Here is a 67,988-nt window from a genome sequence, read left to right on the forward strand (position 1 = left end):
CTAGGCACTGCAGGGCCTGGATTCACCTCTACATCACCAGAGGAACAGAGGAGGAGTAGGATAAGGGTACGGCTAAAAGCTATGAGAATTGGTCGTCTAGACTGTCTAGAACAGAGAGTAAAAGGAAGTTTCTGGGGGCGATAAAATAGCTTCAAGGAATAATGTACAGACAAAGGTATGGTAGGATGTGAATACAGTGGAGGTAAACCTATGTGTAGAGGTGGATCAGAGAATCACCAGCAGCAAGAGCGACATCATTGATATATATACAAAGAAAAGAGTCGGCCTGAGATATGAACCCTGTGGCACCCCCATAGAGACTGCCAGAGGTCCGGACAACAGGCCCTCCGATTTGACAAACTGAACTCTATCTGAGAAGTAGTTGGTGAACCAGGCGAGGCAGTCATTTGAGAAGCCAAAGCTATTGAGTCTGCCGATAAGAATGCGGTGATTGACAGTCGAAAACCTTGGCCAGGTCGATGAATACGGCTGCACAGTACTGTCTTTTATCGATGCGGTTATGTCTTTTAGGACCTTGAGCGTGGCTGAGGTGCACCCATGACCAGCTCGGAAACCAGATTGCATAGTGGAGAAGGTACGGTGGGATTCGAAATGGTCGGTGATCTGTTTGTTAACTTGGCTTTCGAAGATTTTAGAAAGGCAGGGCAGGATGGATATAGGTCGATAACAGTTTGGGTGTCTCCCCCTTTGAAGAGGTGGATGACCGCGGAAGCTTTCCAATCTTTGGGGATCTCAGACTACACGAAAGAGAGGTTGAATAGGCTAGTAATAGGGGTTGCAACAATTTCGGCGGATAATTTTAGAAAGAGGGTCTAGATTGTCTAGCCAAGCTGATTTGTAGGGATCCAGATTTTGCAGCTCTTTCAGAACATCAGCTGTCTGGATTTGGGTGAAGGAGAAGCGGGGGGGCTTGGGCAAGTTGCTGCAGGGGGTGCTGAGATGTTGGCCGGGGTAGGGGTAGCCAGGTGGAAAGCATGGCCAGCCGTAGAAAAATGCTTATTGAAATGATCGATTATCATTGATTTATCGGTGGTGACAGTGTTTCCTATCCTCAGTGCAGTGGGCAGCTGGGAGGAGGTGCTCTTATTCTCCATGGACATGAATCCATAGAGAGCCTATTAAAAATGTGTTAGGGATAGGTGTCCCGTCAAAGGGACAGTTGCAAATCATGCAGCCCCGTGTGTCACGATTGCAGATTTTATAGAAACAACAAATGTCGGTACGTATGTGTCTTATATCGGCTGAAAGCTTAAGTCTTGTTAATATAACTGCACTATCCAATTTACAGTAGCTATTACTGCGGAAAAATGCCATGCTATTGTTTGAGAGCTCCTAACAACAAAATGTTTGTCACCATGATAGGTTTGATAAATTCACCTCTGAAGGTGAAATGTGTCCTTACATTCTGAAATATTGCTCTGATTTATCATCCAAAGGGTCCCAGAGATAACATGAAGTGTCGTTTTGTTAGATAAAATCATTTTTCATATCCTAAAAAGGTCCATATAGCATGCCTGATCGATTTTGTATTTCCACTCATTCAATTTGCAAAGAAAGGAATCTGAAAATCTAACCCTAAACGTTGTTTCAACCAGGCAAATCACATTCGTATTTATTTCTCAGAGATCCTAGAACGTAACCAGATTTCACTATATCATTAGGAGTGTAGTATATCCTATAGGACACCAAATTTGGTCAGAGAGTGACGCCTTCATGGCACGCCAATGACACGGGCGGTCTTCACTTGAACGACTGTATCTTTGTCAAATAAGCACCAATTGGGGTCAAGCTAGCTAGATAGCCAATGAGCTGGGCATTACGGAAACCATGTTCTGTCGCAAAATATTGCTGCTAACCTTGTAACCTCTAGACCCTGGGTCTCGACCCCGCCCTGTGCAACTGGGTCCTGGACTTTGACGGGCCGCCCCCAGGTGGTGAGGGTAGGAAACAACATCTCCACCACGCTGATCCTCAACACTGAGGCCCCACAAGGGTGCGTTCTCAGCCTTCACTCATGACTGCATGGCCATGCACGCCTCCAACCCAATCATCAAGTTTGCAGACGACACTACAGTGGTAGGCTTGATTACCAACAACGACGAGATGGCCTACAGGGAAGAGGTGAGGGTCCTCTGAGTGTGGTGTCAGGAAAATAACCTCACACTCAACGTCAACAAAATAAAGGAGATGATCGTGGACTTCAGGAAACAGCAGAGGGAGCACCCCCCTATCCACATCGACGGGACAGTAGTGGAGAAGGTGGAAAGTTAAGTTCCTCGGCATACACATCACGGACAAACTGAAATGGTCCACCCACACAGACAGCGTGGTGAAAAAGGCGCAACAGCGCCTCTTCAACTTCAGGAGGCTGAAGAAATTTGGCTTGTCACCAAAAACACACAAACTTTTCTCAGATGCACAATAATCGAGAGCATCATGTCGGGCTGTATCACCGCCTGGTACGGCAACTGCTCCGCCCACAACCGTAAAGCTCTCCATAGGGTAGTGAGGTCTGCACAACGCATCACCGGGGGCAAACTACCTGCCCTCCAGGACACAACACCCGATGTCACAGGAAGGCCAAAAAGATCATCAAGGACAACAACCACCCGAGGCACTGCCTGTTCACCCCGCTATCATCCAGAAGGCGAGGTCAGTACAGGTGCATAAAAGCTGGGACCGAGAGACTAATCTCAAGGCCATCAGACTGTTAAACAGCCATCACTAACATTGAGTGGCTGCTGCCAACATACTGACTCAAATCTCTAGCCACTTTAATTAATAATTTGATGTAATAAATGTATCACTAGTCCTATAAACAATGCCACTTTATATACTGTTTACATACCCTACATTACTCATCTCAAATGTATATACTGTACTCTATACCATCTACTGCATCTTGCCTATGCCTTTCGGCCATCGCTCATCCATATATGTATATGTACTGTAGCAGACCAGGGGGTTGGGTCAAAATGTTTACGCAGATCAGACACGGACAGAGTAGGATTAGCTCAGTTTCAAAGGTGTTTATTAAAATAATAGTCCAAAAGAAAAAACAAAAGAGAATCTCTCCGGGATACGGTCTTCTGGGCCCCAGGTCTTGCTGTATCCTGTGGGGATCAAAAACTGAACTCCCTCCTGTTACCTCTGGCACCGTCCCCAACTATACGGGAGTCATTTCCTCCCGAGTCTCTCCCCTGTGTGTTACCCTTCTGGTAGCTTTATGGGAGTTGTACAGCTGGTGAGCAATCAGCCCTTGATTAACTTCTACTTGGTACTCATCCCGGATCCGGGAGCACCCTCATCAGTAAAAAAGCTGACTAGCATAGCCTAGCATAGCGCCACAAGTAAATACTAGCATCTAAATATCATGAAATCACAAGTCCAAGACACCAGATGAAAGATACACATCTTGTGAATCCAGCCATCATTTCCGATTTTTAAAATGTTTTACAGGGAAAACACAATATGTATTTCTATTAGCTAACCACGATAGCAAAAGACCCAACCGCATATTTTCACCATTTTTTTACTGCATAGGTAGCTATCACAAATTAGACCAAATAAAGATATAAATAGTCACTAACCAAGAAACAACTTCATCAGATGACAGTCTTATAACAGATTTATTGTATAGCATATGTTTTGTTCGAAAAATGTGCATATTTCAGGTATAAATCATAGTTTTACATTGCAGCCACCATCACAAGTCTCACCAAAGCAGCTAGAATAACTACAGAAACCAACGCGAAATACCTAAATACTCATCATAAAACATTTATGAAAAATACACGGTGTACAGCAAATGAAAGACAAACATCTTGTGAATCCAGCCAATATTTCAGATTTTTTAAGTGTTTTACAGCGAAAACACAATGTAGCATTATATTAGCTTACTACAATAGCCTACCACACAACCGCATTCATTCAAGGCACGTTAGCGATAGCGAATAAACCAGCAAAAGATATAAATTTTTTCACTAACCTTCTCAAACTTCATCAGATGGCAGTCCTATAACACCATATTACACAATACATATATGGTTTGTTCGAAAATGTGCATATTTAGCGGTACAATTCGTGGTTGAACAATGTGAATACGTAGCCAAACTGCCCAAAATTATCCGGATATATTTCTGACACTCACATCATCTAATCAAATAACTAATCATATACTTTACTAAAAAATACAGGTTGGACAGCAAATGAAAGATACACTAGTTCTTAATGCAACCGCTGTGTTAGATTTTTAAAAATAACCTTAGTACGACATACAGCTTACGTTATAGCGAGACAGCGCCCGAAATCTGGGCGGAATATAGTCTAAACATTTGACAGAAATACGAAATAATATCATAAATGGTTCCTATTATTTGATGAGCTTCCATCAGAATCTTGTACAAGGTGTCCTTTTTCCAGAATAATCGTTGTTCGGTTGTAGAATGTCGTCTTCATCTGTCGATTTAGCTAACAAAGCTGGCCATGCGGCACAGAAGTGTCCAACTCACCAGAACGCATAACAAAGAAAATACCGAAAATCGCAATAAACTGATATAAGTCGGTTTAATATAACTAGTTTATGATGTTTTTAACACATATATCAAATACAATCAGAACCGGAGATATCTAACGTCGATAACAAAAGCTTTTCAGAACGCAATCCAGGTGACCCTTTCGCGCCATGCAGAATAAAGGAAAGAGTGGTCACGTCATTCCAACAGGTCTTGTTCGGCCTCAGATAGAGCTGTACACCCCATTCCAACTCTCACTGCCTACTGACATCTAGGGGAAGGCGTATGCAGTGCATGTAGACCCATAGATTCCATGCAAATTAATAGGCTGACCCTGGAACAGAGCCCCCGATTTCAGATTTCTCACTTCCTGACAGGAAGTTTGCTGCAAAATGAGTTCTGTTTTACTCACAGATATAATTCAAACGGTTTTAGAAACTAGAGAGTGTTTTCTATCCAATAGTAATAATAATATGCATATTGTACGAGCAAGAATTGAGTACGAGGCAGTTTAATTTGGGAGCGATTTTTTACAAAGTGAAAATGGCGCCCCCCTATTGAGAAAAGGTTTTAATCACCAATACCCAATCAGCCCCAATTAGTCCTGGCCGGAGAGCCCATCGAGACCTGGCACGTCTAGCAGATGGAGCCATCGCTTCGTGATGTATACTCCGTCTGTCACCAGGCCTCGACGAGTCCCCCCCTGGTGGCTGACCCCCCTCCCCTTAGCTCTGTCGGAGAGGGGACTGTCATTAGTGTGACGTATGTCTCCCTTCTCAATAGGGCATCCTCGTTTCCATGCTTCGCCCCTGACCTGTGCTTATTAACAGAAAAAGAGATGCGTTGAAGGGACAAGAACCACCTGGTGACCCGATCATTTGTGTCCTTTCCTCTGGCCTTCCAGACCAGGGGAGCACGGTCCGTGACCAGGGTGAAGTGGATACCTAACAGGTAATACTTGAGTGTCTAGCGCCCACTTCACCGCTAGACACTCTTTCTCAACAATAGAATACTTTTTTTCTCTAGGTATCAGCTTTCGGCTGATGTACATGATGGGGTGCTCCTCCCCATCGTATATCTGGGACAGAACGGACCTTAGTCCCGTATCACATGCATCCGTCTGGACCAACATCGGCACCTGGAAATCGGGCGTTATGAGAATCGGATGGAAACACAGCACTTCCTTCAGGCAGCTGAACGCCGCTTCTGTCTCGTCCGTCCGTTTCACTGTTTTCGGGAGGCGGGCCCTGGTTAGATCGGTGAGGGGGGAAGCTATAGCCGCAAAGTTGGAGATAAACCGGCTATAGTATCCTGCCCGTCCCAGGAAGGACTTGACCTGTGTCTTGGTGCGTGGAAAGGGCCAGTCACGTACCGCGTGAACCTTCCTCTCCTGGGGTTTGACGTTCCCCCGTCCGATCAAATACCTCAGGTACTCCACCTCCTCGAACGCTAGTTTGCATTTCTTGGGGTTCGCGGTCAACCTGGCTTGTCTGAGCGCGTCCAGCACCACATTGGCTGTGGGGAATGATATCTTCCATATAGGCCACTGCGTACTGCTGGTGGGGTTGAAGTACTTTGTTCATCAGTCGCTGGAATGTGGGTGGGGCTCCGTGGAGACCGAACGGGAGCACCCGGTATTGATACAATCCGTCTGGTGTCGAAAACGCCATCTTCTCGCGGGAGGAGGCTGCCAACGGTACCTGCCAATATCCTTTGGTCAGGTCAAGGGTGCTGATGTACCAGGTCTTTCCCAATCGGTCGATGAGCTCGTCCACCCTCGGCATGGGGTAGGCGTCGAACAAGCTTATGTCGTTCACACCCCAGAAATCATTACAGAAGCGCAGGCTACCGTCCGGTTTGGGCACCAACACGATGGGGCTGCACCACAAACTGTGAGACTCTTCAACGACCCCCAACCTCAGCATAGCCTCCACTTCCTGTTTCACGGCCTTTCTTCGGGCCTCCGGAATCCAATATGGCCTCTTTTGTAACGTTTCCCCGGGCCAGGTACGGATGTGGTGTTCAATGAGGGTCGTGCGGCCCGGCTTCTCGGAGAACACCGCCGTGTTCCGATCGACGAGCTCCCTGAGCTCTTGCTTCTGGGCTGGGTCGAGGTCCTCATTGCTCGGGACCACCCCTGGTACCGTTGGCGTCCTGTGTCCCGACCATAACACGGCCAAGGCTGTCCCCTCGTGCCACTTCTTCAACAGGTTCACGTGGTAAATCTGTTGAGGTTTCCGTCTCCCCGGTTGCCGTACGCGGTAATTGACAGGTCCCAGCTTCTCGATCACCTCGTATGGCCCGTGCCATGTTGCCAGGAACTTACTTTCGGCCGTGGGGATTAAGACCAACACCCTGTCTCCCACCTGGAATTCTCTGGGCTGGGCTCTCCAATTTTAGACCTAGGCTTGGGCTTGTTGGGCCTTCTCCATATGTTCCCTTACGACTGGCCATATGGCTGTCATCCGCTCCCTCATCGTCTCCACGTGCTCTACCACGCTGCGTAAGGGGGTCGGTTGGGCTTCTCACACCTCCTTGGCGAGGTCCAGTAGGCCTCGTGGCCTCCTCCCGTAGAGGAGTTCAAAAGGGGAAAACCCAGTGGAGGACTGGGGTACTTCTCGGAATGAGAACATTAGGTGGGGTAGTAGCTGGTCCCAATTCTTCCCGTCCTGCTCGATGACCTTCCGCAGCATTTGTTTGAGCGTTTTATTGAACCACTCGACGAGCCCATCCGACTGCGGGTGGAAGACGGAGGTCCGGATCTGCTTGATCTGCAGGACACAAATCTTTCATTAGGTGGGACATAAACTCAGTACCTTGGTCTGTCAGAATCTCGTTCGGGATGACCACCCGGCTAAAGAGGTGGAACAGCTCCCAGGCGATTCCCTTGGATATCGCCGCCCATAGGGGAATGGCCTCGGGATACTGGGTGGCATAGTCCACTATTACCAGGATGTACCGGTGTCCTCATGCTGTTTTTACCAGGGGTCCCACTATGTCCATGGCGATGCATTCAAAGGGCACCCCGATGATTGGTAGGGGGACCAGTGGGTTTCAGAAGTGTGCCTTTGGGGCAGTCATTTGACACTCCAGGCAGCTGCGACAGTAATCTTCCACTGCCCTCCTCATCCCGGGCGGCGATCCGTTCCGTCAGGGCAGCAATAATACCTCTCGAAGTTCCCCCTGTTGGCGAGACACCTGATACAAAAGGTTATTCTTGATTTGGAAATGGGGGTATCGCCAGTCACTCACCTCCGGAAGTAGCTGTCCATCCACCGCTATCACTTGGGCTGCGGTGGCTTTCAAGTTAGGATCCTCCTACTGGGCCGTCCCGAATTGTTCCCTCAGTTGGCCCCCGGGGGTGTCTTGACTGGCCCCTAGAAATCGAGGAGGGGGAGGCTGGGCTCTTCCTCCCATGGTTCCCCAGGGGGGTTGGGTTCCGGCACCCCCTCCGACTCCGGACCCGTAGATACAGGTTGATCAACCGTTCGCTTCCAGGCCGCAAAGGCGATGGGTCGTCCTCTTCTCCGGCCGGCTCGTACCTTCTTCCTCAGCTCGTGCCCCCACAGGGCCGCGAACAGCGGACAATCTCAACCCACTAGGAGAGGTACCAGCAACTCTGGTACCGCACCCACCATCATCTGGCAGTTCCCTTGTGGCGTCACGATGTTGGCCCATACGGTTGGATACCGCTTTGTGTCCCCGTGAACACAGGAAATGGACATCTCCCTACCACGTTCGGTATCCTGGTTCAGCAGGCTCGTGGTTACGAGCGTAACCATACTTCCGTAGTCTAAAATAGCTTCCGTGTTGTGTCCCTCAACCTTCACCGGGACCATGGGTGCAGTTGATTCATGGTATGCCCAACAGGAGGTGATTTAGTTCACTCCGTGACACACCTCGCCTCCGGTGCTTGCTGATGGCATCGACTCCTCTCGAGCCGGGCAATCCCAGGCAATGTGCCCCCGGGCACCACACTCAAAACACCTCCTTTGGTCTCCATCTACCTGGGGTCGTCGGTGGCGGGTTGGCTCTACCCCAGCCGTCTCTCCACGGGTTTGCGGTCCTTTTGCCCTGCCGACTGTCGGTTCGGGGTAGCAGTGGGGCTGTCCTTCCGACTCCTCGAACGGGTCGCCGACTCGGCCCGGCTCCCACTCAGCAGGGCCTGAGTGTTCTTATGCGTCTCCACTGCTTCCAGGAGGCCCTCCAAGGTCTGGGGCACACATAGACTCGCTGCTCTCTTCATGTCGTGGGGTAGTGCCCATAGGAAGCGATCCAGGACCACTTTGTCTAGGATGGAGAGGGTGGATACGTCGGTTAGGAGCCATCCCCTGGTGACGCGCAGTAGATCGCTCATCTGGGATCGGGAGGGATGCGTCGGCTACGAACCTCCAGTCGTGGAATAGTTGAGCACGATGGGCCAGGCTGTACCCGTAGCGGCTGAGTATCTTCTGTTTGAGTCCGTTGTATTTAGCCGCCTGTTCATCGTTCAGGTCCCAATACACCGTTTGGGCATTCCCAGAGAGGAATGGGGTCAGCAGACTGGCCCACTTCTGCCTTGGCCATCCTTCACGTAGTGCTGTCCGTTCAAACGTACAGCGGTAGGTTTCGATGTCGTCATCTTCTGTTAGCTTGATTAAAAACTTGTTTGGATGTGATTCAGTAGACGCTCCTCCTTGTAGCTTCCTGATTTCCTCAATGAGGCGGAAGTTTTGTAGCCGCTGTTCCTCCAGCATTTGTTCCTGAACCACCTGTTGGGCCCGGATGAACTGAGCTATCAACTTGTCCATGCTGATGCTGCGTAAACGTCAACCCTGATCTGACCACGTTATCAGAGTGCCTGCATTCTCCACCACTTTGGCAGACCAGGAGGTTGGGTCAAAACGTTTACACAGATCAGACACGGACATAGTAGGATTAGCTCAGTTTCAAAGGTGTTTATTAAAATAATAGTCCAAAAGAAAAGGTCTCCCCCAAGAGACCCTCTCCGGGTCTTGCTGTATCCTGTGGGGATCAAAAACTGAACTCCCTCCTGATACCTCTGGTACCGTCTCCAACTATACGGGAGTCCTTTCCTCCCCCAATCTTTCCCTCTTTATGGTAGTTGTACAGCTGGTGAGCAATCAGCCCTTGATTACTCACCAATCCCCAATCAGCCCCAATTAGTCCTGGCCGGAGAGCCCGTCGAGACCTGGCACGTCCAGCAGATGGAGCCATCGCTTCGTGATGTATACTCCGTCTGTCACCAGGCCTCGACGAGTCCCCCCCTGGTGGCTGACCTGCTGTACGCCACAGTACATATTCTTAATCATTCCTTTACACTTGTGTGTATAAGGTAGTTGTTGTGAAATTGTTAGATTACTTGTTAGATATTACTGCATGGTCAGAACTAGAAGCACAAGTATATCGCTACACTCGCATTAACATCTGCTAACCATGTGTATGTGACCAATCACATTTGATTTGATTTAAAAGGCACGTGATATCAGAAATTGTAATTGTTAACCTAAAATATTTTCATAAATATACAGTTTATACGGGTTTTATTTAAATGTTCTGTATAAATAGCCTCATGTAAACAGACCATAAATGCCTACATTTTTGTTTTCTTGGAAAGCTGTGAGTGATATATGATGTCAGTACTTGTTGCATTTAAAACTTGTCTATGTTCTATCAACTGATTTCAGTGTATAGATTGACACATTGAATGGAATGTTAGCAGTTAATTTGCTAAATTAATCGAATCATTCCTCAAACTGTGGCTAACAATATTTTAAACAATACAATCTTATTACAGCACTGGCAAACCATGATTGACCAACTCCCTGACCAAAATGGCTGACCTTTATCCCATAAGAATGTTCATCTCCTTTCTAGTATACAAATTGCGTTGTGTGTGATTTCTGTAATTCAGGGCTCATCTGTAAACTAAACCTTGGTCTCAGTATGACACCCTGATAAAATGATGGTTAAATAAAAATTCCTAATTCTACGCATGAATCAATAGTCAAACGCAAGACTGTAAATCACGAAATGACGTAACAAGTTTTTTTTTGTTTTACCTCGGTACGTAAGACGTTCAGGGTTGCGGTTCAAAACGGAGAGGCTATACCGACACGCCTGGTGTCCAAATTGAGGACGTTTTTGCACAGAGAGTCGAGTGGAGAAGAGCGCATTCGGTTCAGTCGTCCTGATGATCCCTTCGACAGATAGCTAGCTAGTTTATGATTACGACTAGAAATTTAAGCAAGAATGTGAAATTTGTCTGCCGAAGTCGTGACTTGGGGGTGTTTTAATCAGAGTAATTGTTCGTTTTTTTTTCTCCAATATATTTTCGGTGAAAATCACCACAAAAAAATGTGCTTTAGCTGTCATCCTGGCCTGATATTATCTACCCACTATCTAGCTAGTGGGCTCCCGAGTGGCGCAGCATCTCAGTGCTTGAGGCGTCACTACAGACACCCTGGTTCGAATCCAGCCTGTATCACAACCGGCCGTGATTGGGAGTCCCACACAATTGTCCCGTCGTCCGGTATTGGCCGTCATTGTAAATTAGAATTTGTTCTTAACTGACTTGCCTAGTTAAATAAAGGTTAAATATACATATATATATATTTTTAAGCTACTTCTCTCCTGCGGCAAGCAGGAGTGAAGGACACGGTGTCCCGTGTTGTGTCGCAGCGTAAACTCTCCCGATTGAGCAGTGTATAATGTATCAGGGTGACATCCAGATGGTTAATACCAATATTACAAGTTATTTATCGCTGCTATCCTACTAGAAATAAAATCAAGGGGGATGGAACAAATTGAAGATGGTGACCAATACTACAAGTTACTTCTCCCTCGCCCATCGAAATAAACATAACTTCCTTTAACAAGTTGTAACTTGCGCCGTGCTGCTGTTGTTGCCAGCATAAACTAGCTGGTAAGGGCTTATCAGCACGACTGACTGAACCGAATCCATTCGTCTCCACACTCGACTCTCGGCTGCGTCATCAATTTGGGCACCAGGCGTGTGTCTGTAGCCTCTCCGGTTCAAAGAGGAAGGAAGATGGCGGACAACAAAGGCGAAGAGGATATGGAGAGCACTTCCAAATTAAATTCAGAACCACGGGGAGAGGATAGCGGGGACCCCGAATTGAAAGATGTGAATTCGGTGATTGTTATAGAGCCCGATTCGAAAGAAGGAGATGATTTACATTCCCAAGAGAATGTTTCTCAGATGCCTACACCCGCTAACGTTGGTGGAGGAGGGGACGCTAGCAGCAACAGCGCGGGCGCAGGGGGGGCAGGCAGCACAAGCAGCAGCCCAGTTGGGAACACCAATGGGGGTACAACCGAGTCCTCGGGTGCTGGGGACATTGCTGCAACCTCACCAACATTCACAACCGAAATGTCCCCACCGCCGACGGTTCCACCAGCCAACCCCGTCACCCCAATAAACCTTATGGATACGTGTGCTGTGTGTAAACAAAGTCTCCAGACCCGTGACTGTGAACCTAAACTATTACCTTGTCTTCACTCATTTTGCTTGAAATGTATCCCCCAGCCAGAGCGACAAGTTACCGTACAGGTGCCCGGGCCGAACGGACAGCCAGACACCCACATAGGTGAGTGTAGCCCTTGATCATGACTCTCAGTTCCATCACATTAACAGTTAGTCATTGGATGAAGGCATCTTCTTTAGGGGGGGTTTGTGCCGCCACGATCGGTCTGAACATTAACACACATCACTTGCAGTACGGGTTTGAAAGCATAAGGACTTAATCTTCCATATCGTCGATTAATAATAAAAAGTTACATTTATACACGCCTTACACATTTTTATAAGGTTAGGGTTCCCACACGGCCAAATTTCCATGTTACAGCGCTTGTTTACGGAAGACAGAGTGGACTGACTACCTGTGCTAATTAGCTAGCGTCTCCGAACACCTGTGTGTAAACGGAAGACCGATGCCACAAACGAGTTGTCACTGAAAAATACTTTCGGCTGCAACTGTTAAAACCGTGTACAGTAAGTGTGTATTTTGCATTTGTGAAAATATTTTTTATATGAAAATGTTATGTTCCTAGAATCGTACCGCAATTTAGAGTCGATGCACGTTAAGATTGAGTATTTGTCTGTTTTGGCTTCCAGAGGAAATTCGCCCTTTAAACAGAACATGCAATGTCCTTGGACTAAGGAGTAACGTTAGGCCCATTTAGTCCAATATTGGGCTAAGGTGAGTGTAGCCTGTTTGATTGAAGTGGGTATAGATGTGTAATGGCAATTGTGTATAAGCATTGAGTACCAGGCAGCAGCCAAATGGTCAGCAAGCATAATGATATGCAAATAAATCGACTTGATGGAAAGTTTCATGATAATATGGTTTTCCACTAATTATCAGACGTCATATGGCGATAGATATATATTACTCACACTGTGACTCATTACAATAATGATTCACTTTGGGCCTAACATAGCTCGTTATGGTAATGCAACATAGCATACTGAATAATCAACAGCCCCTGGGCCTGATAGGTCTATGCCAGAAGAGTATTCATATTGAATATCACATGTGCAACACAGTATACTTATTTTCAGTTTGTCTTATCTGTGAAGAGCCTTGGGCTAAGACCCAAAATTCAGTTTCTCCATCCTTCCTCAATGTGGGAAATTTGTCCATCCACCGAGCATTATACTTGCATGACAATTACACCAGAACTACAATGCCAACATAAAGACAAGCCACATTCATATTTGGTAAGCCCCCAAAATTCTGTTATGGTGTGGCTTTGGGACCGGGTGACATGATTGTCATCGGTGTGTGCATGTCTTCAGACAGAACACACATTTTCTAGGCCAAATAGAGGCCAAATAATGTTGGAGGACATCCACGTGCGATTGGACCTCAACGATATAGGCCTATAACGCCATTGACAAATCAAATGACTGATGAAATATGGTACTCTTGGTTGTTTGCTGGGAAGAAATAATGTTTTCCAGCTATACTAATTCAATTCATTTAGCAGATTTTTTTCAAAATCAGATTGATTCATATAGCCAGTTATGTCCAAAGAAATCAACCAACCAAATTTTTCCAGCTTGATATAATGATTAGGCCTAGGCCCATTTCTCACTTGGCAAAAATTTGGATTACTATTTACTTTTACTCTATCAATGGTCAATTCTAGTAAACCCGTTCTTGATACATTAACCCAAGGCTAACTATTGACATTCAGAACTAATTTACAGACAAGTTATTTAGGCCTAGGTTAAGATCATGGGCAACCAAGAACACATCATTCCAGCATTATTTCTGGCATTAAATAAAGTTAAAATGTTTCCCATTTTAGTTGTGACCTAGTTATTCATCTTTTTATTGGTGGACATGTGGTACGGCCATGGGATGAACATGTCTGACTCCAACCATTACGCTACACTTGATAATGGCCCAGGAACACTACCCTTTCTGCTTGTCAGCCCCCATTGCATTCTGGAAGATGCCATTATGACACTTCTGCCTACACCTAGTCTGGTCCTCCTAGATCTGTTTGTGAGTATTGTAGCCAACCCCCTATGGTCGTTGACATAGCAAACTTTTGGAATTGACAATTACCATAGTGGTTGGCTATACACAAAAACCAATATGGGACCAGACTATGCCTTGCCTATTCAATGCAGATGGCATTTTGGCCACTGTGGTCTGAACTACCCAAGGGCTGTTCTTTTTTTCTTTTTAAATTATTATGACCCACTTTGTCTTATCAACATGGCTAAGATCGGATGATTTCAATGTAAAACATAAATACAGGAGCCTAAATAAGAGCAGTAGACTTGGGTCTAACTGTTTACAATGCCATCTCAAATTTCCTAGTGTGCCAAGTCTACAAAAAATAACAAAATCGCCACTTGGTTTGGTATAGCCTACCTACAGCTGGGGGATTGGGTTGGGGGAAACTCAAATTCAATGATTGAACTATGGATGCAAGGAATTACACTTGAAAACATGTTTTGAAGCTATATGTTGTTTATTTACAAATTTAAGTGTTAGGCCAATCAAACAACATTACATTATATTTGGGGTTATTTGCTTATGTGAATGTGGCATTAATAGTAAGGCTCCCGAGTGGCGCAGCGGTCTAAGGCACTGCATCTCAGTGCTAGAGGCGTCACTACAGACCCTGGTTTGATCCCAGGCTTTATCACAACCGGCCTTGATCAGGAGTCTCATAGGGTGGCGCACAATTGGCCCAGTGTCGTCCGGGTTAGTGGAGGGTTTGGCCCGGGGTAGGCTGTCATTGTAAAATAAGAATTTGTTCTTAACTGACTTGCCTAGTTAAATAATGGTTTCATAATTTGTAGTTTAAATTTCATGTAGATCAGTAGGCCTAACTGTTGCTGGAGGGCCTAACCATTGAATAAACAAACATGTGTACTAATGGTACAAAATGTTCAGTGTCATACACATACATGTAGGCTACTAAAAAGGTCTGATAGCTATGTTACAATTTCAGACATTCATGCATGAAATTCTGCTTCACCTGTTATTTAGGTCATATAAATGGTATAATGTAACAGTACCCAACCATGAAATAGATTATGCATTTGGATACTGTTTGTGTGCATGCACCCTGACTTGCCTCAGTTGAATGTGTCACAGCTGCAGTGGCAGATCAGATCAGCCTTGTTGGTGTGGTCTCACAAACCCTCCAGCTGCACTCACAGCCAATCACTCAGAACCCCCTGCAGCTGGGGCTTACACAAACCGGCTGTGTGCAGCCCGAGCCGGTAAAGACTGGCTCAAACCGGTTTGTGCTGCATCCAGTGATGTACAGGGGGATTTAATTGATGGGTTTAAGGGAGTTGAGGGGAGTTAAGTGTGGGGTAGTTAAGGATTATGTATTCAACATTTAGGGTTATGTATTTTAATCATGCATATCATTGCTCTTTTATGATATAGCTCACTGATTTACATTTCCTGCATGAGCATAGCAACCTCATTATTCAGAAATCTTGAAAATAATAGGAAATATTGGGCTGAATCAGAATAAATAATAATAATTTAATGGATTTATATAACTCTTTTCCCAACCCTCAATGGGAAACTGCCTCATCCACCACCAATGTGTAGCACCCACCTACTTAGGCCCTATAATGTATTTCATATTCCGCTATTCATATGGTACTTACCAGTTCAATTGTAACATCTTTATTATTACTAAGTTTAAGTACCAACCAATTGTAAATGGCAAAAAACTGACATGGCTGACATTTCTTGAAGAATGCTAACCAGAAACCAGTCTTTCCATACAGTTCAGATTTTAGATACAATCAAACTCATCTTCATCAAAAAAAAATTGTGTTTGTGACAAGCTGAGAACATGTGTTCTCAGGGGCGGCAGGTAGCCTAGTGGTTAGAGCGTTGGACTTGTAACCGAAAGGTTGCAAGATCGAAATCCCGAGCTGACAAGGTAAAAATCTGTCGTTCTGCCCCGAACAAGGCAGCACTGTTCCTAGGCCGTCATTGAAAATAAGAATTTGTTCTTAACTGACTTGCCTAGTTAAATAAAGGTTAAATAAAAATGTGGAGGGACAAATGATCATTAAAAAATGTTATGTAGTTGAACCAACTTGTGATGCCTAATGCTTTTGATGATTTGCATCCGTCTCTTTTCTATATAAGCTTTTTGAATAACCTCTGACCCCTGTAGTATCTATATGAAAACAATTAGTGAGAAAATTCAGTTTTTTTCTGGGTTGCTGATTTCAAATGTTTTCTTTGTAAATTTCTGTAGGGCTAACCAGTGCTTCTCTCTTGTATCTTTCCTCTGTCTACTCTAGTGAATGTGATGCGGTGCATAGTTTGTTGTCAAGACTGCAAACAGAGCGACATCATTGACAACTACTTTGTCAAGGACACTACCGAGGCCTCCAACACTTCAGATGAAAAATCTGCACAGGTATACATACCACAATTGAACTCTAACACAATCCAGTTACATTCAAGTGGATGGTTGATTAATACAAGCTCCCATTTTATCAGCTGGATGTAGCCTAGCCTAAGTATGTGTGTAAGTGGGGTCATGTGTTTTGTCTCATTCAGATGTGCACCAGTTGTGAGGACAACGCAGATACCATAGGCTTCTGTGCAGAATGTGGAGAGTGGTTGTGCAAGACCTGCATCGAGGCTCACCAGAGGGTCAAAATCACCAAGGACCACAAGATCCGCAAGAAAGAGGACGTCTCTGAGGGTGAACTGTCCTACAAACCTAAACACAATATGTAATGTGCTATGCTATGCTATGGAATATCAAGTGACAATTTGACATAGTTGGATGTGTAGGCCAGTGCTTTCTATTTGCAAGTAGAAGGCTCTGGTGTAGGCATTTGGTGTCTCATAGCACGGTGTAGTTTCACCAGGCCTCCAAACTTCATAGCTGATTTGCCATTGCCATGGCAACCATGCTGCAGAATCAGTCGGTGTGTTCCAATAGTAGATTGGCCCTGCTGGTTCTCAGTATAGCTGGCATGCAGTACTATATATTGTGATTCTATCAGACTTTCCTGAAGTATTAATTTATGTATCTCTCTCATACTTTCACTTTTTTTGTACCCAATCACAAAATGTCATTCTTTCATACTTTCTTTCATTTTTTTTCTCTCTGTCTCTGTAGAGTCTGTAGGTGCGTCGGGTCAGAGACCTGTTTTCTGTCCCGTCCACAAACAGGAGCCCCTGAAACTCTTTTGTGAAACCTGTGACACACTCACCTGTCGGGACTGCCAACTGCTGGAGCACAAGGAGCACAGGTAGTACATGCAGTGCATAGACAGCACAGGATTGATCTTTAGAATAGGAAATCTAAATCTGTAGTGGATTCTAGTCGTGGATCCTATCTCCAATGAGGATTGGGCACAATGAGAAAAGCAGCATCTAGTCCAGTGATCTAAGCCCAAGTGTTCTTTGCTGAACAAAGTTTCTCCTCTCTCAGGTACCAATTTCTGGAGGAGGCCTTCCAGAACCAGAAAGGCTTCATTGAGACACACATGGCCAAACTGCAGGAGAAAAAGACCTATGTCCACTACTCTCACGCTCACGTGACAAACAGGTACAGCATCATTCCCATCTCTTCTCTGAAAGTATCTTGCTATGCTACTTCATAGCTGCAGGGTGAACTTTCCCCTAGGTATAAATCTAGAACCAGCTTCCTGTCCCCCAATCCTAATCTTAACCAGAGTGGGAAAAATGCTAGGGGCCGCTTCACCCTACAGCGATTTCATACAGGTTTGTTAATGATTTGAGCAAAATTTCCCCTCCCAGTGTTCCCTTTAAGCTGTGCGCGGGTGCGTAGTAGCCCCGAGACTGCCGCGCAGCTCCCTCGGGACTGCCAGCCCACGGAGAAATGTATGAGATTGAACTTCACTTAACTTTCTAGAGTTTTCCTCGTTAGTTTCCCTTTATTGAGGCAAATGTGATCGAATCAACGCAATACTATCCACTTTCAATGCAACATACCAAAACTAAACTATAAAATAGATTTTGTTGTAGGCAGAACGCATCTGAGTAGGATTCTATTGCAGTAACATGCACGACTCAGCCCGTACTCTACACAGACCAGTGTGGAATAACCAATCAGAGCTGCAGTAGGCCTATATGCAAATAGACTATTACCATATGTGGATATGTGCCATTTACTTTGAACTGAACTGTGTTTACAGCATGAGCGGTCATGAGTAGATGCGCTTCTTTTGAGATCAAAGCGAGAGCTGCATGTAGCCACGTGTGCACATTTTGTTCATATCCTTTGCTAGTTAGTGAGTTATTAGCCCAGATAGATCATTTGTGGTCAGCAATAGGGGAGTTTTTGCTTCCTACAAGAGTACGAAACGTGTGCTTTGAAAAGCGAGTCATTATTTATTTATTTTCTTAAAGGGGCAGTGTTGTATTTTGAGGCAGGTAGTAGCCAATAGGCAGAGGATAGTAAAATGTGTCTGATTCTCTGTAATAATGGTATGGGAATAATAATGCATTTTACTTTGTATAGTGGTTTCTTGCGTCAAACACAACAAGATTTTCTGTCACCTTGTCTGAAAGACAAGTGGATAAACAGGGTAATGTCAAGCCTTGCATGTTTTTTTCAAAAGTCTCATGGAATGTAGGCCTACATTGAACACCACACATTGGCTGCTACTGTAGGCTGAATGATAGAACAGCTATTTCCATGTTCAAATGTTATAGGATGCATTTTCCTCCATTGGTTTTGATGGTAGGCAACTCTGGTAGGCCTACATTATGATAAAATAGCCACAGTAGCCTAATTGGCCGCTGTTAAAACTGTAACTTAAAGCGGGTACAGCTACAGTGTTCACAGTAAACACAGGCTGATAGTTGCACAGAATTTACTAAAAGTGCTATTTTATTGTTTATTAGTGTGTTTCTAGTTTGAGTGTCTGTGTCTGTTTCCATCCAGGCTAAAGGAAGTTACTGAGACCCATAGGAAGGTGGAGCATGAGATCAAGATAGCCGTGTTTACTCTTATCAACGAAATCAACAAGAAGGGCAAGTGTTTACTGCAGCAACTTGAGGTAAGGCGATAATGGAACCTATGCAAGGAATGCATTTAAACTTATCTTCAGAACCCTTAGAATTGAAAAATGACATTCTGTGTATAACTATTTATGCTCTCAGGCCCATTTTCCTACAGCCAGATTATGCCTAGTCCTGGACTCAAACACACTTTCAATGGAGATTTTTAATCCAGGGCTAGGGTTCGGGAAATGCGCCATCAGTGTTTTCATCACTATATACTAATGAACTGTATCTAGGCCTATATATTGAGAAACATGAATACTAATGAATCACTATGAACTTAATCTTGCTCCTACATTGCCAGATGATGGGAAGTTTATTCTGTGATGTTATTTGGATACTGTTTTAATTGAATAACAAAGGGGTTATGGTTTACCCTAATTACGTAGTAATCACATAGGCGGATGCCTGTTGGTAATGGCAGGTAGCCTAGTGGGCTGCAGGTAGCCTAGCAGTTTTGAGTTTTAGGCCAGTAACTGGAAAGTCGCTGGTTCGAATCCCTGAACAGACTGAAAAATATGTTGGTGCCCTTGTCCAAGGCACTTAAACCTAATTGTTCCTGTAAGTTGCTCTGGATAAAAACATCTGCTGAATGACTAAAATGTAATGTTTCTCCTTACCGTTTGTCCCTTGGTCCTCCAGAGTGTGACTAAGGAGAGGAGCATGAAGCTGTTTTCCCAGCAGACAGACATCGCCAACCTGGCCAGGCAGATCCTCCACGTGCTCAACTTCACCCACTCTGCCATTAACAGCGGCAGCAGCACCGCCCTGCTTTACAGCAAGAGGCTGGTACGGAGTACAGATAAACACACACATTCAGGGAAAAGCTCACGCCATGACATATTCTCCATGACGAAAGGCTAAAGGGTGCACTATAATATGCGGAAGCTATGACGGTTGCCCTATCCGAAATCGATCCTCTGTATATAGTATATGTCTATATACGATCTGCAAACAAATGACATCCCAATATCTTCATTCTTCAGATCATCTACCAGCTGCGCAAGGTTCTGAAGGCTGGACTGGAACCAGTGCCTCAGGCTAATGGTTCTGTTCGCTTCTTCTGTGACCCCACATTCTGGGCTAAGAATGTGGTCAACCTAGGTGAGAGGACCCCCCTTTGACTGTGATGGGGTTTTGGGTGTTTACTACTCTACATGCAAGGAAGTATGCAAGGACATCTGTTTCTGGTCAGTGATGGTACAGTGTAAAACATTTCATAGAAAGGGAGATGTGTGGGGGGGTGCGAACTCGATCTACTTTAAAATTACTAAAACCAAATGGAATCTGTGTAGTAATGATAATGGACATACATTCATAGTTTCCTGACTGTGTCCAGCTCCCTAATAATCACCCAAATGAAAGCTAGACAGTCAGGGAGCATCGAATTTGAAAAAACTGGATAGAATACTTTTTTCCCCTCAAATTTTGGTAGTGAGAAAATATAACACATTTTTTGTGTGGCCCTCCGGACCTAATGCGGCCCCCAGGGTAAAATAAGTTTGACAGCCCTGGTCTAGGGGAATCTTCATACACTCAGTCACTTACTCTTAGCCTCTCCATTCTCCCCTCCCACTGTAGGGAACCTGGTGATTGAGAAGATGCCCCAGGCTCAGCACCCTCCCAACATTATGGTGGGGCCCATCTCCCCGGGCCATGGCCACCCAGGCCACGGAAAACACCCAGGGCAGATCAACCTGGCTCAGCTCCGGCTGCAGCACATGCAGCAGCAAGCCTTCGCCCAGCAAAAACAACAGCAGCAGCACCAACAACCACACCAACAACAACAGCAACACCAACAGAGGATCCAGGAGCAGATGCGTATTGCTTCCCAAATGTCCCAGCAGCACCCCAGGCAGGGTGGACCTCCGATGGTACAGCAACAGGTAGACTGTTGGGGTACCGTTGTTCCCATCGATAGCAGTGGTGTAGTGAAGGGTAAACGTATGTAAACACTGTTTACCCACCTATTGTGAATATAGGGAGTATTCATTTTCTCACCGCAAATCGTGATCAGCGTTTATTTTGTTACCATTTACATCACTGATCGATAGAGTACATTTGTCAAGCCAGTTTAAAACGTTTTTATTTACAGAAAAGATTTATACAGTCATAACATAGTAGAACTATAATAGTACTGAGTATTATCTGTTGCTCTAAGGATTTAGTTTATTATAATGTAATTTTTATGTAAAAGTATAACTGTCACTCCCCAGCCCCCGCGCCTCATCAGCATGCAGGCCCAGCAGAGGGGCCCCATGAATGGCGGTCCCCTCATGTACCCCCCCCATCACCTGCGCCTGGCCCCGGGACAGGGCCGCATGCCCAGCCCCAGCGCCCAGCCACGCATGCCCAACGGCCAGCAGTACCCCCCCATGATGCAGCCCCAGCTGCAGAGACAGGTCAGACTACACCACTCACATAATGTCCCTGAGGGGATAAAAAAAAAGTTGTAATGAATTGAGTTGCAGTATAGTTACTTTATTACTCCCCAGAAGGGAAATAGTTCAGAAAGACAACATCCTTATAATAATAAGAACAGTCACATATACAGTAAACAATATATGTTTAATGCAGAAACCGGTATGACTGATTGTCGATACTGTTGCCATTTTGTAGCAGAATTTTCACTGAGTGTGTATGTATGGGTACCTTTTTGTGTTTAGCTGACTATAGATTCTGAGATGAGCCACCACAGGTTTCGTTTGTTACATCTAACAGGGGTTTGGCACTTTTTCTACTTGTACTTAAATAGTAGTTGTGTTTTGTGTTGCATGGGCATGATTAGTGATTATGCTTCCAAAAATGACCTTTCAGCACGTTGTAGACCTGGTAGAATTGAACAATAATGAATAGTTAATGCTGTTGTAAATCTGTAGTTTTTGACCTCCCTCCATCTCGCTCTCCCTGTAGCATTCTAACCCAGGTCATGCTGGACCCTTCCCAGTGGCCTCTCTCCACAACGTGAGCGCAGCCAACCCCACCAGTCCCACCAGTGCCAGCATGGCTAGCGCCCATGCCCACCGTGGCCCCGCCAGCCCCATAGTGGGCGCCATTGAGCTCATACCCTCTGTCACCAACCCAGAGAACCTGCCCTGCCTACCAGACATCCCTCCCATTCAGGTACACAGTGCTCAGGGAGCAGGCACATGTCACGTACCTCCATATCTAACCATACCTGCTTCCATTCTCATCCCACTCATTTTCTACTGGCCCCCACCTCTTTGCTTTTTTGTAGATCTGAGGGGATTGGATAGGTATTAGTAATACAGTGCATTCGGAAAGTATTCAGACCCCTTGACTTTTTCCACATTTTGTTACATTACAGCCTTATTCTAAAATTTATTAAATCGTTTTTTCCCGTAATCAATCCACACATAATAACCCATAACACCAAAGCAAAAACAGGTTTTTATAAATGTTTGCAAATTTATCAAAATAAAATGAAAACGGAAATATTACATTAGATAAGTATTCAGGCCCTTTACTCAGTACTTTGTTGAAGCACCTTTGGCAGCAATTACAGCCTCGTCTTCTTGAGTATGATGCTACAAGCTTGGCACACCTGTATTTGGGGAGTTTTTCACATTCTTCTCTGCAGATCCTCTCAAGCTCTGTCAAGTTGAATGGAGAGCATTGCTGCACAACTATTTTCAGGTCTCACCAGAGATGTTCGATCGTGTTCAAGTCAGGGCTCTGGCTATGCCATTCAAAGACATTCAGAGATTTGTCCCGAAGCCACTCCTGCATTTTCTTGGCTGTGTGCTTAAGGTCGTTGTCCTGTTGGAAGGTGAACCTTTGCCCAAGTCTGAGGTCCTGAGCACTCTGGAGCAGGTTTTCATCAAGGATCTCTCTGTACTTTGCTCCGTTCATCTTACCCTCGATCCTGACTAGTCGCCCAGTCCCTGCCTCTGAAAAACATCCCCACAGTATGATGCTGCCACCACCAAGCTTCACCGTAGGGATGGTGCCAGGTTTCCTCCAGACGTGACTCTTGGCATCCAGGCCGAAGAGTTCAATTTTGGTTTAATCAGACCAGAGAGTCTTGTTTCTCATGGTCTGAGTTCTTTAGGTGCCTTTTGGCCAACTCCCAAGCGGGCTGTCGTGCCTTTTACTGAGGAGTGGCTTCTGTCTGGCCATTCGACCATAAATGGCTGATTGGTGGAGTGCTGCAGAGATGGTTGTCCTTCTGGAAGGTTCTCCCATCCAGGAACTCTGGAGCTCTGTCAGAGTGACCATCGGGTTCTTGGTCACCTCCCTGACCAAGGCCCTTCTCCCCGGATTGCTCAGTTTGGCCGGGCTGCCAGCTCTAGGAAGAGTCTTGGTGGTTCCAAACTTCTTCCATTTAAGAATGATGGAGGTCGCTGTGTTCTTTGGGACCTTCAATGCTGCAGACATTTTTTGATACCCTTCCCCAGATCTGTGCCTCGACTCAATCCTGTCTCAGAGCTGTACAGATAATTCCTTCGACCTCATGGCTTGGTTTTTGCTCTGACATGCACTATTAACTGTGGGACCTTATATAGACAGGTGTGCCTTTCCAAATCATGTCCAATCAATTGAATTTACCACAGGTGGGCTCCAATCAAGTTGTAGAAACATCTCAAGGGTGATCAATGGAAACAGGATGCACCTGAGCTCAATTTCGAGTCTCATAGCAAAGGGGCTGAATACTTATGTAAATAAGGTATTTATGTTTTTTTTTAATCTGTTTTCGCTTTGTCATTATGGGTATTGTGTATAGATTGAAAACCATTTTAGAATAAGGCTGTAAGGTAACAATGTGGAAAAGGGTCTGAATACTTTCTAAATGCACTGTATGATTGATATTCAATGTAACTTCTGCCATATTGCTTTATACCTATCTGGTAATTTCCTATTGTTGCTCATTGAAGGAGCTAGGGGAAGGGGGTAGGGAGCGGAATTGGAACCTGGCTCAACTCCGGTGAACTGTAATGTGGTGCCTAGTGAAAGTCTACACACCCTTTGCACTGTTGTCACATTTTGCTCCCGTAAATGAAAATCAAAACCTTTTTTCAATTGGGATTTCCCCCCCCAATGATCTACACAACCAAAGTAAAATAACATTGTTTTTTTTGGGGGGGGGGGGGTCTTGATTGCGTAGGTCTACACACTCCTCTCTGTTGCACATCTAAATCATTTCAGGAGCAAGTTTTTTTTCAGTAAGAAAATCACACAATTGCTTTAATTGCTTTAATTGGGTCCGTCTGTGTGCAAAAGTATATGGTTTTCATAATTTTTGAATAACTTATTCTGTCTCTAAGGATCCTCAGATGTATAGTAAATGTAAAAAAAATATTTTTATTAAAAAATTATTATTATTTAAAGCCACCAAAGTGCTTTAAAAACTTGCCAGGGATGAATTTGTAGACGGGTACAGATCAAGGGAAGGTTATGAAATCATTCCAATACACTGAATACCCTTTTGAGTATAGTAATTAAGCTATTGATGGTGTATCATGTCACCTGGTTACTGAGAGGATCTGACTTTCCTTCATAACTGCGGTAAAGGAGAGAATGGGAACTATTAAGCTAACATATGGAATTTTTTAAATATGGTCATACCAAGGATCATTTAGCTATTTGATTTTGAGTTTTAGGATCCCTTAAGTTATAATTTATTTAATGTAACATTGAATTTGGCGTTACTGCTATTAGCACATAGAACACATTGAATAACAGCTTCTATCTCCATATATACTTCCAATCATTTTTTAAAAACTGGCACCTGTCTACCTTCAGATTAATCTTGTGAGGCTTGTGGGCGTCCTAGAGTAAAACAACCAACATGTACCTGAGAGACTGACCTTTCCATAGAGGGGTCATATTAGTGTGTAGCCTGAACGGTTCAGATGCTACAGACAGAAGTTGGCAGATCGGATGTACTGACTTCAGACGAGTCCCGTGACGCTTGTGGGTGTCGTAGAGCAAAACGGAGAGTATCACAGTGTTCGTGAGAGTCTTATCTTTCCATAGAGAGGTCATTTGGATGCGATTTTCAGGAATGTGTCATGGTCTGACAGACACCGATCTAGCACTGCCACCTTTCACCGCAGATGCGGATGGGCAACATCGGCGTATGCAGTGGATTGAGTTGCAGCCCATGCAAAAAAACATATCTCTAGCTTAAGCTAATTAGTTTCCCACGTAGCGGTGTACATCAACTCTAGGGGTTTAAAACAGCAACAGACTTCATTGTCTGAGCTGAGGGAAATCTGTGGATGGATCAACATTGCATTCATTCCACATCACTGGCCTGTATGTGGCATGTGTTAAAAAAATCCATTCCAAATCATCCTTTTGGTTTGCAAAAAGGCCAGTAAGGAATACTGTAAGAGAATATGGCAAACAAATTTACTTTTTAAAATAAATGCATAACTTTAGGTTTGGGGAAATCCAAAATCAGAGTGAACCTTTCATATATTTCATGAATTGTGGTGGCATCATCATGTTAATATGGGCATGCTTGTCACCGGCAGGGACTGGGGAGTTTTGTTAAAGAGGCAAAGCACAGGTAAAAACGTTGTTGGAAAACATGCCTTAGTCTTCTGAAGACCTTACACTGGGATAGAGATGTATTTTTCAGGGTGCAAATTAGGTCAAAGGTCAAATATGCACCATAATGTCTTTCCACAAGGTGTTCAGTGTTTCTAAGTGGTGTAATCTTAGCCCGGACTTAAATCTGCATGAAAATCAGTCAATACTTGAATATTGTTGTCCATCAGTGATCCTCAACTAACTTGACTGAGCTTGAGCAATGTATAGATGTTGCCCCAAGAGTTGTGGAAAGTTGGTGGAACCGTATTCAAAATGATTTACAGCAGTAATTGCTGGCAAAAGTATTGACTCAGGTGTGTGAAGACCTAATGCTATCAATAAGTCTTTGTTTTTATTTCCAAGAATGTATATCATTTTTAATTTTGAAGTGTGGACTAGTTTGTGTAGATCCGTTGGGGAAAATCCAGATTTTTAAATCCATTGTTAGATTTTTAATTTAAGCGAGCCAAATGTGACAACTGTGCAAAGGGTGTATAGGCTTTCACTATGCACTGTACATGGGGATTCTTCATCAGAAATGTTCCCCAGGTGAGCTGAAAATGACCACTAATTCGATGTTATTTTCCTGTGGTTGGATGCTTTGGCGCCATCAGCTGGAAGACGCAGGCTCCAGCAGTCTGGACGCCCTCCTGAGTCGCTGGATCTCAGCCAGCACATACCCTCAGCTGGGCTTGTGGCCCCCCGTGGACATGAACCCCTCCCCCGGACTCTCCACACACTCACCTGGCTCCTCAGGTACTGGAGGACTACAACACACACGCACACAGTTTCAATCCCATCTATGATTTTAAATCATTTGTCAAAAACAAATGCTCATATCACTGTCACGTTTTACGAAGATAATCGTTTGTATCACATGACTTCTATATTACTGCTAGGGTTGAATACCGGTGTCCCTGGACTTCCTGACCATACCCCTTTCCGTTTCCCAAGGAATATTTTGAACGGTCCTGTGGACTAAGAATATATATTTTTTTAAATATGCCGCACTAAAGAAAAAATACAAAATATGCATGTGTGAATAGCTGCATGAACCGGACATATCAACTCTCTGGCTTCAATCATACATTAAACTATTCATCACAACGCTAGCAGCCTACCATATTAAGCCTACTTGACGTAAAGTCTCCAATAGAAAACATCACTTGGGCAACTTGCATGACTTTTATAAATTGCATTGCTGACTATCATGTGTAGGCTTCATGCGATGTCTCAACGAAGTTACTGAAGGCAATCTCCACATTCACAAATCTCTGCTACTATGGTGCTGCTGAATCTCCACTACTAGGCCTATTTATGTTTGTTTAGCTGGAATTGGATAATGTTCCCTATTGACAGTCTCCACAATAAGCGGGTTATCATTAAGTAAAAACAGCCGCAACCTTCTGAAATTCCCCTGATAGCCAGGTGCAAGGGGAGAGAAAAGTGCCAACAAGCTGGCTGACATCTTTCAGTCAAAGGTAAGCTAAAATGAGTGTAATTGTCACCAGGCTGTTGGCTAATAACCTCATAATATTGTAGGCCTAAATCAACGAAATAGCGTGGTGACTTTGACAAATCTTTGAGTTTATTAAATTGTGGCAAATACAATAACAAACCGTTAGATTCAAATCCATATTTCTCCATTTACAGTGTTACAATCATGTCCGATTTTTTTTTTTAGCTGCTGGTATTATTTGCTTTAATTAGCATTTCCAGTTTGTACAGGAATACCGGTATGGTTGCAATTTTCTCAGGAAGGATTTTCTGGAAAATATTCAATCCTAATTACTGCCTCTTCCTTGCTCTCTGTCTGTCTCCCACCCACAGGCTTATCAAACTCCCACACGCCCGTGCGGCCATCCAGTACTTCCAGCACAGGAAGCAGGGGCAGGTAATGACGACACACAGGTTTAATACTAGAACTCTGCTCAAAAAGTTCAAATGACACTATTGCATAAAGCTGTGGAACATCCAAAAGGATGGGCAGAAGGTAGGAATGCAGATATTGTACCATAGAGTCACTCCTAAACAATGAGTCCTCATCTCACTGGTATACATGTAAAAGTATATGGATGATTGTATTGGAGGTCTTGACTGTGTGTGTGTGTGTGTGTGTGTGTGTGTGTGTGTGTGTGTGTGTGTGTGTGTGTGTGTGTGTACATTTGTGTCCTCAGCTGTGGCTCTGCGGGGAGGCCAGTGCCAGCGAGCGCCCCAATGGAACAGCAGGTCAAAGTCAAGCAGGAGCCCGGAATCGAGAAGGAGTGTGGCTTCTCAGGAACCACCACCTCCAACGTCAAAACGGAACGAGGGAAGGATGGAGGGAGGAGCGCGTGCATGGTAACACATCTCAAACTGCCCAGCTTTTTCACCTCCTAGCCTGTCAGTACCTTGATCTTAATCTAGCAGGTATCTATGTACCTGAGGCTATGTATGCTCTCCTCTATTTATTTGGACAGTGAAGCTAAAATATTTAAATGTGGCTCTATACTCCAGCATTTTGGATTTGAGATCAAATGTTTCATATGAGGTGACAGTAAAGAATGTCACCGGGGTATTTTCTTACATATCTGTTTTACTGTTTAGAAATGAAAGCACTTTATGTATCTAGTCTCCCCATTTGAAGAAGTCACAAGTATTTGGACAAATTCACTTACTGGACTGGTTTCACAGACAAGGCTTAAGCCTAGTCTCAGACTAAAATGCCTGTTTCAGCTGTCTTAACTCAAAGTGACTTGCACAGACTTATCTTAAAATAGTAATAGATTTAGCTTGTTCTGGATTAAACAAAGCCGATTGCAAGAGAGGATTAGAGGTACTCTAGGACTAAATTGAAGCTTAAATTAATCCTTCAGAGGCAGGTTTAACTTCTGCTTAGTACTGTTTGTGAGGGAGGATGGACTATTTCGAATATCTAAATGAAGACCAACATGCACTCCAGAGGCCAGCCAGATGAGTACTTGTGGATAGGAGTAATCCATTAAATTACTTTGATGAAATAGCTTTTCGAGACCGCTTTCAAATGTATAAAGAAAATGCATCTTTGCTTGAGCCTAGACTTTCCTCTCTGTCTCAAAGAGGAAGGTCTTTACCCAATTCTCTCCAAGTTATGATCACTTTGAGGTGTTTGTAATCTTTCATCGTGAAACTGGTGATTTGTGTGGTGCCAGTGAAGCAACTGTGTGTAAAATAATTCAAAGTCTGCACGGCCATTTGTGTACTGAGGAGTCTTTACATCAAGTTTCCTGATGCTGCTGGCCAAGCCAACGATAAAGTGCAATTCTATGAATATGGGCACTTTCCAGGAGTGATTGGCTGTGTAGATGGATGTCATGTTCCCATCAAGTGTCCATCAACTCCTGATGCTGAGGAGTACAGGAACCGTATGAACTGGTTTTCCATCAATGTTCAAGGTGTAGGCACTCCTAATTCAGATTTTCCAAACATTGTTGCCCATTGGAAGGGTGCAACTCACGATTCAAGAATTTTTCTCAACTCTTCATTGTGTGCTCAGTTTCAGAGAGGACAACATAGTGGACTACTACTTGGTGACAGTGGATAGGTCAGAGTAACTTTTTATTCACTCCATACATAAATCCCACAACAGCTGAGCAGCAAAGATACAACAGAGCTCATATCCGCACGAGAGGGATGGTCGAGCATGGAAAAATCGATTCCAGTAAGGATGCACGATATATCAGTGAACACATCGGAATCGGACGATATTCGCTACAAATGCCAACATCGGTATCGGCCAATGTCTAGTTTAACGCCGATGTACAAAACCGATGTCAAAGCTGACGTGCATACCTATATAACACAATGTCTGCTGTGTGGATCGAGCAGTCAACAAGTCAAGCAGTCATTTGAAAGAGTAACACAATTTCAGTGAGACAACTCAAAGTTGAAATCCATTAAAGCCAAGATAATGGAATTCATTGCCCTTGACAATCAACCGTTCTCTGTCGTGGGTGATGTTGGCTGTCGCCGACTGGTTGAGCACTGGTACACATTACTAAGTGCGCTATTTTTCAGATGTTTCCCTACCGGAGTTACACAGTCATAGCGTCACTGCTATTAGCTTCACGAGAAACATACTATGGAACGCCGTTTGGGTCTTTGCGTGTCAAAAAAGATACAGTAGCACTGTCAAAGCTGTACAAAAAAGTCTACAAAAACACCGGCCACGAACGATGTGTTTACAATACCGCGTTGGTAATAAAGCATCATTTGTTTGACCGCAACTTCTGGGGTAGCTAGCTTTAGCTTAGTACCTAGCTAGCACCAATACAACAAACCTGGAAACAATGACCCGTAGAAACTGCAGTAATTTATTATTTTTAGCAATGATTTGGGAATCCTTGTAAGTATTAGTTAGGTACCCACTTGTTGTTTGCCTATTGAAATTGAACTTCAGTTCATGAAAATAAATAGCTAGCCAGCTGCTTAACCCTGTTGCCCAAAACTAACGTTATAAGCAGCCAGCTAGCTTCATCTGGCTAGTGAGGTCTTTACCGAACCGAGTTATGGATTAGGCACAATAGTGGAATTTGCGGTTTGTCTTCAAAATAAATAAAAGTATGTCATTGACAGTGATGCAAATTAATACAAATAGTAGAATTATGCAATACTTTTATTTTGAATGCTAACCGCAAAGTCCACTATTGTGGCTAATCCTTATTGTGGCTATCTTCACATAGATGGGTCCGACCACCATTAATCAAGTAAGAACTGTCTTATAAATGAGGGTTATTTTAGATGATGACACCTAGCTATATAGTTAGCTAGCTAACTATAGATCCTGAAACAGATTGTCGTTTTGCTATGTTTTTGGGGAAGAACATTGGTTGCATCCACGAGCTAGCTAGCTTTTTTTTAGGACCAGCACTGTAGGTGCGTGAGACAACTTTACCAGCGTCATAGCATACGTATCGATGAATCGTTGTGACATGAAGTACGAGTGATAGTGTAATCAATGTGTAATAACTACGTAAAAAAATATGAACGGTTTAAATTTTAATGTGACGTGCAGTCATATTCAGGTCCTGATTGGTCAACAAGCGTATTTGACACATCAAATAGTGTTAAATAGTATATTTTTTGACACACAAAGACCCAAACGGCGTTCCATAGAAATCCTGGTTGAGAATGAAATGACTGAACAAATGAAGAACGAAACAGCACAGCAAGTAAGTGAAAGAAATAGGTTTTGATTATGTTTTACTGGTAATGGGGACATACGTAAATGCTAACAAAATAACTTTTTGGTCAGTGTGTGTGTGTGTAACCTTTATTTAACTAGGCAAAGCAGTTAAGAACAAATTCTTATTTACAATGACGTCCTGCCCTGTCCAAACCCGGACGTCGCTGGGCCGATTGTGCACCACCCTATGTGCCTTAAACCGCTGTGTGTGTTAACTATTTAACTGTACTAGAACGCTTAAAAGTCCGCTAAAATTGTAAATATCGGTTATCGGTATCAGGTGTTTTTGGCAAGGAAAGTATCGGATATCGGTATCGGACAAAAATGTAATTATCGGTGCATCACTAGATTCCAGTCTTTACGCAGTACACTGCGTTTCAAGCCAAGAAGATGCTGCAAGCTTTCACATTGCAGCACTTCAACTAGATGATATGCATTTAAATATGTAATGTATTCATTATGGCTTATTTTTGCTTTGATAATGTTTGTTCTGTACACAATTAAAATAGTGTGCAGCATAATTAAATGAGAGACTAAACCAAGGCTAGTTTTAAATGTAGTTTGTGGTGATTAAATACTCACACTCATGAATATCCAAATGACAAAACATTTATTTTTTACATATCATATTGTTCACCGTGGCTGGTAATCACAATTGTCTCATTATTGTATCTTTTTTGGCTCATACCTCTCTCTTCCAACTTCATATCCAATTCAACCTGTAGAATTCTCAATTTCAATTCATTTTCTTCCTTCAGATATTTCATTTTATGCTCATGAAATTCTCTGGCTAACTTGTCATGCATGGTCATCTCTTTTGATCTCTGCTGAAAGATGGTGGCAGCATCTTCTCTCAGGGATGCTATAGCAGATGTAGAGGGTACACTCACTGTTCACTGGCTCTTCCAACCTGTTCAGATTCCTTTCCTCTGAAAAAAGAACACTGTTTGAAGCACAAATAAACTCATATGGTCCTTAGAATGAAAGAAGAATAAAGATTGACACAGACAGTGGAATATATTTACCAAAGGAAGTAACCAATTTACTTTCTTTGGTGTATATATACCATTTGTGCTCAGTTCTTCATCTGAACTGTCCAAATGGTAATCGTCTGGTATACCATCGAGGTTGCTGGTGCTCTATTATTCCAGACAGGTCCACCACCAGTAGTATATTGCTCTCTTCTGATCTCTGCATTCTCTATTTTTAAAGCCAGTGTAAGGTTCTATAAAGGCAGATATCATTCAATATAAGTGATGTCACAAAAATATGAATATGAGAAATGTGGAATACTGATAATAATGAAGATATCTCACCTGAAGTTTTTGTACTCTTCTTTTGGTTACATTTTCATTTCCATTGAATTCACTGCAAATTGCAGCCCAACCACTATTTTTTGTTTGCTTAGTAGCAGTAGTATGGTTTTTACTTACAATAACTGCATGGTTTGACAAAATTAGTTTTAGTAGTGTTTTTTCATACTCGCTAGTTTTTTTGAACAAATTGTTTTTGCCTCTGTCATTGTTTTTGTCTCAAGGTTAACACCAGTAATGGTGTGTTCTGTTCCATTCCGGGTTTTTATGAGCACCATTAGACCAACAGCATGTACTCATACTTAACCTAGTCAGGCTTAACCCAGGTGTTGTCATTTAGGCTTACTTACCTTACTCCAGAACTCCATAGTCTGACTAACAAAGCCAAATTTAAGCCACGTTCACGAAAGCTACTTAAATGTCCTAGTTTAACTAGTACACATTAAGGCCTACTCTTGGCTTAATCTAAGCCCTGTCTGTGAAACCGGCCCACTGTGTATTAAATAGTCAAAAGTTGAGTATTTGGTCCCATATTCCTTGCACACCATGACTATGTCAAGCTTATGACAAACGTGTTGGATATATTTGCAGTTTGTTTTGGTTGTTTCAGATTATGCTTTGCCCAATAGGAACTGAATGGTGAATAATGTATTGTCATTTGAGTCACATTTATTGTAGATAAGAATAGATGTTTCCGAACACGTCTACATTTAATGTGGAGGCTACCATGATTACAGATAATCATGAATAAGGATGAGTGAGTTAGAGGTACAAATACCATACCCCCCCAAAAAAATTCTATCCTCTCCTGTTATTGGTAATGGTGAGAGGTTAAAATTTTTAAGGAAGTTTCGGCCTCATTGGTGCTACACCAGAATTATCAATGTACTTAACCCACTTGAAAGCATTCAGCTTTTTTTAACGTGTGTGTATCTGTCCCACAGATGAGTAGTCCAGAGATCAGCCGGACTCCCCCTCTCCCCGTGCTGGGCTCTGTGGCTTCCGCCTCCTCTGTCCAGGACGCCCTCAAGAAGTTGGGGGAGCACGTCAAAACTGAGCCCCAAGACCAGGAGGCCTGCAGCGGGGCCAACGGGCCTAGCAAAGCCCCTAGCATTAGCCCATCCACTAAGCCCTCAGACGCCCCGCTGACCAACAGCAAGGGAGCCGGGCCTGCTACCCTGCGAACTCCACGCACTGCAATGGGGACCAACCAGAGCGGGGCGGGAGGGAAGGATGACGACCCCAACGAGGACTGGTGTGCTGTGTGCAACAACGGGGGAGAGCTGCTTTGCTGTGACCGCTGCCCCAAAGTCTTCCACATCACCTGTCACATCCCCACCTTGAAGTGCTCCCCGAGGTGAGCCACTGATCTACCACTACATGCATACACACAGGCTGGCTTTGACTAAGTGTCAGAATAAGAATGATTTTCATTCATATTTCAACAGATAAGCCCTTTAACATTGGATGCTGAAAGCTTGCCACACATCGGCTATCTTTCTCCCATGTATATGCCTATATATCTGGGTTGTTGTGTCACATTTTCTCTCTGTTTCCCCCCTCAGTGGAGAGTGGATGTGCACGTTCTGCCGGAGCCTGGCCAGCCCGGAGTTGGAGTACGAGCCTGACGACGAGCCTCGTAGCGAGAAAGACACCAGTGAGAAGGGCCTGAGTCCTGAGGACCAGAGGGTCAGTGGAACCATCCACCTGTAATACCTAGAATATGGCTTTCCGATAGCATTAGTAGTTGCTCCTGCCACTGCATTTCCCCACTACTTATATCAGTGAATTTCAGTTGACTTTAGATGCCCTCACATTTGAGGAGTAAATCAGTATGAATTCATTTAGTACACTTCTCTTAGTAAGGAGTATGTGAATTACGGAAAACTTGTATTTAGTAAGCTTGATGCGCTACTCCTTTCATCTTAATTTGCTGTGTTCAGCCAGAGGGACACATTCCTCATCTCTGTCCCTCTCTCTCTTTGTCCTAGCTGAGGAATGTTAAGCAGTTGTGTAATGTTCTCCTGCATAACCGCCCTTCCCTCTATTTCTTTGTCTGTCTCCCTCACTCTCTGCAGAGGTGTGAGCGTCTCCTGCTGAACGTTTTCTGCCATGAGCTCAGCGAGGGGTTCCAGGAGCCTGTCCCTCCCTCTGTAAGTATCACAAGCTTGTAAAAGGCAATGCCACCTGTATTCTATCTGACCTGGATGGCCACATGTACTCTAGAGTACATCCTCTCTAGGTTTCTTCTTTCTTGGGACTTTTTCCTGAGCACTGTGCTCTTGATTCTGCCATTGCTTTATTTGGGGTCTTGGCCAGATCTCTGTAAAAGCACGTAGTGTCAACTGCTGATTTAAAAATAATACATTGTATTTATAAATACATTTGGTTGGTTTATGGATCCTTACCTATGCCCACAGCACCACTTTACTTCAGCATTGTGGCTATAACCATAATGTTCTGTATAATAAATTAATGATCCAATATGGCTCTCTAACCATGGTGTTCCCCTCTCACCAGATCCCTAATTACTACAAAATCATCAAGAAGCCCATGGACTTGACCCTGGTGAAACAGAAGCTACAGTTGAAGCACGTCCAACACTACCAGAGCCCCATAGAGTTTGTCTCGGACGTGCGCCTGGTCTTCAGCAACTGTGCCAAATACAACGAGGTGAGTGGGCATGACTTCCATGCATGATGAGATGGGGCTGAGTGATAGTTGAATGGATGCAGGAGAACACATGTACATTAATACTGTATGCGGGCAGTGGAAATGCACTATGCAGAAGGTTGATATCCTTATCACACCATTTTGCATGAGCTTGGGCACCTGCAGGGATTAATGTTGGATGACCGGATGCAGTTATTAGGTACTCACACTGGGCTGTTTGTTGTGACTGTGGTGTTGCAAAAATAATTTGCCTATGTGCCGATTATCCAACCGGAATATTTTCATGGCCTCTAATTTAATGTCTTCCTGGTCAGTTATTTTGTAAGCAGTTATGGCAGCAGGCTCTCTAAGACTCCTTGATTTTTTTTACTTATGAGTTGACAAAACAAGCAAATCTATAAAGCATTTAACCATTATTGTCATTCTAAATAACTTGCAGCTTTCTTGCAGAGATTACCTTTAAAATGCTAATACATTCCGTTTTGTCTGTATTCATTATAGCTAACCGTTTCTATCAATGATTGATAGTTTGTCTTTGACTTGATTGTTTTTGGGTGGAGTTTTCCTTTAATATCTTGTGCAAGCTATCTCTTAGTATTTGTTTCGTTAGTCACAATGTTTTGCATGTCAGCAATCACGTTTTCAAGATGTATAACTGTAAAAATACAGAAATACAGCCTGTATGGTGTATTTTGCATCATATGGTGTATTTTGCATCATATGATGCTGCGTTTTGCAGAAGATTATTTGAGGGTGGAATTTTCCTTTTAAAGTGTATATTTTCACTAGATACTAACACAAATACTTGGACTTTTCAAATGCAAAATGTGTCCCTTGTGTGGGCTCTTTGTTGCATTGGACCTTTTGATATGGTGTCAATGTTTACTTTCTTAATTTAATCTCTCTGGACATGTTTTCAAGTGATGTGTTTAGGGGAAAAAAGATTTACAAGGAATTTTGTGATTTTAGATTTTCAATAGTGATTTGAAATGGAAAAGAGGGGACCAATATACTACCTTGTATTGAGAGAATCAATGAGGAACTGAGTTGTGGAGGTAACGTTAAAAGGTTTTCTATTGGTTGCAGTTGACATAGTCAACGGTCCAGCACGATGTGTCATATATGCAAACTTAAGATTTAAAGAGACACTTACTAGGTATCAGTGAAGGGACTGTCAGTGTCGAGGCTAGTAAGTCAAGCTAGCCGATTTAGCAGGGAGAGAAATTGAAAGACGTCTTTCCCAGGAATACGCCAGGACCCACAGCAAGGCCATGGATGCTGTTCAGAATTCAACAGGCAGAAGCAGCCAGGTAAAGACACTAGACTAGTTGGGAAATGTAATGGCAAGGTCTGCAACTGCATCCTCCATAAGTTAGACAGTAAGTGAAAACGTTTATGGAGGAATGACGATGAGACACCAGTTCAATAAGGGGTGTATTTTACGTAGGCACAAAGACCAAGGGTAGTGACAGTACACATGGTTGTTACCTATAACCTGTCTGCTGTGAAACCCCCCCCCCCCCCCCCTTCTGCTTTTTTGTCTTTTATTGTACTGTTATCACCCCTTTTTTAGATGTCTCGAATAATCCAGGTATATGATGAGGAGAAACAGAGTAATGTGCAGGTAAGCTGTTTCTAATACACATGGAGGGGAAAGGTTAGGCTGCCCACCCTGCCACTATGTTAAAAATGTGGGTTTTCTGTGTTTTATTTGCATTTTCACACTGAGGTTAGAATAATATTGTGAAAATGATAATAATGCCTTTTTTTAGTATAAGAGCTGTTTGAAAAGACTGCCTGAAATTTCAGCCTGTTTTGATGGGATGGAGTTTTGGGGTAAATTTGTTTAGACCAATAAGAAAGAGTTCCAAACCTCTGCCAATAACAGCAAGTTTTCAGAACTCAGACCAGTCCAAGCAAAATTCTTGCTTGAGAAATTGCTAAGAAGCGAATTATTTTTGAAAACTTTAATTGGAGAAAAAAAATCACACCAAGGTACTTAATTGTTACCCAGAAATGATTTAATGTTGAGATAAAAACAGCTGCGTTGGACCTTTAACCCACTCTAGTGTGCTCCATCTCCTCCCCTCCCATTCCTTACCCATTCATCCCTCCTGTTAAATGGTGCCCTCTCCCCCTCCTTCCCACCTGGCAGGCGGACTCAGAGGTGGCGCAGGCAGGGAAAGCCGTGAGTTTGTACTTTGAGGAGAGGCTGCTGGAGCTATACCCAGACGAAAGTTTCCCCGAGGTACCAGAGGAGCCTGAGGCCCCAGTTGGAGAGGGAGAGGAGGCAGATCTCACAGAAGACTCAGAGGATGAGTTTGTGCAGCCTAAACGCAAGCGGTTAAAAACAGATGAAAATATGCTTCACATCAAGTGAGAATCAGTGTTAAAAAAGGAAAAGGTCAGGAGAAGTGAAAGGATTTTGTCTTCCTCATCAAATGCAAGACCTATTGTACACATTTAAGTTTATTTCATTTTTGCCTCTTACTTATTGTAAAATAGAAATTAAATTAGTATATCTGGCAAACTGGACTTTTTAAAGACATATTGGAAGTTCCACTCCTTCATTTCCTCTGTGGGAATGTATGGATGTTCAAGAAAATGCTTGTACAGATTTGAAAGTATGTTTTGTTTGCAGTAGTCTTTTTTTTATATTATCATTTATGATAATATGTGAAACATGCTTTATAAAATATCCAAAACTCCCATTTCCCCTATTAATCTTAATGTACTATAAAGTTTGACATGAATGACCTAACAAGTATTTGTATTGTGTTTGAAATATTTTACTGGCTGTAAATAAGAAAAACCAAATGAGGAAAAACCAGTGGCTTGTTTGGTCTTTCACCAATAAATAAAATATGTTCAAATATTTACTGTCAATGTTGCAAGACAACTTAATTTCAGGCTCTGAGAAAAGATTGAACATGTTTCTGTGATCTTTTTTCATTATATAAATCAGGTCTCTTTTGTGAAAGGGATTTGTAATCTCAATATGATCTGAATAAAGGATAAAAGGTTTTAAATTAATACCAGGTTGGCAATGGGTTTTACAATCAAGGACTCAGACTGAGTCACAATGGTTAATGAAATTGAAAAATGTGCAACTCGAGATAATATGGTGCAGGTTTTCAAATGAAGTTAGTTACCCAAATGGACTTCTCTTTTTACATCAGTCAAAATTGTGCAGCATTGAAGGACAAGCCTGTGAGTCATCAAGATCCCTCCATCTCACATACCCAAGTAAATAGGCTACCCCACCCTGAGAGACCATCAGCACTAAAAGGGGTTAATTCGTTCTTTAAGTACATCACTCTTAGACAAAGTAGATAGGAAATGCCATTAATAAATATCAATCAACTAAAAGTACTGTATTGTCAAAGGTGTAAACATTTTAATGGAACAGTTATTTTCTTACATCTCATCTGCTGTGGCATTACTATTAAAATCGGAGTCAGGGGCCTCCCGAGGGCTGCAGCGGTCAGACCCGGCTTCATTCCCGGGCTGTGACATAGGACTGCGCACAATTGCTCCAGCGTCGTCCGGGTTAGGGGAGGGTTTGGCTCATCGCGCCCTAGCGAGTCCTTGTGGCGGTCCGGGTGCCTGCAGGCTGACCCCGGTCGCCAATAGGCTCTATGCATTATACCGCCTCCAACTTTCTAATTTACTTCCTACTGTGTTGATAACTTCCGGAGCGATTTATGCTATTGCTATCCTTAGCTTACTAGCTATAACTGTAGTCGATGCATTTCTCACTGAAATAGTTCACAATTGACTACGTTTAAATTACAGCCCGGCGAAGGAGGTGCTAATGTAACAGTATAACTTTAAACCGTCCCCTCGCCCCGACACGGGCGCGAACCAGGGACCCTCTGCACACATCAACAACAGTCACCCACGAAGCGTCGTTACCCATCGCTCCACAAAAGCCGCGGCCCTTGCAGAGCAAGGTGCAACACTACTTCTAGGTTTCAGAGCAAGTGACGTAACTGATTGAAACGCTAGTAGCGCGTACCCGCTAACTAGCTAGCCATTTCACATCCGTTACACTAATGAACATTGTTCAGTTTCTTCCAAATGTAATGGTATTGTGAGCTTCCATAGTTTCCCGGTCGATGTAACTTGAAGCTCAGAAAAAGATGGTTGGTGGTAGTACACATTTCGTCGAGTGACGTTGAGGGAAAAATACCTATAAAAAAAAAAAACACTCTTCACGTGGAACTAGCACATTCAAAAGAGACCTGGTGTTTTTTGAAAGAAGACCGAAACCTCCTGCTCCAACTGAGGATGAAGAACAAGGTGCGCTGCTTATGGACTGTGCCGTCTCTGATCCGGTTCAGACACATGATTACTATGCAGTCCCTGAACATGAACGTAATGGCAAAACATGAGCACGTAAGAGAAATTGAAGAGCTTCGAGCCAAGCTGGAGAACTGACCGCCCAACACGGCTTTGGTCGACAGCGATTTGCTGGTTCTGACGAGGATATACGTTTTTACACAAGGCACAGTAATAATTTATTATCCAGCATTACTATTGTTTGTTTGTTGATTTGATTGGCCCATCCATCTTCAGAGGACAAAGGTAACTTTATACATTATTCATACACTTCACATACATGGCACTTTTATACAAAGTATTACACGATAGGTGTGCTGACAAACTGCCTGGGAGCTCCTCAGTGGTGAAACTCCTCCTCCTTCAATCAGTGGTGAACCAGGTGGAACAAATCTTCCAGGCAATCTGGGCGTGCCAGCACCTGGCTCTGCTGTTGTCTTTAGACCGCAGTGAAAGGAGCATTTATAACACCACAAGACCAAGGAAACTTCATCTTTGTGATCAAGGTGACTGTGCAAGTCCAAGCCCTCCACAAAACTGTGAAAGACAGCCGGTAAGCGCCATATTGGCCATGCTTGGCTAGACTGACTTAAGCAGTGCACTGCTAATGATACTCTGGAAAACACAGACTCTTAACTCTTAGCTTTGATAGGACTTTTGCAGTGGTATTTATAACTTCAAATGTTGTTTGTGGGGTATAAAGGAAAAGTAAGAAGAGCCAAATTCATTGTTGACAAAGAACTTGTTTGAAATGGTTAAAAGTAATTTAAACTTTGTAGAAATCTTAGTAAACCAAGTTCTTAATTCAGTAACAAATGTATAGTCTAAAAAAACTTTGGCTAAAAAATGTAATGTGTCTGCTTAAAACTACTGATTAGAAAATAAATGTAATTTTTTACTACTAAAAATATTTTGAATGTATTTGGCTAAAATGCAAATTTAGATAAAAATATACTGATTCTGCTCATTTGATTAAAAATGGTGGGTTTCTATTTTGGGAAACATTTGCTTAAAAGTGGAAACCTTGTATTTTATAATGGCAGAAATGTGTTTATCTGAGGTGAATGTGGATAATTTTGTGTATTTAATTAGGCTGTCAACTCAAATAATAACTTGTATTTGTCATCTCTTTTTTGAGGTTTTTCACCTGTTTACTGCCAACCAAAGAATGGTAAATAAAAGACAAACAACTGATTCCGTGGCTGTTTATTGAGTGAAATCCAGTTAAAATCTTCATGTGGAGGGACTGTCCTTTTCAAGTGGGGAATTGCACAAGAAAGAGGTCAAAACTTGACAATAGGAATACAGTTTGATAACCACATAAAATTGTACTCATCCATAGCTGTGTGACCGCTGAGTTAGGACACCTGTTTAAAAGACCCATCTTCCATTTTATTGAGGAACATTCCATTGTTAGTACTTCAACATTATTCAAATTAAATGTTAAAGTGTATGGTGTAAATGACAGTGATCCGTCTCTGAACTTCCTTCCTTCTTGTCTCTTTCAGTAGCATATTTCTCTTTGGCTTCTGTCGGTCTTTCCTCTGGTGTCATTCATACAATGCCTTCAGAAAGTATATACACCCCTTGACTTTTTCCTAATTGTCTTGTGTTACAGCCTGAATTTAGATTTTTTTTGTCACTGGCCTACACGCAATACCCCATAATGTCAAAGTGGAATTATGTTTTTAGACATTTTTGCAAATTAATTAAAAATGAAAATCTGAAGAGAAAAAAGACACATTGGTGCAGCTGGTTTCCGTGTTAAGGAGCGCGGTTAGGTGGGTCATGTTTCGGGCATGATTCCACCTTCGCCTCTCCCGTTGGAGTTGCAGCGATGAGAAAATATCGAAAAAGGGAGGGGGAGTAAAATAAATAAACAAAAATCAGTGTCAGATGCATGTTTGTGACATAATTGAACCCAGACCAAAATAGTCCATAGGGAAGGTATTTGGTAGAATAAACTGACATGATTTCAGAGCAGAGAGGAAGCAAGAGGGTTTGCTCCCGTCAATATGTCCCCGATAAGCAGACCTCCCGCCTTTGGAACAACAACTCCCATTTTTGAGGAGGAGACTAGATCATCTCGTCATTGTATACAGTTTCTTTGGATAAGCATAGTTGTGCTGAGTCATCAGTCAGGTGAGCAGGGTCAGCTGACAACAGTATTTAGATCGAAGACTCCCGCGAGCTGAAAGCCAAGCAGAGTTGAGTTTGTGTGAGGTAAGCCATACTGTTCAAAATAAACTAAAATTTGTCACAATTTCATGGGAGTAATTGGCTACCTGTCGAGTCGTTTGCGTGCGATCGTTAGAATAGCTGGGACATTTGCCGCAGCGAACATCAGATGTACATGATATGTCTTCATTTTCACAGCTTTATGAAAAAATGTAAAGCCTGTAGATCTTCGAAGACCGTGGGGAGGGAGGCTTGCTGCACACTAATGACAGAATTGCCACGCAGATCGATGAGGCCAACTAACGAGGACTGTTGATATCTGATGCGAACATGTGACATGTGGACACAGGTTGCCGCTGTTCTGTAACTTCAAGTTACAGGAACTTGAGGACAATATTCATCGTGTCTGTCTATTTCAAGATACATCCTAAATTCCAGAAACGTCCCCCACAAACGCAGTTAACTAGTTCGAGATTATTATTTTGTGCTATGATTTGAACATTTACATTTAGTTGATTTGTTTTTGGACGGAGGTATACTACAAACAATTTCTACATTGACCTGTTACACATAAAATGAAGAATGAGTACGTAATTTAATCGGATCTCTATGGTGAGCTACATCTGTCGTCCTAACTCCGCCTTTTCTCTGACGTTGGAGATCATATTCCAATCAGTTCAGTTGAGCTAAATTGTTTTCTCCCTAACCTTTGCAAACAGACGTCTGAAAAAGGCATTGTGCCTCCCTGGACACTTCAATAACCGCCCGAGAATCAGGTAAGATACTTTATTTTTTGTGTTTGACCACAACCTTTGTCCTAGAAGACGTTTGAAGCAAAGCCAGCTGTAAAAACTCAGCGAGCAACATGTTTGTCCCCAGCTGAAAAGTCTTTATCAGTACAAACCGACTTCACTCAATTCCATAGCAGATAGTACATTTGAGACTGAGCTATAAACACGTTTTGTCAATAGAAAGAATAAGCGGCAGCTTGTTGTTTATTTAGCTAGCTATATTGTCTAGCTTGTTCGTTTAACCCTTTCCCCTCTGCTTAGCATGAGCCTGAATATGGGGTCAGCTGATGGTGTCCTCAAGCGGGGGTCTTTTGGATGGAACACTGATGGAAACTTCAGCTCTGTATGCCCCAATGGATCGGTATGGGTTTGGGAAGGGCTGGGGGAATGTGCCCAGGACGCCAGGGACATGGCCAGTGTCATCCTGGGTCTGCTGTCTATAGTGTGCTTCATGGTTTCTTCTCTGCCGTAAGTCTTGATTGGGGAATACATTATTTCAGGCCATTTCCAACACCTTTACTCTTCTTATTTTGTTGTGTTCATTAATACAGGCAATACTACAGCTCTTGTAAGAGTGGGAATATGGACAGCGCCTTGTCCATTTGGTTTCTGTTGCTGTGGCTGGGGGGTGACTCCTGCAATCTTGTAGGCTCATTCTTAGCTGACCAACTGCCGCTACAGGTAAGTGGCAGCTATTTGGGTCAGTCAATATTACTGAAATGGTTTCAATAACAAATGTTTGTCAAGCATGACAATTTCAGTTTATCCCTCTATTTTCAACTCCAAGATACTAATGAAAAGATCATGTTTTAATGTTCCGAAAAAGTGTAATAATATGCATTTAAACTAGTATATCCCCTTGTCCACCGCACTGACACGTCTCTCCCCCTTCTCATACAGACATACACAGCAGTGTATTATGTCCTGGCTGACTTATTGATGCTGGGATTGTACTTTTACTACGTATCTAAGCACAGGATGAATAACAGTAAGTTTGTCTGTTAATGTATTTGATCTCCTTACGAAATTAGCTGCTGTGAGATTTGTCTTGTCAATAATAAATAAAGGCCATTGGCCAGTGTACATTCCACGCTTTGACTATTAACTGAGGCCTCTGTGTTACACTGGGACCACAGTTTGTAATACAGTATAACACAAATGCATGACAGAACAAGGAATGGCTTGTCCACATTGTTCTATGTTCTGCCCATGACGCAAATGTTAATTCCAGGACGCCGCAACATATTTTTATACATACAGTTGTTATTTAACAGTTCAGTGAACCTGACGGGTGTCAGGTTAGACTGCTGTAGCCTATACACAGAGGGTCCCCAGGATTAGATGTTGAGAAACAGACATTCATTACACAGGAGGAAGAATCATACAAAACTAGTGTGATGTCAGCAATACTTTGCATCACCACCATATTTCGTTTCATAATTGTTGTCGCAACCGTTGACACCGTGACCCTTTGTTGGATGACTTTGCTGAGGCGGCATCTACCAATATTGACAACTAATAGCATTATTTTTCCTTTACCCAGACAGGTCGGTTCTAAATGTAGTTGGTATAGTCTATATACTGGGCTTCTCTGCCAGCCTCGTTGCCTTACCTGGGTCAGGGTCCCAACAGGATGTGGTCCTCTCTGGGTTTAAGGGGCGGGCCTTGCTGTCAACTACTGTGGACAGTGTTAAGGTAAAATATGGGCTTTGTGTAATCAGTGGATGTTTGTGTAATCAGTGGATGTTAATGTAATTGATTCGTTGATTCATTCTGGCCCCTGGCCAACCTTTTATCTGTCTGAGTGACATGCAGATGCTTTGTCTTTGTGTCCAGGCTTTCAGCACCAAGGAGATCATTGGGTTTACCATTGGCTCCATATCCTCAGTGCTCTACCTCGGCTCCAGACTGCCACAGATGCACACTAATGTGAGTCTTAAAAGGGGGAGTGGGAGGGGTTGGTAAGGAAGTGAACGAGTACTGGATAGACAGATCATTTTTACAGTGGAGGCAAACCTACCTGTAAAAGTTTTGCATGGACCTTTTTCTTATTATATTTAGAATGTTTCTGTCTCTGGTAGTACACAAGGAAGTCGACGGAGGGTTTGTCCTACTTCCTGTTTGCCCTGGTCATCCTGGGTAACACTACGTATGGCCTGAGTGTGCTGCTGAAGAACCCTGAGCAAGGCCAGGGAGAGGGAAGCTACATCATCCACCACCTGCCCTGGCTCATAGGAAGCCTGGGCACCCTATCTCTAGACGTCCTGGTATCCTTCTCATTAAAATGCCTACTGGGCCTCTCCACCAAAAAAATGTTGTAATATCCAACAATATGTTGTGTGCTTTGACATAACACTTAACTTTTGCTTTTGACTTTGTCTTGTATTACAATTACCCAAATTAACTTATCCAAATGCAACAGGTTCAGGTTGATTTGACTAGTATTATCTAAGTACATTATCCTATATGCCAGCATGCAGTTGTTGGAATGTGTTTCCTTTCTAGTATCTAAATGTTTGACCGTATTAGTTTTTTTCAACTTCATGAATTCCCTTGACTCGCTGCTTCAGATCTCCGTACAGTTCCTGATATACCGCAATAATGCCCCTCTGGAGTTGGAATCGCAGCATGATGAGAGAGCTCCTCTGCTGGACAAATGAAACTGCTCCCTTTGTGCTGATTCTAGCAGTTCAGACAATTATCCCCACCCAATAGACTCTCACTCACATTCCTAAACTTTGACAAACACAGGAAATCCCTTTTCACGGTGTCGTTATATTTATGTGATTTGTGTTATGAGAAAGATGTTAATTGGGATTCAGCTGTAGATTAACAGTTAAAATAATCTTTTAGTGAAGGACCTTCCAACCGTTTGTCTACATTTGTATAAACCTGTCCTGACAATCATGACACTACTACTGGTCACTACAGGGAACATTGTCGTATTAGAATAGTCTTGTTATTTTATTTCAGAAGTGATTGACAAAAAAAAAAATTTGCAGATCACTTCATGACTTGAGTATACAGAGACATGAATATTAGTGTCTTGACATGTTACAATAAATCCACATGAACTTCATTAAAGTGTAAATGTCTGAAGTACTGTACTTAATTTATTTGATCGTTTACATCAGTTGCCTTTAAGCATTTTGAATTGTACATTTTAGATTTATGTACTTCTTGTTGACCACTTTTGAGGGTATGGTATCCAGTCTGGAGACTTGACCTCGTTTGTTCAGTGTAAGCACAGAGTAATGATGCTCCCTGTTTCTTTCTTAGTCTGTTCCCTAACAAATGGTGTTGCATCAGTACAGAAATGCACAGGAAGGATTTAAAATTTTATCACGTTGATAATGTCTCATTTCCCACATTTAGGCAGGAAAAAGACAATGTTCTAAAGAAATTGGGAATGTCTTTCATTTTGATTTATGTTTCACTAACACGCTCAATAGGACACAATCATGCTTTTAACTGAATTTGTATGGAGCCCTGCTGTCATTTGGCCAGTGTACCTGATCTTTAGTGTGTTAAATATGCTGGGAAAATGTCATTTTCCGCCTTCCATATCCAGCCCGTACTGTTTTTGACTGGACTTCAAGATTGTATAATAAAATTCATGAAAAGTAATTTCACATTTAATTGTAATTTTAATGTTTGTGCTCTAACTAATTGTGTTCTATAAACCAATTTCTGTTCATGCAAGTGGCTGACTACAAATCACCTATCAGTAGCTGCAATTTTGCAGTACGCGCAGATCGTGTTATCAGCCTATCACATGTTATGAAACTATTTGTCAGTCACATGAAACAAAACGGTAATGATTATGCTAAATCATGCAATATAACTTGTCTTATATACGCCTATACAGAGATAACTGCTGGGTCTGCCCAGGGAGAGCTGATTGACATGTACTATGGTGCATTGAGTTGGAACCTCTTCAGCCAGCTGACAATAAACAATGATTCATTTTAGATTGACCTCAAGTGTCCCTGTGTAAGAATTTTTCCACAACACAGTGCATTTGGAAAGTATTCAGGCCCACCCATGTGAAATCCATGGATTAGGGTTTAATGAATTTATTTCAATTTACTTGTTTCCTTATTAACTGTAACTCAGTAAAATCAGCAATTGTTGGGTTTATATTTTCAGTATAGTTCCTATTTTGTCCTTTTTGTAATGTTAAATCAACACATTTTACAAAATAACTCATTAAGTTTAGGCTATTACTAGCATAACTTCACAATTATATACTAGGCATTAAGAATATATTTGGTTGTTGATCATTGCTAGACAACCCTTTTCTGCTCTTGCCCTAGATTTTCTTGGCCACTCAGGAACATTCACTGTCTTCTTGGTAAGCAACTCCAGTGTAGAGTTGGCATTGTGATTTAGAGTTGTCCTGCTGAAAGGTAAATGCATCTCCCAGAGTCTGGTGGAAAGCAGACTGAACAAGGTTTTCCTTTAGGATTTTGCCTGTACTTAGCTCCATTCCTTTTTTTTTTTTTATTCTGAAAAACTCCCCAGTGCTTAACGATTACATGCATACCCATAACATGATGCAGCCACCACCATGCTTGAAAACTGGGAGAGTGGTATTCAGTAATGTGTTGTCTTGGATTTGCCTCAAACAGAACACTTAATTGCTCTGCCACACTGCAAAAAAATATTACTTTAGTGGCTTGTTGCAAACAAGATGCATGTTTTGGACAGTGGTGGAAAGAGTACCCAATTGTCATACTTGAGTAAAAGTAAAGATACCTTAATAGAAAAAGACAAGTGAAAGTCACCCAGTAAAATACTACTTGAGTAAAAGTCCAAAAGTATTTGGTTTTAAATATACTTAAGTATCAAAGTAAAAAACATTTAAAATTCCTTATATTAAGCAAAGCAGGGGCACACTCCAACACTCAGACATAATTTACAAACTAAGCATGTGTTTAGTTAGTCCACCAGATCAGAGGCAGTACGAATGAACAGGGATGTTCTCTTGATAAGCATTCAAAATGTAATGAGTACTTTTGGGTGTAAAAAGTACACTGAACAAAAATAGAAGAAACGCAATATGTAATGTGCTGGTCCCATGTTTCATGAGCTGAAATAAAAGATTCCAGAAAAATTCCATACTCACAAAAAGTGTATTTCTCTCATTCTGTGCACAAATTTGTTTACATCCCTGTTAGTGAGAATTGTATCCTTTGTCAAGAAGATCGATCCACCTGACAGGTGTGGCATATCATGAAGCTAAGTAAACATAATCAGTGGTGTGAACTTCTTAAGTAATACTTAAGCATTACTACATAAGTAATTTTTTGGGGTAGCTGTACTTTACTATTTATACTTCTGACTACTTTTACTTCTCTACATTCCTAAATAAAATAATGTACTCTATATGCCATACATTTTCCCTGACACACAATGTACTCATTACACTATGAATGCTTAGCAGGACAGGAAAATTGTCACATTTTTACCCTTTCTTTGCGAGGCATTGGTAAACCTCCCTGGTTATTGTGGTTAAATCTATTTAAAATTCACTGCTCGACTGAGGGACCTTTTACAGATAATTGTATGTGTGGGGTACAGGGATGAGGTAGTCATTCAAAAATCATGTTAAACATTATTATTGCACACAGAGTGAGTCCATGCGACTTGTTAAGCAAATGTTTACTCCTGAACGTATTTAGGCTTTCCATAACCAAGGGCCTGAATACTTATTGACTCAAGACATTTCAGCTTTACATTTTTTATAAATTTGTCAAAAAACAAACATACCACCTTGATATTATGGGGTATCGTGTGTAGGCCAGTGACCAAAAATCTCTATTTAATAAATGTTTAATTCAGGCTGTAACACAACAAAATGTGGATAAAGGGGTGAGAACCTTCTGAAGGCACTATATATGAGAGACCTACCCAAAAATACTCACAGCTGAAATCGCTGCCAAAGATGCTTCTACAAAGTATTGACTCAGTAGTGTGACTACTTATGTAAATCAGATATTTCTGTATTTTATTTTTTATTTTTTATAAATTTGCAAAAATTTCAACAAAAAAAAAACTGTTCTCTTTGTCGTTATGGGATATTGTGTGTAGATTGATGAGGGGGGAAAATGATTGAATCCATTTTATTATAAAGCTGTAACGCAACAAAATGTGGAAAAAGTCAAGGGGTCTGAATACTTTCAGAATCTACTGTATAGAGTTGGGCCAATGCAGTTTGTCTGAACGTTCCGAGAGCACCACTTTCTCCTCCATAGCCATTGCTAAGTGATAATTGACACTGTTGCACTGTTTATTTCTGATAGTTAAAAAAAAAAAAAAAAACTATGAAGGTGTCCATTGAAAGCATATACAGTGGCTTGCAAAAGTATTCATCCCCCTTGGCATTTCATATTTTGTTGCATTACAATCTGTAATTTAAATTGATTTTTATTTGGAATTCATGTAATGGACATAAACAAAATAGTCCAAATTGGTGAAGTGAAAAAATTACTTATTTCAAAAAAATAAAAATGAAAGTGGTGCGTGCATATGTATTCACCCCCTTTGCTATGAAGCCCCTAAATAAGATCTGGTGCAACCAATTACCTTCAGAAGTCACATAATTCGTTAGATTGCACACAGGTGGACTTTATTTAAGAGTCACATGATCTCAGTATATATATATATATATATATATATATATATATATATATATATATATATATATATATATATTATATAATATATACATATACATATACATACATATACATATACATATACATATACATATACACACATACATACATACACACACCTGTTCTGAAAGGCCCCAAAGTCTGCAACACCACTAAGCAAAGGGCACCATGAAGACCAAGGAGCTCTCCAAACAGGTTAGGAACAACATTGTGGAGAAGTACACATCAGGGTTGGGTTATAAAAAAATATCTGAAATTTTGAACATCCCACAGAGCACCATTAAATCCATTATTCAAAAATGGAAAGAATATGGCACCACAACAAACCTGCTGGTCAGAATTGAAGGAATGATGGATGGTGCTAAATACAGGGAAATTCTTGAGAGAAACCTGTTTGTCTTCCAGAGATTTGAGACTGGGACAGAGGTTCACCTTCCAGCAGGACAATGACCCTAAGCATACTGCTAAAGCAACATTCGAGTGGTTTAAGCCCAAGCCTCAATCCAATTGAGAATCTGTGGTATGACTTAAAGATTGCTGTACACCAGCAGAACCCTTCCAACTTGAAGGAGCTGGAGCAGTTTTGCCTTGAAGAATGGGCAAAAATCACAGTGGCTACATGTACCAAGCTTATAGAGACACACCAAGAGACTTGCAACTGTAATTGCTGCAAAAGCTGGCTCTACAAAGTATTGACTTGGGGGTGTGAATGGTTATGCATGCTCAAGTTCTGTTTTTTTGTCTTATTTCTTTTTTGTTTCACAATAAAAAATATTTTGCGTCTTCAAAGTGGTAGGCATGTTGTGTAAATCAAACGATACAAACACCCCAAAAATCTATTTTAATTCCAGGTGTAAGGCTGTAGCGGTATTTATTAGAGAGGGGTAAAGAAAGATTTTGTTCGGGTGCCAGGCAGGTATTAACCATGCCGAAAGGAAAAGAGTAGAATAGAGAGAGTACCACTACCAGACCCACACACATCAGCAGAAGAGACTGCCTAGAGTGTAGCCTGTTTACCAGATAGCCAGTGGAGAGAAAAGAGAATACACACCCTATAAAACCCACAGCACTGGGGTAACCCCACCAAGAATACCTCATACAATAATAATAAATGGCAGAGCAATTGAACAGCAACTTCATACAAGAAAGAACCCAGTCATCAAGAGGATTTGCAGTAATATGTATTATCTTCCAGTGGAGGAGTGCAGAGGGTATGAATGTGGGGGGTGTTCATAGACACAACAAAGGCCTTAAAAATGTCCACAATCTTCTCGGCCACATGTCATTAGTACACCCCACCTCAATAGAGTTCAAATAACAATAACCAACTGGCAAGCAACTTCCATTTTAACTAAAATGTCCACCCAAATACTTCTGGCAGGGCAATAATAGTCCAGCTCTAATGAACTTCAATGGGAAGTGCCTTTGAAAAATAGAAAGTCTGTTGCAGGATAAAGCACTGGAACGATAGAGGGAAGAGAAAGAGAGAAAGAACAAGAGAGATCTTAGCTGTGGTCTTCAGGCGTGCAGGTGTACTGTCTGACCGTCCAATGGTTTGTATGTCAAAGCTTCACAACAATGTTGCTACTAATCCATGCGATCCATAACCGGCGCGGTCCCAAACGAAAACAACCACGACCTAGAGCGGTCACACCGATGATTGAGTTAAATAGTTTATAATCTACACACGCTGAAAACAAACACAACTTCTGCAGCATAGCACACACAATCAAACTGTCGTGCCACCCAAGAGCTCCTCCCCAAAGAGCTGAACGAGCTGTCTTTATTTCCTCCTTCCTTACTGCTGATGCGCTCTTAAAGTGGCAGCGCACGGTGAAGGCTCCGTGTAGGATTTCGCCACAAGGCAACAAAATAGGAAAAATGCCAAGGGGGTGAATACTTTCGCAAGCCACTGTATACAATTTGTTGACACCACTCGGAGACTTGGATACACATTATCCAAAATGCTAATCAATAAAAATGTCTGTTAAATTCGCTGCTCTGTTTTGCTTGTTTACAGCGGGTCATTTCAGAGGGAACTGTCAGAGACAGTCTCGTATTGTTACATCACCAACATTTAGAGAATAAACGCGGCAACATGGCCAAACTCTCTCTCTCTATATATGGCTCTGGTATTATATATTTCACCATATTTATCCAACTGTAACCTTGACTTTATCCCATGTACACTCAACCTTAATTAATCATGTCACGTGCAGATCAAGCCCTATTCCTGACCTCTGACCTTTCCACTCCACACTCTGGTAGACCCTGGTGGAGCCTGGTAGACCTGTCACTGGAGCTAATGTTCCTGGAATACACAGCTATGTTGTTTCTCTTCATTAGTGGAGTTATTCTTATACTGTCATGTTAGTGAAGAAAACGAGCGATGGAATTCTGACCCCGGGAAACCCTCCACTCACTCACTCACTCACTCACTCACTCACTCACTCACTCACTCACTCACTCACTCACTCACTCACTCACTCACTCACACGCACACACACACACACACACGTTTTCCCTCTCACACACATACACACACATATAAGTGACATTGAGGGCCCACCCAGAGAGGAAGGAAAGGTCAGAACAAAACTATCACGATGGGTTCATTGAGAAGATGAACTGTGTGGGGGGCTGATATCGTACAGTGACATTGAGGGAGTAGGAGTATGTGTGCGTGTAGTCGTCGTCGGTTATGAAACTGAGGTTGTGTTCCTAGGCAGTCCCAGGGCTTCTTACGGAGGGCAGCAGGAAGAGCCAGCGATAGCGGGCCATCATCCATCACCGGGATGAACAAGAAGCTGTTTATAAACACACAATGCTGGGAATGTCATAATGAGCCTGCTCTCTCACTGCAGGGCCAGGGCCCACACCATCACATCCACTTTCCCCTCCGTTCTTCATTATGGTGCTCCACATACTTCATATACATCCCTCGATGCTCTCTAGTTTCACACAATGCAATTCATTGGGGGAGGTATCAATTACAACTTCAGATATCACCTCATGACGTAGGCCAAAGCAAGGTGTACACACTCTCAGGAAAGATTTGTCAGTGTGATGATTTGACTTGAGCTAAATTCTAAGGTTTGCCCACCGTGGCAATAGGTGCGTATATTTCTTTGCAGGCATTATTCATTATAATAAATGACTGATCATGTTTGGGGAAAGAATTGCATACATTACATTTCACAGTCAATAACCTTGTACACAATACAGACATCCTACTTACTGTATTTACCTCTGCTAAATCTACTCTGAGAACCCCTCTTCTTGAAAGAAATCCATGGTATTTAATACCCTAATCTACCTCACACAATGTTTCTGATATTGTGTCCAGTCTTTTGTTTGAGAGGGAAATCTCTTCTTTGTACTTGTGAGTGTGTGTATGCGCGAGTGTGTGTAGCGTGTGTGTGTGTGTGTGCATGTGCATGTTTGGCAAGTGTAGGGTGTCAGAGGCTGGACTGCAGTCAACATTACAAATGTAAGGGGAGGACAAATCAAGAGGCTATCAGAAGAGTCAACACACGAGGAAGAAGACCACCACTGGTGAGTTCATATCACTATTTTTAATACATTTTCCTGGATGAAGAGTAACAGCCTTATTTTAATATGAACCTTTATTCAAACTCTGCTATGGACTCTGTGTATTTGGAAATCTTAGTTTGACCATCATTTCCCCCAAAGCCTCTAGAATGCGTCCTCTTGTTAATGTGAAGAAGCTCAGCGGTGTCCTACTTCTCTTGAGAAACTTGCTACCTGATAGATAAAGTGCTAAGGAGCCATAATGCATCTTACTGCCTTACAGAGAGATTTAGAAGTTTTAACAGTGTGCTTTGGAAGGGTAATCAACTAAGTCTACTGTTTTTTAAAATTAGTTTTATGTTTATTTTTACACATTAGTGATACATGCAAGAAGGAACTGACATTGGACAGGTTAGAGAGGTTTGGTGGTTACACTTGGACTTTAAAAAATATCTTTGCCACCGTGTCAAGCCAGTGTTTTAACATGATTCTGTGTCCTTTCCGTCCTGACAACAGTAGCCTAACACATTTATGAAAGTTTTTAAGACCTGCTTTTACGAACAAGTAATGGATAAGGAAAATATAGTTGTTAAGCTTGCATCTACAGTATGTAGGGGGAAAACCAAAATCTTGATTCTGTGGAATCCATTTGAGAGAGAATAATTTTTTGAAACCTGCAGTTGTGCTAGCCGAAGTTTTCTAAAGCAACAACAGTGCCCTACATTTAGGTAAACTGTAATCAAAGATTTTAATTGTGAATATTATGTTAGTAATTATGTTAGTAATACACACAAACGCGCACGCGCACGCGCACACACACACACACACACACACACACTGACCCCTCAAATGTAGCACTGGACTTTACCCACAAATCCATCTACTGGTCCTCCCTGCAAGGCCACTCTAATCTAACGTAAGTTTCCTGTAAACACAGTAAACACTGTGCTATCTGAATCAGGCTACCAGCAAACAGTGTGCAGCGATACATAGACAAACAGGGGGACATGCTCAATGAAAGAAAGAGAAATAGATTATTTGTGTGCTTACTGCCTTCAGTCCACATTTTTTGTGAGTCAAGGGTAAATATTTTAAGCCCTCCCTTACCCTACCCTCCTCCTTCTCCTCCTCCTTCACCTCCGCATCCTCCTCCTCCTCCTCCTCCTCCTCCAAAAAGCTTCCCTTGGAGATGTGCAACATGCTCAGGCCCTTGTCCAACAAAGTGACAACTAGGCCAGACTAGGAGATCCATGGCCACATGTACACACTCCAATAAATTGTCCCCATCTCTAAATATGATGGGAAAAAGGAATGAATGTGCATGCAGTCGTTCCCTCCGCTATCCTGCAGTATGAGAGATATCAAGGGTTTGTTTTGCCGGATATGTGAGGACATGACTAATGTAACAATACAAATGACAGAGGAACATAACAACAGAAGTCTTTCCTGGGATTTGTTAATTTACTTTTACAATGACCAAGAGGAATCAGATAAATGTAATAATGACATAGTGTATTTGGGATTTCTCTACATCAGGGACCTTAGTCAGTTGTTCCTAGGTATCAGATGAAGTGATATTAGATGGATCCAAAGTTGACACAATGTTAATGTGAAGTTGCTTTATTGGGAGCTATGGAGAGAAATTGCGAGTTACTGTAACAGAGACGATCAATATAGAGGGTCTGTTTTTCTGCGCAACATCAAAGCTTTTATGTATAAATGTTTTTGAATCATCCAGAATCCACCAATAGTCAGGTTTGCACCCATTTCTCCAAACTCTACAGTATGGACCTGTTTAGAGCCTCCTCCTCTGTTGATTGCTCTTTTACCTCGTCCTCTCCTCACTTTACAGGAGACCTGTAGTTTCCCACCAAGGATTCAAATTCCTCGAGTGTCATGTTTGATGCACAACACACCACAACGCAACGCATGTTCATCTATATCCAAAATGATTTAGACCACTCCCCAACCTGGGGTTGCCACCTCTTTCCAGACAGCCCTTATTGAAGGTTCAGCTCATTGGGAATTATGAGTTTGGCACAGTTACAGTATACTGGAAACCATTAGTGAAGAACAGAGGACTGCATGCCTGAGCATGAGTTAGTGAAATATACAGGTGTCGGATCTTAATTTGACCAGCTTCGTCGCAGGAGTAAAATAGTCCTAAAGCAGGAAGAGCAGCAGTATTTGATTATAAAAAGTGATAATTTCTAAAACAAAATTAGTTTTGATAGGCTACAGTAAGCTATAGTTCAGGATACACTTGTACTTCATAGTGGAGACTAATATCTATCTTGTGTTATTAAGCTACACTGAACAAAAATATAAACGCAACTTGCAACAATTTAAAAGATTTTACTGAGTTAATTTCCATATAAGGAAATTAGTCAATAAAAAAAAAAAAATTAGGCCCTAATCTATGGATTTACTGGGAATACAGATATGCATATGTTGGTTATAGATACAGTTGAAGTCGGAAGTTTACATACACCTTAGCCAAATACATTTAAACTCAGTTTTTCACAATTCCTGACATTTAATCCTAGTAAAAATTCCCTGTTTTAGGTCAGTTAGGATCACCACTTTATTTTAAGAATGTGAAATGTCAGAATAATAGTAGAGAGAATGATTATTTCAGCTTTAATTATAATTTTTTCATCACATTCCCAGTGGGTCAGAAGTTTACATACACTCAATTAGTATTTGGTAGCATTGCCTTTAAATTGTTGAACTTGGGTCAAACGTTTCGGGTAGCCTTCCACAAGCTTCCCACAATAAGTTGGGGGAATTTTGGTCCATTCCTCCTGACAGAGCTGGTGTAACTGAGTCAGGTTTGTAGGCCTCCTTGCTCGCACACGCTTTTTCAGTTCTGCCACAAATTTTCTATAGGATTGAGGTCAGGGCTTTGTGATGGCCACTCCAATACCTTGACTTCATTGTCCTTAAGCCATTTTGCCACAACTTTGGAAGTATGCTTGGGGTCATTGTCCATTTGGAAGACCCATTTGCGAGACCCAAGCTTTAACTTCCTGACTGATGTCTTGAGATGTTGCTTCAATATATCCACATAATTTTCTTTCCTCATGATGCCATCTATTTTGTGAAGCGCACCTGTCCCTCCTGCAGCAAAGCACCCCCACAACATGATGCTGCCACCCCCGTGCTTCACTGTTGGGATGGTGTTCTTCGGCTTGCAAGCGTCCCCCTTTTTCCTCCAAACATAACGATGGTCATTATGGCCAAACAGTTCTATTTTTGTTTCATCAGACCAGAGGACACTTCTCCAAAAAGTATGATCTTTGTCCCCATATGCAGTTGCAAACCGTAGTCGGGCTTTTTTATTGCGGTTTTGGAGCAGTGGCTTCTTCCTTGCTGAGCGGCCTTTCAGGTTATGTAGATATAGGACTCGTTTTACTGTGGATAAAAATACTTTTGTACTTGTTTCCTCCAGCATCTTCACATGGTCCTTTGCTGTTGTTCTGGGATTGATTTGCACTTTTCGCACCAAAGTACTGTCAGAGTCTAGGTGATGTGGGTAAGGCGGAGTCAGGCGCAGGACACAGAGATGAGTAATAATAGTAACTTTACTCAAAAATAATCTTCCAACAAGGAGAACGAAAATCCAGAATCACATAAACGAGACAACTGACAACAATAAACACGCACAAAACCATGACGGCTCCAGAGGGCTAAATAGGGAAATAATTAAAACGTAATGGGAACCAGGTGTGTACAATACAGACAAAACAAATGGAAAAAGAAATGTAGATCGGTGGAGGTTAGAAAGCCGGTGACGTCGACCGCTGAACGCCGCCCGAACAAGGAGAGGCACCAACTTCAGCGGAAGTCGTGACAAGTACGTTCATCTCTAGAAGACAGAACGCGTCTCCTTCCTGAGCGGTATGTGGCTGCATGGTCCCATGGTGTTTATACTTGCGTACTATTGTTTGTACAGATGAACGTGGTACCTTCAGGCGTTTGGAAATTGCTCCCAAGGACGAACCAGACTTGGATGATTTATTTTGATTTTCCCATGATGTCAAGCAAAGAGGCACTGAGTTTGAAGGTAGGCCTTGAAATACATCCACAGGTACACCTCCAATTGACTAAAATTATGTCAATTAGCCTATCAGAAGCTTCGAAAGCCATGACATAATTTTCTGGAATTTTCCAAGCTGTTTAAAGGCACAGTCAACTTAGTGTATGTAAACTTCTGACCCACTGGAACTGTGATACAGGGAATTATAAGTGAAATAATCTATCTGTAAACAATTTTTGGAAAAATGACTTGTGTCATGCATAAAGTAGATGTCCTAACTGACTTGCCAAAACTATAGTTTGGTAGCAAGAAATTTGTGGAGTGGTTGAAAAAATAGTTTTAATGACTCCAACATAAGTGTATGTAAACTTCCGACTTCAACTGTACCTTACAAAACAAGTAGGGGCGTGGATTAGAAAACCAGTCAGTATATGGTGTGGCCATCATTTCCCTCATGCAGCGCGACACATCTCCTTGCTGGATATTTGGGTGAACTGGAACATGCTGTCGTACAAGGCGATCCAAAGCATCCCAAACATGCTCAGTGGTTGACAATATCTGGTGAGTATGCAGGCCATGGAAGAACTGGGACATTTTCAGCTTCCAGGGATTGTGTACAGATCCTTGCGACATGGGGCCGTGCATTATCATGCTGAAACATGAGTTGATGGAGGCAGATGAATGGCATGACAATGGGCCTCAGGATCTCGTCACGGTATCTGTGTGTATTCAAATTGCCATAGATAAATTGCAATTGTGTTCGTTGTCTGTAGCTTATGCCTGCCCATACCATAACCCCACCGCCACCATGGGGCACTCTGTTCACAACGTTGACATCAGCAAACCACTCGCCCACACTACGCCATCTGCCTGGTACAGTTTAAACCGGGATTCTTCCGTGAAAAGCACACTTCTCCTGCGTGCCAGTGGCCATCGAAGGTGAGCATTTGCCGACTGAAGTCGGTTACGATGCCGAACTGCAGTCAGGTCAAACCCTGGTGAGGACGTAGAGTATGCAGATGAGCTTCCCTGAGATGGTTCCTGACGGTTTGTGCAGAAACTCTTCGGTTGTGCAAACCCACAGTTTCATCAGATGTCCGAGTGGCTGGTCTCAGACGCTCCTGCAGGTGAAGAAGCCAAATGTGGAGGTCCTGGGCTGCCGAGGTTACATGTGGTCACAAGGCTCATTTGAATGTCCTGCGACGCAGGAAAATTTGCAGCGAGAACAGTGATCAAATTAAGATACTATATCTGTATCTAATTAGTCACCGAACTATTATTACTTTTATCACTTCATGTTATGCATGTGTGCATATACTGTATGCATCCTATGTACGGTGTACCTTCTCATTTGCACTGCTTGCTCAGCACAGATGCTCAACACGTGGGATAGATAAAGTCTAATTAAATTAAATGCTGCTTGTTGCTCGGCTTGGTTCACACACAGGCCAGTGTAATGAGACAGTTGAGGAATGCGGTGAGGGTGGGAAGGACACCATAAGTTCTCTAGAGTCAAGCTGCATGTCAAACCCAATCAGGGAGAGGTAAGGGCAAATCTAGGGTCTCTCTCTCATCAGGGCTCAACTCGACCCAGTCAACTCTGGAGGGGCATCCGAGTCCCCCAAACTCTAAATCTGCCCAGCGTCAAATATTAACTGCAATACAAACAAAGCAGTGGAATAAATGCCCTGGGGGCTCCAAAGCTTCATTAAATAGTACCCGCAAACACCAGTCTCAACGTCAACAGTGAAGAGGTGACTCCGGGATGCTGGCCTTCCAGGCAGAGTTCCTCTGTCCAGTGTCTGTGTTCTTTTTCTTTTATTTTTATTGGCCAGTCTGAGATATGGCTTTTTCTTTTTTCTAGATGGCCAGCATCCCGGAGTCACCTCGTTGACGTTGAGACTGGTGTTTTTTGCGGGTACTATTTAATGAAGCTGCCAGTTGAGGACTTGTGAGGCGTCTGTTTCTCAAACTAGACACTCTAATGTTCTTATCCTCTTGCTCAGTTGTGTACCGGGGCCTCCCACTCCTCTTTCTGTTCTGGTTAGCGCCAGTTTGCGCTGTTCTGTGAAAGGAGTAGTACACAGCGTTGTACGAGATTTTCAGTTTCTTGGCATTTTCTCGCATGGAATAGCCTTCCTTTCTCAGAACAAGAATAGACTGATGAGTCTTTGTTTCTGGCCATTTTGAGCCTGTAATCGAACCCACAAATGCTGATGTTCCAGATACTCAACTAGTCTAAAGAAGGACAGTTTTATTGCTTCTTGAATCAGTTTTCAGCTGTGCTAACATAATTGCAAAAGGAGTTTCTAATGATTAGTTAGCCATTTAAAATTATAAACTTGGATTAGCTAACACAACGTGCCATTGGAACACAGGAGTGATGGTTGCTGTTAATGGGCCTCCGTACACCCATGTAGTTATTCCATAAAAAATCTGCCGTTTCCAGCTACAATAGTCATTCACAACATTAACAATGTCTGCACTGTATTTCTAATCAATTTGATGTTATTTTAATGGACAAAAAATGTGCTTTTCTTTCAAAAACAAGGACATTTCTAAGTGACTCCAAACTTTTTAACAGTAGTGTATACACTCACATGCTCACACATACACACTCATACAAACAAACATGCATAAACCCGCGCGTGCACACCCACACACACACTACCCACCCAGGGAGAGTAACTACAGCATAGTAATAGTATACTGTGTAGTGTAGATGGGGAAGAGTATTAAAGTTATCAGGATGTTTATGGAAAATAGAAGAAATATTACAAAGATTGACCACTGGTCATGTCAAGTTTTGTTGGTACAGAGACAAAATAGAAGTGAGTTACCAGCTACAGCTAAACCATTGATCCAACGCTGTGATCTCCTCTCCCACGACACACACACACTCAGGTGGGTGATTATTGGGTCCCTGTTGCTCCATGGTGGGGTGGGATCCATCCACCCAGGCCAAACCTGAGCTCCCCACCAGGGACAGGCCCCCATCTGACAGGACCTCTCTCTTCCCTCTGAACATTCAGCCAGGGCAGCTGTTTGGACATGAGTCCCATCTCTCTCTTCTTCTCACACTCTCATCGCTGTCCCTTGTCTCCCCGTGATGCCTCTCAGAGGAGCAGAGATCCATCACACTGCCACAGACTTCAGCTGCACGCCTCCACAGTGGACAACAGTAACCTTTAGTTTTGCATCATAGAGGGTAGCTTAAAATAGGCAATGATATCACAGCTAGGAGACTGAGGAGACCTGTTGTCAGCGTGGATATAAAAGAATGTTTGGAGAGTTGCAGATTCCTCAGATGTGTGGTTCCCTGTGTGTGTGTCAATAGATTAAGCTGGTGTTCCTAAGGACTGACTGTGGATCAGCTGTCCAGATGAGAGAGTGGAGTGAGTCGGAGATGACCATGTCTGCCGGTGGTTACCTCTCCGCCTTTGATGGATACGGCATCTCCGAGCCTCTGCAGTACTACGGTGAGCGACTCTTTTGATCTGGACTGTCTGCAATTATACTAAAATAATCTAGTCAGATTTTGTAGGGGTTATAAATTGTCTGCAATACTATGGTATGCTGATCCAAACACAATTTATCTTTATACATACCCTGTAATTGTATGGTGATGACCTAATTTAATCAAAATGTCATGATTAGACATTTATATCCCACATGTTTACGCTTGCTTTGTTCTGCTTTAGTTTGTGTGTTGCTTTTTTGTTCAAATGTTTAGTGCCATATGGCCTGCAGATTAGAAAGGGAGACTTGTAGGGATACATAATGTGGGTCTAACCTTATACATTTAGAAAATAACTGTCTTTATTTGTATTTTTTCCAATACACAGGATGTTAGCTAACAAAAAATGTCATTGGAAAGAGGGGCTATTTATAATGGTTGCAGTGGAGAGTTATGGCCTAATCCGAACTATGAGGCTTCTTTCTTCACATTGTTGTCCTCTCCTCTCCTAGCTGGACGGATGGATATGACAAGCTGCATGATGGGGGGTAGTGTTAGTGTGCGTGGGAAGGAGGGAGACCCGGGTGTTTACACAGTGCTGAAACGGTTTACAAACAGAGCTCACCATAGCGTTGTCACACAAGCACAAGCACAAGCTCAGTATTGGCCTCCATTCTCACCAGGACAGGAAACATCTGGGAGACACAGAGGAGAGACGGAATGAGTTAGGAAAGTAGAGAGAGAGAGAGAGAGAGAGAGAGAGAGAGAGAGAGAGAGAGAGAGAGAGAGAGAGAGAGAGAGAGAGAGAGAGAGAGAGAGAGAGAGAGAGAGAGAGAGAGAGAGAGAGAGAGAGAGAGAGAGAGAGAGAGAGAGAGAGAGAGAGAGAGAGAGAGAGAGAGAGAGAGAGAGAGAGAGAGAGAGAGAGAGAGAGAGAGAGAGAGAGAGAGAGAGAGAGAGAGAGAGAGAGAGAGAGAGAGAGAGAGAGAGAGAGAGATGGGAGGAAGGCTAGAGTCAAGGTTCTAGAAGAGGGGTGAGGATGGTTGTGGTTGAGGATGGGGTGAGTTTTGGGATTCAGAAATTAGGGGCCATAGGTCAGAGGTTGGACTCTAGAAATCACTGTGGTATTCAGTCCATGTCAGGGCATCAGAGTTGTGGACAAATATCCATGCTTATATGGTAAGAAGACACTCGAAGTGCGCCTGAGTACAATGTAACTTGTACAACCCCTAGTATTGATGCATTTTGAGAAAGGATGTAACTTCTAGTCATTGTTGGTCATAATCATTCAATTTTTTGTGTTTAAAAGAAGAAACCTCTCACTATTTCAGTTATTTTCTGAACTAATAAAATACCAAGAGACTCAGGTTATGGAAGAGGATCTTTCTGATCAGAGTGACTGATTTAGGGCTGATCTGTGACCAGCTCTTCTCCTTATAATGCAGATGTGCTTCAGAAAAGCTGCCAGGGGTGACACATGTTCCCTCTGTGGACGTGGGGCTTGAAGTTACAAAATGTTCACAGCTCCACCGGCTACCCCGATACGCTCACAAAACATTCATAAAACTCTATAAAAAATATCAAATTCATAAACAACGCTGTAACCTCTCAGCTGCATCCTGTTTCCACAGTCCAAACTGGTTCACAAGGTCTTGCTCTGATGTTTTTTTATTACGCCCCACAGGACAAATAAAAGGCACGTAAGATTGTGGACAAGGAACACATTCTTGTGATGCACTTTGACTTAAAAACCAGTTTGACAGTAATAATGGCTCTGGTAGAAAAATTTATTTATTTAGTAATATGTGCCGGTGGACCCTCTAGGTTAGCCACTAGACGTTCCCAAATCCACTCCTGTGGTGCACGTAAACTTAACCGGAGTGACCAGGACAAAAACACTTCATTAATTTTGTGTTGTTATCCCATCACACAGATGTGCTGGGGGACCCTTTGGGCTACTCTTTCCAGGAGCCAGACCTACAGGGCCTAGCCTTCAGCCAACAGCAGTACAGCCCCGTCAACCTGCAATTCTCTGTCTACGAACCACCGTCCTCCCAGCCATGCCACCCACCCTACACCCACCCCTACAGTCCCCACTGCCTGGAGGCTCCCTGCGAGCCCAGCCCGGAGCCCCAGTGTGGAGGCCTGGGGAAGGGGGGTGGCGGAGGTCTGCCCCTGGTCAAGAGGACCAGGCTGGGCCCTGGAGGGCGGGTGAGGGGCCTGGATGAGCTTTGTGTGGTGTGTGGAGACAAAGCCTCTGGCTACCATTACAATGCCCTCACCTGTGAAGGCTGCAAAGGTAGGGGAGGCAGTGTTTTAATCAAAGTTTACAACAATATTTGGGAGGGTCTATCTGAAAGTTTTGTCACAGAGCCTGCTACTTCTGATTCTGTCTGAATATGTGTTTATAATTTGAATGGGGAAATCTTTATCTGGATTAACTTTAATTGAAATGGACCCCAACTAGAGGTGGCTGCTACTCAAACCAATGTCATAATCTGTCATTACTGTACTCCTGTGCTTCAGGTTTTTTCCGAAGGAGTGTGACAAAGAAAGCAGTGTACCGGTGTAAAAGTGGCGGAGGCTGTGAGATGGATATGTACATGCGGAGGAAGTGCCAGGACTGCCGCCTGCGGAAATGTCGTGCTGTGGGCATGCTAGACGAATGTGAGTGGAACATACTATAACAAAATGCCTGTAGGTATCAGAACTCAGGATAAGACCCAGATGCAGACAGTCTGAATCACAGATGTTTATTAACAAAACAGGGGGCAGGAGGACGACAAGTCAAGTGCAGGCAGGGTCAGGGCAGGGTCAGGGCAGGGTCAGGGCAGGCAGGGTCAGGGCAGGCAGGGTCAGGGCAGGCAGGGTCAGGGCAGGCAGGGTCAGGGCAGGCAGGGTCAGGGCAGGCAGGGTCAGGGCAGGCAGGGTCAGGGCAGGCAGAGGTCAGTAATCCAGGGCAGGGTCAGGGCAGGCAGGGTCAGGGCAGGCAGGGTCAGGGCAGGCAGGGTCAGGGCAGGCAGGGTCAGGGCAGGCAGAGGTCGGTAATCCAGGGCAGGGTCAGGGCAGGCAGGGTCAGGGCAGGCAGGGTCAGGGCAGGCAGGGTCAGGGCAGGCAGAGGTCGGTAATCCAGGGCAGGGTCAGGGCAGGCAGGGTCAGGGCAGGCAGGGTCAGGGCAGGCAGGGTCAGGGCAGGCAGGGTCAGGGCAGGCAGGGTCAGGGCAGGCAGGGTCAGGGCAGGCAGAGTGATCAAAAGAGAAACAGGAGTACGGGAATACACGCTGGTAGGCTTGACGAGGCAAGACGAACTGGCAACAGACAAACAGAAAACACAGGCATAAATGCCCAGGGGATAATGGAGAAAATGGGCAACACCTGGAGGGAGGTGGAGACAAGCACAAGACAGTTGAAACAGATCAAGGTGTGACAGTAGGGATATTTGAACTATTTTGAACTGAAAGTGATGTGAATAAAGACAAAGTCTGATAGCAATAAGATCAAGAATCGTGACCAGTGACCATATATCCAATTTAAAGTCAGGCGGACTTAAACATATTTCATTGCTAAGATAACCAAAATACCTTGGACATGGATCCCTTGCAAAAATGTGCTATATCTCAATACATCTCCCCCAGTTAAATAAAGGACAAATAAATTAAAGATAATTGCCTATGTGAGTCTGACAGAGGCAGCTGTGTTGCCAGGTCTGCTGACCGAGGTGCAGTGCCAGTCAAAGAGGCTGAGGAAGGGAGCCAAGCACAGAGGAGGAGGGCCTGAGGAGGAGGAGAACATGGAGAGCAGGAGCGTCAGCTCCACCAACAGGCTGCTAGGACAGGTACATCCCTTTCTCCTCTCCTCCATTCAAACTTTCTCATCTAGTTTTCTAACCTTAAGTGTTTTGGTTAACTTTCTTGAATATTATTAATGGGGAAGACATTGTAGCGTGCTGTTTTTGAAAGATACCCCAAGATCATATTATTTGTCCAAAGCAAATATCAAAGCGTCTAAATAGTTACATACCTTTGGAGGATAATCTGGTAGAATGGATTGCACCACTGGAGTACCCGGATCTCTTCCTCAGACCCCAAGTTAACTTACTTCTGTTCATAAGTGGCCCTCTTCCATATTACTTTCTTGGACTTCCAGTTTAAGTTCTTGGACCATCAGGGGGCATGTCTCAGATCACATTTTTGGACAATCGGATAATTTTATACGCCAATGCATATGTCTTTGGAATGCTCCATCAGTAGCCTGAAACACTTGTGAATGATTTCTTATGGTGGCGTCCTATAGTACGAACCCTGCTTATACTCCAAGTCTGTTTCAGAATGATAATTTCACTCAGCAATCAACTGATCTGTTGGTGATGCATTTCCTTCCATGACAGGTGGTGTCTGCAAATCTGTCAAGAGAACAGAATCATGTGCTGGACAGGATGGTGGAGGCTCTTCGGCAGTACAGGGCGCAGTACACTGTACACTGTAGGGTGGGTTGCTGATTGGAATAGTAATTCTGTTTTCCGTGGATTGAGATTTGAAAGATGTGTTGTCATTTTCCTTCCCATCTCATTGAGAGCTTATGCAGGCAGTTTTTTCTGCAGGTGTTTGAGTGGACTTGTACAGAGGATGGTGGAGACAGACTAATGGACGTGGCCTCCCCTCCCTCTCAGAGGCTGCTGCAGTTTGCCAAGAGTGTACCTGGTGAGTTGAGCCTCATCTCTTACATCAGCTTCCTCTCCTTTCTTGTTTCTGCACTGATATGAAAGAACTAAACAGGTCAAATGGAAAGCAAATACCTGGTAAGCATACATAATTTTGCTTTCGGCTACCATATGTTTTCAGATAAAAAAAAGTATTTCTCTCTCTGTGGCCCCTCTGCTTCTGAATGACCTCCTGCTGTATTAACTAATCTAGCGTCTGGTGTCCGTGTAGGCTTTGAGCTCCTGAACTGCTCGGACCAGAGCACCCTCCTCTCTAGTTCCTCTGTAGAAGTCATGTTTCTGCTCTCAGCGCAGCAGTTCACCCAAAACCCGGCAGCCTATAGTCCAGGTACTGACACCACTACACCACCATGAGGATTGTGGGTGTCTGAGTCATTTGGCCTGGCTCCATTTCAGCATACCGAAGAGGTAGAGGATAGGGATGAAAATGGAACGGAGCCGATTATGACATAGAGCTAATAGTTTTCCCCCCCTTATTTTACAAGCACTACAGCCTTTCAACATCTCAACTCATCATTGGCTGAAAACCTTGGAGTCCAAGGAAAACATTCATAGTGGGACTGGCCCTCTAAACCCAGGTAAGGCACACTGTCCTTATTAGATACAGTATACTCACCACCATAGTATCCCATCTTACGAGCTTTATTTGCAATACTATTTGAAGAGAGGTTCAACGGATAAGGTCATTTTTTTGACGTTTTAGCTTATTTTCCACTACAGGCAAAAAAATATGCTAGCCCGGAGAATATGGACATTGCTAAATAACCAGCTAAACAACTTATTAAAAACTGTTTGGATGAAACCAAATCACGTAAGTCGAAAATATGCTAAAACTAGTCAACTAAATAGTGAACTAAAACCTTCAAAGAAGTTAGAATGAAGTGTTGCAGTGGGGAAAAAAAGGAAATGGTGTGTTTTTACTCTATTCTTCAATTGTGTGTCTTAGCTATTGTGTCTGTGTGCAGGAGTCAATGAGGACCTGCTTGGACCGGTGATCAACTTCTTCCACAGCATGGCAGCATTGGGGGTGACCGAGGCTGAATATGCCCTGCTCACTGCTACAGTACTGCTATGCTCAGGTGATTGGCTCTCTATGCCTGACACATTACTGTATGAAAAGCAAAATGTATTTATTAATACATTTTTAATATATATAACACAATACTTTTTTATTAATAAAGACACACTTTTTATTGACTGATCATTTTCCTCCAAGAGTGTCTGAATATCTCCTCTAGCTTGCCCAGATAGTGATGACAAACTCATATATGTCGTTCTGTCATCTACTGTATCTCTGTTAGCAGACGAAGCGTCGCTGCGGGCGGTTGCGTGTGTGGAGAGCTTACAGGAGCTGATCCTCGAGCTGCTGTCCAGGGTGTGCGGAGCCTGGTGTGGAGCCCAGGGCCCTCAGGGAGCCCAGCGCTTCGCTCGCCTGTTGGGGAGACTCACGGAGCTGCGCACGCTACAACACAACCACCTCACCCTGCTCCGACAGCAGCCCTGACACGGAACCCAAACCGGCCCAAACCGGCGTGCGCTATCGTGCATACATTTATTTTGCCCCCCCACACCAAACGCGATCACGACACGCAGGTTAAAATATCAAAACAAACTCTGAACCAATTACATTAATTTGGGGACAGGTCGAAAAGCATTAAACATGTATGGCAATTTAGCTAGTTAGCTTGCACTTGCTAGCTAATGTGAATTTGCCCTATTTAGCTAGCTTGCTGTTGCTAGCTAATTTTTCCTGGGATATAAACATTGAGTTGTTATTTTACCTGAAATGCACAAGGTCCTCTACTCCGACAATTAATCCACACATAAAACGGCCAACCGAATCATTTCTAGTCATCTCTCCTCCTTCCAGGCTTTTTCATCGTTTAACTTATATGGTGATCGCATCTAAACTTTCATTGTATTACCATGACTACCGGCAAAACAGTTTGTCTTTCAATCACCCACGTGGGTATAACCAATGAGGAGATGGCACGTGGGTACCTGCTTCAATAAACCAATGAGGAGATGGGAGAGGCAGGACTTGCAGTGCGATCTGCGTCAGAAATAGGAATGAGTTCTATTTTAGCCCTTGGCGTTGCAGACGCTCGTTGGCGCACGCGAGCAGTGTGGGTGCAATAATTGAATAACATGGATTTCTAAATTTATTTTGCGACGCTCGCGCACGCGACGTGTCCGGTCTGGTCAGCATGTGAGACAGTCAGCCCTGAGACAGACAGCCCTGAGACAGACACTGGGCACGGAGAGACAGGGATACAAATAGTTTAACTAAAGACTTAGTTAAATAGTTCAAATAAACACTTAATTTTGTATGTTTTCTCGAATTTGTACCCAAAAAATGTAAGTAACACTATTGGCCATTTATGATTATGCGGTTTATCATAAAAATACCATTCTTTTGAGTGACTGGTTTTTACTGTAAGGTTTAAAGTCACAGACCAGTATTAAACCAATATGAGTTTTGTTATATGGAGTACACAGATGTATTAAAAAAGTATTTTATCATACCTTGGCAGTCATCGTGTTTGTGTCAACTCATTTCCAGGATGAAAATTAATCAACTACCTGGCCATAATACTTCCATACACCACTCTGGTAGATCTGTTATACCTTGTTCTCTTGGAGTTTAAAGGGATAGTTAACAAAAAATATAAATATAAATGATTTTACACTTACCTAGGATGTTGTCGGTCGAGAGTAGTAGCTTGGCAGTTCAGTGCAAAACAATTTATTGATATCAATTGTGTCTAACATCAGAAAACATGGCAATACACCTTACAGATACCTCAGTCGTCCAACTTCTATTGCAACATAATCACTCCCACTCAGTGATAAAGGGAATTATTTCTCATGGTTGTTGAATATATTTTCTTCAGACTGCTTTAATAAGTGCTCCACAAAGGGAGAATTCCTATTTGCTACTTTCAAAAACGAAATCACTCTTAAAACACTATATGTGGAAATGTAAGTAAAATGTAAAAGTAAAGATATATTCAATGTTCTGTTCTGATATATAACTGTGCCACTGTAAAAGCTGTGACTAGTTATCACTGTTGATGGCAGTAAAGCATAGTTGGGTAGAAACACATAAATCATACAGTCAAATATTGTTTGACAGATTCTAAAGTACATCAAAAAGTAATTATTTCCTTACATTTTGTGTTATGTATTCTATGCAAACTAAAAGACAAAAATAAAGAGAATACACATGGATTAATAAAATAATAATTTAAATAAATTACTTTAATCACTATGCACAACTTAATATTTTCAATACTCAGTTCAGTTGTTCCCTTTGTTCATGGAAGTGTCCAAATGAATAACTTAATTCAAGACATATCTACATGAAGAGAAGAACCAAAACTATTAGTAGTGCTTTTGGGGA

General features: G+C 42.8%; 3 protein-coding genes across 8 annotated transcripts; all 3 read left to right on the forward strand.

Annotated features, from left to right (window-relative positions):
• Positions 1-11,557: 11,557 nt before the first annotated feature.
• Positions 11,558-37,885, forward strand: LOC120059296 (E3 ubiquitin-protein ligase TRIM33-like). Of its 2 annotated transcripts, XM_039008244.1 has the most exons (20): positions 11,558-12,145; positions 16,360-16,478; positions 16,622-16,769; positions 17,193-17,325; positions 17,508-17,624; positions 18,987-19,101; positions 19,748-19,894; positions 20,092-20,209; positions 20,687-20,991; positions 21,322-21,507; positions 22,019-22,228; positions 26,278-26,419; positions 27,494-27,557; positions 27,841-28,003; positions 33,124-33,536; positions 33,745-33,868; positions 34,258-34,332; positions 34,700-34,852; positions 36,426-36,476; positions 37,008-37,885. In XM_039008244.1, the coding sequence occupies exons 1-20, from the start codon at positions 11,587-11,589 to the stop codon at positions 37,230-37,232; spliced, it is 3,567 nt and encodes a 1,188-aa protein (XP_038864172.1). In that variant the 5' UTR covers positions 11,558-11,586; the 3' UTR covers positions 37,233-37,885. The 2 variants fall into 2 exon arrangements, with proteins under 2 accessions (XP_038864172.1, XP_038864173.1); XM_039008245.1 differs by lacking the exon at positions 36,426-36,476.
• Positions 37,886-41,293: 3,408 nt separating this feature from the next.
• Positions 41,294-46,139, forward strand: LOC120059297 (lysosomal amino acid transporter 1 homolog). 3 transcript variants are annotated; one of them, XM_039008248.1, is made up of 10 exons: positions 41,310-41,416; positions 41,570-41,983; positions 42,091-42,147; positions 42,424-42,630; positions 42,714-42,843; positions 43,063-43,150; positions 43,706-43,857; positions 43,999-44,091; positions 44,244-44,429; positions 44,733-46,139. In XM_039008248.1, the coding sequence occupies exons 4-10, from the start codon at positions 42,425-42,427 to the stop codon at positions 44,820-44,822; spliced, it is 945 nt and encodes a 314-aa protein (XP_038864176.1). In that variant the 5' UTR covers positions 41,310-41,416; positions 41,570-41,983; positions 42,091-42,147; position 42,424; the 3' UTR covers positions 44,823-46,139. The 3 variants fall into 3 exon arrangements, with proteins under 3 accessions (XP_038864174.1, XP_038864176.1, XP_038864175.1); XM_039008246.1 differs by lacking the exon at positions 41,570-41,983 and having other exon boundaries at positions 41,294-41,416; XM_039008247.1 differs by lacking the exons at positions 41,310-41,416; positions 41,570-41,983 and having other exon boundaries at positions 41,990-42,147.
• A 6,130-nt stretch (positions 46,140-52,269) lies between these two features.
• On the forward strand, positions 52,270-66,187 carry LOC120059298 (bile acid receptor-like). 3 transcript variants are annotated; one of them, XM_039008249.1, is made up of 11 exons: positions 52,270-52,397; positions 59,750-59,891; positions 61,800-62,165; positions 62,393-62,533; positions 63,570-63,700; positions 64,253-64,351; positions 64,466-64,565; positions 64,797-64,913; positions 65,071-65,163; positions 65,551-65,664; positions 65,887-66,187. In XM_039008249.1, the coding sequence occupies exons 2-11, from the start codon at positions 59,795-59,797 to the stop codon at positions 66,087-66,089; spliced, it is 1,461 nt and encodes a 486-aa protein (XP_038864177.1). In that variant the 5' UTR covers positions 52,270-52,397; positions 59,750-59,794; the 3' UTR covers positions 66,090-66,187. The 3 variants fall into 3 exon arrangements, with proteins under 3 accessions (XP_038864177.1, XP_038864178.1, XP_038864179.1); XM_039008250.1 differs by having other exon boundaries at positions 65,890-66,187; XM_039008251.1 differs by lacking the exon at positions 64,797-64,913.
• The last annotated feature ends 1,801 nt before the right edge of the window (positions 66,188-67,988 follow it).

This window comes from Salvelinus namaycush, chromosome 14 (genome assembly GCF_016432855.1).
Source record: "Salvelinus namaycush isolate Seneca chromosome 14, SaNama_1.0, whole genome shotgun sequence".
Classification (NCBI taxonomy): Eukaryota; Metazoa; Chordata; class Actinopteri; order Salmoniformes; family Salmonidae; genus Salvelinus; species Salvelinus namaycush.

What these genes read in the sequence shown, in the direction of transcription:
- LOC120059298 (XM_039008249.1), top strand. Translation starts at nt 59,795, where the DNA reads ATGAGAGAGTGGAGTGAGTCGGAGATGACCATGTCTGCCGGTGGTTAC. An exon ending in CGAGCCTCTGCAGTACTACG is followed by an intron (nt 59,892 to 61,799) that starts GTGAGCGACTCT and finishes CCCATCACACAG; the next exon opens with ATGTGCTGGGGGACCCTTTG. An exon ending in TACAGTACTGCTATGCTCAG is followed by an intron (nt 65,665 to 65,886) that starts GTGATTGGCTCT and finishes TATCTCTGTTAG; the next exon opens with CAGACGAAGCGTCGCTGCGG.
- LOC120059297 (XM_039008246.1), top strand. Translation starts at nt 42,425, where the DNA reads ATGAGCCTGAATATGGGGTCAGCTGATGGTGTCCTCAAGCGGGGGTCT. An exon ending in TAAGCACAGGATGAATAACA is followed by an intron (nt 43,151 to 43,705) that starts GTAAGTTTGTCT and finishes TCCTTTACCCAG; the next exon opens with ACAGGTCGGTTCTAAATGTA. An exon ending in TGCCACAGATGCACACTAAT is followed by an intron (nt 44,092 to 44,243) that starts GTGAGTCTTAAA and finishes TGTCTCTGGTAG; the next exon opens with TACACAAGGAAGTCGACGGA.
- LOC120059296 (XM_039008244.1), top strand. Translation starts at nt 11,587, where the DNA reads ATGGCGGACAACAAAGGCGAAGAGGATATGGAGAGCACTTCCAAATTA. An exon ending in CAGATGAAAAATCTGCACAG is followed by an intron (nt 16,479 to 16,621) that starts GTATACATACCA and finishes TGTCTCATTCAG; the next exon opens with ATGTGCACCAGTTGTGAGGA. An exon ending in GAAAGAGGACGTCTCTGAGG is followed by an intron (nt 16,770 to 17,192) that starts GTGAACTGTCCT and finishes CTGTCTCTGTAG; the next exon opens with AGTCTGTAGGTGCGTCGGGT.